Source organism: Psittacula echo, assembly GCF_963264785.1.
Source record: "Psittacula echo genome assembly, chromosome: 9".
NCBI lineage: Eukaryota > Metazoa > Chordata > Aves > Psittaciformes > Psittacidae > Psittacula > Psittacula echo.
Window position 1 is genome coordinate 5,502,902 of NC_137745.1, and position 72,089 is coordinate 5,574,990.

Consider the following 72,089-nt stretch of genomic DNA (forward strand, 5'->3'; position numbering starts at 1 on the left):
TAATTAAAGAGTGCATAATACATAAGGAAACATATACAGGGAGAAATAAGCTCCCTCACACAACTGGGACTTGCAATTGCATTATTTGATCCTTCTCTCTGGCTTTATACTGTGCTGGGTTTAATCCATCAGCACAACATCATTTATAGAGGAGAGTTTTAATGTCAAAGGAAGTAAGTATTTTTTCAGTAATGTTCTATTTTAGAAAGGACCTTTTCAGGCACCAAAAAAGCAGTCCTTAGTAGTATTATATGACTGGTAATAGCTTTATTCTGAAGATCACTTTAATACAACAGGCTGATGTAGAACACTATCTTCTTTTCCAATGCATATCAGCTTTGCACTACAGCTTTGCTGCAGTGGTTTTAAGTGTCTGAAACAAGCTAGTATAAAAATCAAATTCCAGTGAGACCATCATGCAACAGATCTGATTTCTAGTTTTGCAACAAAACATACATTGACATCTGGTGCTTCCAGTAGCTCCTGTCATGACTCATCTCTGCAGAACCATGGCACTAAATATACAGCTAAGCTTGTCAAGTGAAAGCTCCTTTCTTGACTAAACCAAACTTCCTCCTCTGCTGGACCCCCTAAAGCTTAGCAGAGGTCTGAAGGCCCCCACCATGCACTGATGCCTCTAGAACTGAGGGACTTTGTCTTTTGGGAATATCAGCCAAAACCACTAACATGCATCTGAACTTGTCTGTTTTGAGCAGATTATCTGAGACTTTTCTCCCTCTCACACGCATCCCTCCCTCCCCTTGCATGTATCAGGTATTTAATAGTTTGCTTGGTGAAGCCAAAAGATGAACCATGTGTATGCACCTATTACTAAGTCCAGCCTGCTGGTTACCAAAAGAGAGAGCAAGAAGAGCTTTTTGGTGTATGACATGGCATTTCAAATGACCACAGGATTGGATCTAACAATCAAGGATTCTAAATATACCATGAAAATTCTAGGTGTGTGTTGCTAACATCTCTCTACATACATTCAATTGATAGCTAAAGGTTAGTTTCCTTGCATCTGCTCTCACAGGCTGGAAGGAAGCTGAATGTAGAAGCACAAAGGAAAAGTTAAGCATGTTAAGCATGTGAGTCTGCTACCCAGTCTGGGAAAGCTCAGCAGAGAACACCCTATTGGGCAGTGGCAGCAGCTCTCTAGGATCTATTACAATACCAGCAATTCTTCTCTGCCACAATCCCACTGGTCAACACAAGGCAGCACGGGAGAATTGATAATGCAGAAAGCTCATACACTGAACATGGCATCAAGTGCCCAGAATCCCCTTCAGAAGCACAAGAGAATTTATTGGTAATGTTTTCTCTTAGGGAATAAGCTCCACAGGTCTCAGGTTTCCCACTACGAGGAAGATTTCAGAGCACACCTTCCTGCATGGAAGAGCACAGAACAGAAACAATCCTCCTGGGATGTGGAGCTGCACTGACACTGTATTCTATTTTTGGAGCTCTACTGGAACATTTCCAAGACCACCAGGACACAATTACTTCAATATGGGTGGTAAACATGTCTCTACTGTTAACTGCAAACTTTTCTGCACTGTTTGCTGTGCATTCTTTAAGCACTGTTTCTTTATTGGAAGGATTCTTGCTGTGGTGTCACCTCATCCTTGGACCCCTCTCTGAATATACACATGGAAAAAAGCAAACAAATCCTGTGCTTTGCTGAGCAGAAACCATTTACTAGGTGGAGCCCACAGATAAATCAAGGTAAGAAATCATCTAATGAGATGGGACTGCTGAACCACAGCATAATTCCTTTCCAGTTTGAGCCTTATCACTTCATCAAGCTGCTTCCAATTACAAGGAAAAAAATGCCTATACACCTTATAGGTAAGACAGAATCAGTAGCAGAAAGCTGGGGGTCAAGGTTAACATTCTTAACCTTAAGGCCACTTCAGTATTGCACAAGAGGGGCCGGATTTGATGTGGCAGAATCAGTATCACAGTAGATCTCTGCAGTACTTGCTTATCACAATACACTAAGATATGGAGACATTCATCCCAAAATTCACATCCTCTTGCCTAAGAAACACTTTGGCCTCTGCAAGAGGGGCTAGTTTTTAACACTTTTAACTTAAAAAAAGCCCTGGTGATAATAATGTTGAGCTGTACATAATTTCAGTCAGACACTATGAAATTAAAAGCTTCATCTACTTGTTTTCTGAAGTTAAAGAAACCCAGTAGCACTTAGAGCCAGTATCAAGTGTTATAGTAACAGAAGGGCGTAAGTAAATACATTAAGCCTAAAACTTGCATATTACTCCAAAAGTAAAATAAAACAGCCACTCATTTTCATCTAGGACTCAAGTTCTATTTATTTCTCTCACATATGGGGCTTTACAAATGCATCAGTGACAATAGGAGTATCACAGCTGGAGTGGGTAGCAGATAATTCTTGCGTCTCTCGTAAGCATACTCCTTATACTTAAAATGTGAAGTACATTAAAGCTTTTAAGGCACTTTGTTCTGCTAGAATCAAATTTATTGGTACATTTCTCTGGCCAAATCTGCTGATACCCTACCAGCTGTATTTATGCAAAAAGCCAAGGTGCAGTTAAGACTAACACAGCTCCCCTTTAGACTCCAGGGTTTTGTGCAGCAATTTAAACTTCTACTCAGAAACCAGGTCTAGAGCAAGCGAGGTTCCTGCACATTCATCAGCAATGTGGATTCCTGCCCCACAGCGAAAGCTTGTACCAAAGCTCTTCTTAAAAGTCACAGAATAATTTCCAGTTAACACTGAATAACTGGTAAACACTAATTCTAGTTAAAAGTTCGGTTTTTTAACATGGTTTTGACTTTATTTCAATAATGTAGGCTCTGTTTTCCTGTAAAATTTACATTTTTTTTTAGAGAAAGTAAAGGCCATTCACCATAAGATTGCATAGAATACTGTATTTTATTAACTAAATCAAACACGTACAATTAAATTCATACAGGATGTTCAATATAAGCACATTTAGCATGTTTATAACCTACAATTCTGTCTCAATATCAAGTTTAAATAGTGGCCAGTGCAGGCATAATGTTAGCTCTATACAAGATGCTCAGCTGTTAAAATAAAGTCTCTGTATCCCATAGCAGAGGGTATCCAGCTGTAGCCCTATCAGAACTATTGCTGTAGCGATGGACTACTTTTTAACATATAGTTCCATGAGACAAGCCATGCAATTGTTCATTTTGACTTAAAACTTCCCTTCTGTGAGGCTGCAAATAATCCATGACCAAGAGCTTTTTTATTAGGAGTGCCTGTACCTGCTGAAAAACAACCAGTTTCAGGCAAGCTGTAAGCTGATCCTTCTGGGAAAGGAAAACTTCCATTTTACCACTTGAAATGCACAAAGCCAAAGGAAGATATATTTTAGCTACCTGATTAAGAACACAGCGTTAGTACCTTAATGTTCAGTTTACAAGTCCATACCACCTCCATCCTAATTGCAGGGAACTCAATCTTATTCTTGAAGGAGCTGCCTTCCAAACACAGCCTCTTACATATCACAACCTATGGATATCACAATCCAACGTCTCCAAAATGGCAAGAGCACCCCCAAAAGCAACATTTCCCCAGCAGCTGGAAATACTGAATTCCAGCTAGCAGTATTACACTTGAGTCTGGTACCAAGCTTGCTGATATAGTGGTTTCATATGCTTAGAAACAGCTTGTCATTTCTCTTTACGTACCAAAGCTGCAGAGGTTAGGGTGGAGCCAGAACAGTCCTGGTGTTATAATAAAGCCCTAAGAAAGGCAGCAGGTTGTATAGTTACCTCCTTGTGAGCAAAATCCCTGCCCTAAAACTATGCAACCTACTACCTCTTCCTAGGAGCCCAATGCTTCGTTTTGGCAGTTCTTCTCCCTTAGCAGCTGCTCTGTGAAGTCACTTTAGCTTACCAGCTGCTTCTGGTCTTCTTCCTTCTAGGCCTTGACACATGTTTCAAGCTTACAGTGTTATTGTTGCTTGGTAAGTAGTTAACCTGGTTTAAAACTCCAGGCTTACATACTCACAAATGGCTCCATTTTCACTGTAACCAGAATGCTAAACTTTCAGTCCCAAAAGGCATTTTCATGCTTTCCTTTGTTACTATAGCAAGATGCTAGCTGATCACACTAGTGCAGAAGCACTTAGACTGGTTACACCTAGGATGTCAGGAGGAAGAAGAATGCAGTGAGTTTTAAGATGTCTTTTTATAACAACATTAACCACCTCAGAGAAAAATTACAGATCTTGGATGCTCAAACTTCATAGTTTTACACTCCCCCCAAAAAGGTGAGGGGTGCATTTTAGCCATTCAGCTCTTTAATTTTGTATTACATTGTCTCACGTGCTAGAAGAGTTAGAGAAAAGTAAGCAGACTTGTTAATAAAGTATAATTACAAGTTTTCCCTCCAACTTCTACTAAGCAGGTGGAGTCAAAGAATTTTAATGCATTATAGAAGCTGGGGTATCAAAGCAGTTTAAGTCACAACATACAAGTCTGAGCTACTTGTATTTTCACATTCAAACCAAAATTGTGTTAAAATGATTTCCACTCTATGGAGCATTCCACTCCATACCTAGGAACATGTGTGTGTGTGTGTATGTGTGTGTGTGTGCTCAGTATCCAGCCAGCACTGTGCCACTCACCTTGGAAGAAAAGTTGTATTAGTCAAATACATCATTTGGGGATTACACCATTCACACTGATTGTTAATCCTGAAAACTCTGTCACTGATTAATCTGACACTTTACAGCCCTAAATTTATCTGACAGATAAATTTTACTCAATGCAGATATGAGTGACTGCAAAGGACCGCAGTTCGTTTTACTCCTCAGGGAAGGCAATAGATTGTATAGTTATCTCCTGAACAGGGTAAAATAACTACCCTACAACTATACAATCTACTACCTCACTCTGACAGAGAAGCATAAACTTCAGCAAAGGCCTTAAGTAGCTAACCACAATTCCATTCTAAAGGATAATTGATACGTCACTTAGCAATGTTAAAACAACACAACTGGAACATCACAAACTTACATTTGATTACCCCACCATATTCAGATAGGAATCAATCTAGTCTTCATTCTTCACTCATTAGAAGAGAAAAACTAATAAAAGAATGAGAACAGGTTTTCTAAGAATTAGTAAAGTCTAAGGACAATTGCTCACAGGTACTATAGAAATATATTCTCCTATAATAAGCATTACAAGTACAAAAGTTCAGTAGAATGTGACATTGAGCTTAGAATTGAGAAGTTTCCATTGTTGATTTTCTGCTGCTTTAGGAAAGACAGTAGATTGTATAGTTATCTCCCAGTTGCGGGTATGACCCTAAAACTATACAACCTACTACCTCATCCCACAGTGCAGGCATCTTCACAGTGGACGTAGAAAGAGTGTTGCTTTAATAAAGACAAGTTAAGCTACCTGCAGACAGCACTTATATACTGACCACAGAAAAAGCATTCACGCAATGAAGTGATTTTAAAGATGTTTCCTTAATTGCAGAATTTTACCAAAGGCTTGGGTCTTACTGTATTTCATCTTTAGCAGGTTAGCAGTTAGCAGGTTGTAGCAGTCACAGAAACTAGTCATTAAACTTCTGTTAAAAAACTATTCCTGTTCCACAGCTGTAACCTCTCATCTGAAATTAGAAGAAAAGTCTATTAGACATCATTTGCAGATGTAAACTTCTTCGTCTTTAGAACTTTCAAATAATAAAACGTAGGACCACAGCTATGCAGCTGACTTCCGTGGATCAGTATAAGGCCTTAATATTTGTAATTCTGATCAAGTAAGGATTACATATAGTTACTTTTCCCAGCTATTTCAACAGTAAATAGCTCAAAGAAAATAATGTACTGTCAAAAGTAGTATTTTGTGCTGCTTCTGTCTGTCTTCAATCATATGGACCTATGGACAGGGATTCTTTTATTATAAACAAAACTCATAAAGATTACAGCCTATATCCTGACATTTAATTGTTAAAGTGCCTTACCAAAAGGCCACTTCAATTTTACAGTTTTTAGATCAGAAACAAGTGGATTTCTCTAACTGCTCATGACGTAACCTTAAAGCCAATTTCTACATTAACACAGCTCAAAATGATCCTGAAGTAAAAAACGTCTTAGAATACTGAAATCAAAATACTTGCCAGAGAGATGTGTGACTTACAATCCCCTTCTTCGCAAGGACATTCTAAGAAGAGAGCTGGAGAGGAAAAGCAATTGTTTTGTTAGTGTAATTTATAAGATAGCTGAACATGTTTACAGAAAAGCAGTTTTTAAAACATGAAATACATGTTTTACTAGTACTTTATCCCAATTCTAAACTGAGGTTTTCAAACTACTCTTCAAACAAAGCCCTGATACAACAAGAGCACCATAATGCATGTCCATGTCCTTGCCAAAAACCACAACACGTGACCCAATGCATTAATATACAAAGGGATGACGTTATTCCTTGAACAGAGAAAAAATTAAAAGTATTTTCCAACCCCCTCAACACTTTACTCCAGAATCCTTTATACAAATATTGATGACAAGTTGTAGTGAATCACTCTGAAAATCTTGCTTGTAACTGGTACAAATCCCATTATTTGCTTTTACTAACTTACATGCCTACCAGAACATATACTTTAGCATGCACAGAAGGACACAAGCAGTTGATCCTAATGCCCAAAACAGAAATAAATCAGAAGAGTAGCACTGGGACAAAGTCAAACCATTAAGGAGTACTGACACACACCACAGCCTTTTATATTGGCTCAGGCAGAGGTCCCACTGTCAAGCACATATTCAGTTGGGAAGCTGACCCTTCCAAGTCCCTGTGTCCAAACCTTCACCAGCTGAGCAGAATTCCTGTAAAGCACCCACTTCTCAATGAGGGAGGCAGCCTGCTGAGGCCTGTCCAGTGAGCCCAACTGCAGAAAGCCAGCTCAGCATCTGCAGTTTGTTACTTAGCAATTCCAGGTGAGTTTCAGAAAGAACGTTAAGATGCTGCTGAGGATTCTGTGATGTACTGAAAACCTTTAAGCACTATGAAACACTGAATAGGTGTTACCACACAAAAGCCTTATGTCAAAAAATGCAAAATGTATAAAAGATGTAAGACAACACTTTTGAACTTCTGTTTTTAAAATGACCTCTGAAGGACACAAGGAACATAGTATACATAGAAACCATCTGCTGCATTTCATCACCTTTAGACAAAAGTTCGTTATAAACCTAACCAAGTTGAGATGTAGCAAAAAGTTTTTGAGTTCTATTGACATTAGGCCTTTTCAATTTACATTTCCAATTTAAAAATTCTAACTCATTTTCTACTGCCACCACTAGATTTTCCTGCTCAGTATTTGCAGCTCCTCAATCCATAAGAATCTGTCTCCTTTCAAGAGCCTTTCATCTAATATGGGTCTGGACGGGCTGTAACTTAACGTAAAACGTCCTTACTTCCAACTGTTATCCTGTGGTTATTGTAAGTGCACATAGGGCAGTCAGGAAAACCTCATTCTGTAACAAATATGCCTTATGAAAGATCACCAGGTCATTCTTCTAACTACTGCAGAAAAGGAATTTGATGTTATATCACTTAGGTGCCATTTTTATTTGCTTTAATACTAGAAAGAAATAATTAAAATTCTAGTCAAAATCTTCTTTTTAAAGAAGTTCTAGTTACCTTCTGCTTTTCTGTTTTCACTGTACATTCACACAAAGTCTAGTTAATTTGTGTTCTGTTTTATATTAATCCCACAGTTTTGGGAGTTTCTAACTTGTGGGTTATTTTTAATAGTGTTCAAAACTCCTATCAACTAATTGCTATGTCCTTTCACAGAATGAGATCTGCCAGGTCTCCTTGGGAGGCCTGCTGCATGCTGCTTCCCTGATACCATGCATTATGGTTTTCTGGCACACAGAAGCAGAGAAGCTGGATGTACAGCATGCTCCTGGCACAGCCTCTACTGATGTGGTATGTTCTCATCTTCGAGTGAATCTGCTATTGCATACACCCCTACTACTGAAGTCACCATGCAGAAGATACCACGTCTTAGTACAGCACAAAAGCTTCTGGGTTATCCACCTTCATATTCTCTCCTTCAGCAATAAACACCTGGACTATGATGAGACTTTAAGCTTTTAAGAAATACAAGTTTAACTTGTTTTCCATGGTAAAAGCTGAGTTCAAAGTTCTGTTTCTCCAGTCCCCACGTGTTTCAAACCTCCAGAGAAGTGAAAGCGAAGGACACTGCAGTTGTGGAACTGTGTAACTTTCACAGAGCACTGGTAAAGAGAAACGTGTCCTCTGCCAAACCTCTCTGCTGAAGCTGCCCAGCGCAGGCCAGGGCTGAGGTGCAGCCTGCACACAACTTCCACCACACGATGGAGCTCCAGGCCTCCATCAGCACTAGCTCCAATTCAGTGACTTCATGCAGACTTACAAACTCAAGCTTTTTGTTAAGCTTTGATGGGTAAAAGGGAGCAGCATGACTGATGTGAACTTGATCATCCTTCATGTTGCTTCTCCTCACCAGTTACCCCTGCGCCGTCTGTCACACGCTACATGCACACCTCATCACCTCTTTGCAAAAGTCCCTCAGCAAAATTACTGTCACAAAAGTTTCAATGTGAATTAAAATGTTCTCCTCTTCTATATTTAGTTTTTGTACCTTCCTTTGTATTAATAAAGTGCTTACCTGACTAGAACCTTGCTCCTTATTTGTGTCGAAGAGAAGTGACAGTAGCAGAATCTAAATATGCTCTATCACTCTGAAGTATGCTTTCCATGCTTTTCTTGAGCTACCTGCCTGAAATGATCCTAAACTGCAAAGGAAAAAAAGGCTCAAGAATGTATACATTCTTGTTTAGTAGCACACAATGGAACACGAGCACTTTTAAGCTATTCTCTGACCTGTGAAAATGGAAAAAAAAACAGCTCAATAGTTATGATTTTTATTTACTATCTGCTGAAGGAACAAAATGTGTATGTGTGGAAGTAACAGAAGTCCTGTTTCTTCTCAGTGTGATCCTAAAAGACTAATATTTTATTCTCCCACTTGTTATGTCCACTTTGCAGCACATAAGAAACCTCCTGAAGCTTAAAGTGAGAGCTTGTAGAAGGAACAGTTCCTACACAAACTGTGCTTTACTGACACCTCCTACATGCAGTATGGAGATAAGCACATACGTTAACTTGAGGTATACATTGCTGTAGTACATCCTTCTGTGAAAGCATCATCTGGCAATTGTAAATTTGTGAAGAGTTTGTTATCTGAAAAGACTCTTACTCTAGTGCTTCGGTTCAGCTATAGAAATTCAGTGGGTAATATTAAGCACAATAAAAGTCAAAGCTGTAAGTTAAAAATGTGTGAAGGTTAAGACTAAAGAAATCAGTTTACTGATTATCAGACTAAACAAATCAATTTCTTGGTTTGGGGTTGGTTTCTTTTTTGTTACTTTGTGCAAAGCAAATTCACCTGCACTGAAAATAGGCACTGACCAAGAAAGCAAAAATTCCTTCAGCAGAATGTAACACTTGCCAGGTGAAGTCCAGGCACCTTTTCATGCCCCAAACCTTAAATATCAATACCTCTACCCAGCCACACTAGTCCACTTAGCAACAGTACACTTAGAGTAAGCATGAATCATACCAGAATACTGTTTTGAAGTGCCAGATTTTACAAAGAGGAGAAAAGGAACACAAGCAGCTTCAGCACTCAACGCTATACAAACATGCTTCACCTTGAAGCACAAGCAGCACCAAGGTGCACGCACCCGGGAGGGACGTGTGTCTAACTATGGTATTTCTTGGCATTTTTCACACAACACTGTAAGATTAATACAATTGATGGTCACCAATAACGTATTTATCTGGTGCCTCGATCAGAAATAGGAATTTTTAATTATTTTTTAAAGAAAAAACTATATCCCATCTACAGTTAACTGCTTTAACACAAAGTATTCTGGTTTTAAGTAACTGTAAGATGAAATACTACTGGTTTGCCACATTTTTAATTAGTATATTTCATTTTGACTTATTTTTTAATCATGTAGTTACCAACAGAATACAAATATCCAGAAACAGTGGCTTGAAAGAAAACAGAAGTCACTACTGCCCACTCATGAACTGAATGAAGCACATCTGCTGTGGAGATCTCCAATATTAACAAAGAACCAAAGTAATACAAATCCTACCATCTTCTCACACAAACACTCGATTTTACAATATTGGTATTAAACTATCTGTATAAGTGCCACGTGCATTACAGTATTGTACAAGGCTGGCAAAAAGCTCAGTGAAAGGAGTAACAGTGAGGATTAATGCTGTAAAAACTTGGTAAAGAGTAACGTTGTAGTAGTGTAGTAGACTACATCAAAATGTTGCTTATTCAAAAAGGATTTGTGGAAATCTGACATCTGTCAGTGCACTACCAGAAGATATATATGAGCACATTTTAGTTTAGCTACAGCTTCAAATGATACAAAGGCCTCAACACACTTCTGAAGAGGAAACCATAATTTGGTTATTTATTCCTGCTTCAAACAGGAGTGCATACTTACTTCTAAGTATAAAACGCTGTATTTAATCACTAGATTTGTGTATTTTAGATCATGCCACTAGTAAGAGGGTTAGCTTCTCCAGCATAAAGTTCGCATGTTAATATAATAATTACACAATTTGAACAAATAATGAAGTCAGTGCGTGAGAACATTTTCAAGTATGTTGCGTTACATTATTAATTCACAACATAACATCTAATGCCATTTACAAGGCCTGGGAGCCTTTCATTATTCTGCAAATGAACTGATGTTTTCCACTACTGACAACAGAGGAAAATACAGAAGGCATTTATCAAAAGGAAAGTGAAATAAGGTTACAGCTTCTTAGTAGCAGAAAAACAAAACAAGTGATTCCATGTTCTATCTAAGCTTCCTTTTGCCAAGTCTTCAGTCTTACCATACAACTATACGCATGACCCATAAGGATTGAGGTTGCACTTCAGATATACAGAGTACAACTTGATGAAACAGTGAAAAAAATTACAATCAACAATTTTAAATTAACAATACCACGATAAACAGCTATCTAGTAAGCCCATCTTCATGCAGGCAGCTATTATATACAAAACAATATTACTACATCTGTTACCACATGTCAACTATACCGGAACAACTCTGAACAAGTCTTGAAGCAAGTTTGAACAATCACTGTAAATAACTCCTTGGGTGAGTTCAGACTGTTTAACAGCCGAGTGTTGCTGTGAACGGAACATGTCAAATTTGACAAGGAGTCACCCCAATACATGTGTTTTGGTGAAGTCCCGTGGCAGCCGGGTTGGCTTACATCCTCCAAGAATTGAGAAAGGATGCCCTGTTTCTTTAATATTAATTTAAAGAAATATTATTGGCTATGAAGGGACAGATTCATTTTCTGCAAAATTCTGCCGCGGATTAAACGTGACCCATTGTTCTGATTAAGCACCATTCTGCAAGATTTCTAGGCACATTTTTAACAGAATCAATTTTTCCATGCCAGTTGAGACTTGCATCACAGCCAGGAAACGAACGGCTTGTGCAAAGCAGGACAATTAAAAGAGTCACAATGCAGAACAGAAAAATCTATAAGTGAGGATTATCATACTCTTCAACACCAGGTTGAGCTTCCACTCCTACAAGTCATGAAAACACAATTTGAACAGTCTCTCTCTACAGAATTGATTGCACTGTGGCAGAATAAAGTCACATACACACGTTATTGTGCACTAGGGACAGGTCCTACCCTGCACAAGCACCAACACTGAGAGACAACAGTGGACAACTGCACTTGGTGCCTCCCTGCCTGCGCAGGGCAGCACGTTCCGCCGCCGCAGGAGGTGCGTTTCATCCAGTATTTCCTCAACTTCTGCCCCCTCGTTCTGAACGTGACTCTCCCCACGCGCCCCGTGGCGGCTCCGCCCGCCCCCCGCACGGACTCCCGGCCGCGGCACCGCCAGCGCGGGACAGGGCGGGCCCGGATCTCCCCCCCCGGCGCCGGTGCTGGGGGGTTGGGGGGGCTCCCCCCTGCGGCCAAGGTCTCCCCTGCCCACACACTTGATAGCGGAAGTGACGTACCCAGGCGCTGACGGCATCCGCGGCCTATCCCCGGCCGGCGGCGGAGCCAAGGCACCACTGCGGAGCGCCCGGGGGCGGCACTTCCGGGCCCGCAAGTTAGTCTGGAGGAGACGCAGAGGGGAAAAAAAGGCCTCAATGAGGAAAATCACGACAATAACCGGGGAGCCAGAGGGGGGTGGGCGGCGCAGGAGGCCCCGCCCGGCAGCAGCCGCCACGACCCCGCCTCTCACCGGGCTGGCGGCCCCCGCCCGCGGCCCAGGCCGCTCCCCGCGCCGGGGACACCTCCCCCTCCGCGGTGCGGGGACACCGAGTGGAGGAGCCGAGCTGAGAAGCGCGCGCGCGCCCGCCAGCGGCTGGAGGAGGGCCGGGCCCACCCTTCTGTTCCACCCACCAGCCTGCCCGCCCGCCCGCCAGCTCCCCGAGCCCCGCGCCCAGGCCCCTGCGGCCATTCCCCGCGGGGTGCCCCCGGCTCGCTGCCCAGACCGCGGGCGATGGCAGCGCCCCACGAGGACCGCGCCCGCCGCCCCGTTACCTGCCGCAGGGTGACCCGGAGCAACGCCGGGACCCGGATGGAGTCGCGACCGCTCCTGCCGCCGCTCGCCGCGCGGCACCACGGGAAGGCGGGACGCACCCCGCGCCGCACGCCCCATTGGCTGACGGGCATCAATACCCGCCCACTGGAGGCACTGGGCGGAGGGAGCAGCCCGCTCGTCATCCGCGGCCTCTGACTCCCATTGGGGTTGGTGCCATGGGGCACCGCCCCCCCAGGGCTTTACACCCTCACTGGGCAGCAGTAGAAAGGTCTCCGCCCCCTCCGCCATTTATTACAGGCGTCGGGGTGGCCGGCATTGTAATGGCGCCCCTGGCGGCGGGAGCGGCGGTCCTGAGGGGTGCGGGCCCTGTCGCTCAGGGTGTGTCTTTCTGCTGTGCTGCCCGTGCAGCAACCCTAAGGCCTATCTATGATCCTGCCTCGTCTTCTCCGTAAGGGGCTGCGCGGCTCAGCCTGGGTGGCCTCGAGTTGCCAGGCCGGGGTGTGTGTGTCCTGCAGCCTGCGGTCGCTCGGGCGCTGGTCTGTAGTTTGGACAGCCTCTAGTCCTGGCTCTCGTTAGCACCGTTACCTAGCCTAGCGGCTTAGGATCCCCTTTGGGCTGTTGCTATTGCCCTTGTGGCTGCTCCCATGTCATTTCTCATAAGCATCTTACACTGGAAATGAGTGAGAAGATTTGGGACTAGTGATAACACATTAATACAACTTTGCAGCAGTTGCCCAGGCTGTTGTGTGGTGCTGAGTAGTACAACACCGGGTAAATCACAAATGCCAAGTGCAGCCAGAACAGGTTAACCAGTGTGGCTGCTGCAGTGCCTAGCGAGCTCTCTTGACGGGGGCAGGGGGGAAAGTAACAGCTCCAGGTAAGTACATTCAGTTAGGTACATGTATCCACGTATATATATATAAATGTTGATGTGCAGTTTATCCAGAGCTCTTGTTAGCCTCTGCATTGCAAGAGTGGCTTTCTCCTTGGCACTGATAGCTTTTGTTTTAATTGTATTTTTGTAGCCTACTTAAGTAGATGATTGAATGAGCAACACAACTGGAGTTTTAATTGCTTTGCTGATAGCATTCCTTCATAAATGACAATTCTCTTTGACTGGGGAACAACCACTGAAGCACTTTCTTCATCATTCCCTGCAATCATGATGAGCTGTCCAAGTGATGAGTTTGGACTGCTCCTTGCTGGGAAGGAGAAGAGTCTCTTTTCCAATGGCCACCCTTGTGATTCTTGTTTTCAAGTTACTAGCCATTGCAGCTGGGTGAGATAATCCTCTAGCTTGTTGATGATGCTGTACTGTGAATTGTGTGGTTTGGGCAAAGTTTGTACTTTTCTCTTTGCCACTGTGTTTAGGTTTTATCCTGTTCTGCTGCAGAAGTGACATGACATGGAAGTACTATGTTAGTGTGTTATTACTTGATTGAAATGCCTTTTCTGGTTATATTCCTGATGGACTTTTTTTTAATGTTTTGGGGATGCACAGGGGCTAGAAGGCACATCAGTCTGTCAGAGGAAGAGAGGTGAGCCTTCAGCTTGTTAGTATGTCTGCGGTATCAGAGACATCAGGACTACGACAAGCTCAGGTAGGGAAATGCTATTTAAAAATAAACCTCAAACATAGATCTGTTTTCTGTGTCTTTTAATTTTTACAATATCAGTGAGTGAGAGATACCTTAAAAATGTGTGAATGTGCAAAGTATTCCTATCTTTGTAAATAAGCTTTTGTTTTCTTCTTTTGAGACATTTTAGAAATAATGGAACTTTGGTGAGTTCTTAATTTTGTAAAGGTGTAGAGAGTTTGAATGATGATGTTCTTAACTTTGTAAAGGTGTAGAGAGTTTGAATGATGATGTTCTGATGTGTGTGGTACTTCACAGGTTAAGATTTTTATCACAAATGCAAGAAAGGATCATGGACCCTTGGTTTTCATGATGAGAGCAAGGAACAGCGATCCAGCACCTGTCTGGATAACGCAGATACTTTGTATGTCAAACAAACTAAATAATGATGTCTCATCAACTAAAAGGTGAACCCAAATGCAATTTTCATCCTCGTGCAGGTAAACCTTTTTCAAATGTGGCCGGCTGCTAAATTACTTTTTAAACTTTACTTTCAAAAATACAGAAACTACAGCATGCGTTAGGAGGAGAACTGCTATCAGGTGTCCATGAGGTACAAGAAGCGAGAAGCGGTTTGGTCGCTTCTGCACTTCCACTGTGGGTCACAAGATGGGGTACGAATACTCAGAAAGATGATTGCCCAAGTAACCCATTCAGCAGTGAAACACCATCTTAACACTGTATTTTGCTGAGGAACTGTAATAATTCTTGCTAGCACACAAACAGAATTTACTAGAGGTAGTAGTTATTAAATGTTACTTTCCAGGAGTCATATTCAGAAAGGTTATAAGAAGTATGAGTAAATTCAGATGTGCAATTTCAGTAATTTACAGCTTGTATTGTCTATAGTGAGGATTCACTTACTTACTGCAGCCTCTGCTCCTCCAGCAATCAAGCTACCAGATCCATGAGGAGGGATATGGAAGCATTTTTCAAAACTGAAGCATTCTACAGATGACACATTTCTTTTTAAGCAGGAAGTACTGAGTGAGTGATGGTGTTCTCCTGCGCCTGTGCTTTGCCAGATGCACGCTGATTCATTGGTGGCCATTGCTCGCTATACCCGTAAATGGGAAGCACCATTGGTTTTGGCTTAAAGAGAACAATTCCACAGCATGCCCAGTCAGGCACCAGACAGTTGTTGAGGTGACAAATTGTTTTATCACTTTTTGCCTAACTTAAGTCTTGTATTTTAATGAGGAATTCTAGTCCTTCTTGTTGTGGATTCACAGTTGTGGATTAGCAGGCCATTTTCACTAGCAGTGATTATTTCAAAAGCAGATCAAGGGACACTGAAACCATGTGTCTTGAAATGTAATAGCACAGAACCATTTAGGTTGGAAAAGACTCTTAAGATCATCAAGTCCAACTGTTAACCCAGCACTGTCATGTATATCCTAGGAAGAGTCTTTGGTCTTGCAAAATAGTGCCAGGTAGTTCTGCTCCCCTTTCTATTTCTTTAGTACAGATATGGATTGGAGAGTTTCAATCCTTTTTCTCATCTAAGTGGATAAAAGTGTAAAAAAGGCTGAAAACAAACATCAGTTCAGAAGATGATTCAGATGTATAAACAACTTGTTCTGATAAATCCATCGAATTAAGTTCTTTGGAAAAGGGTGATGTAGAAAGCCCAAGTTCTGACCCCAGCTGGTAGGTGCAGCAAACCAGTGGTATGTTGCTCCTGTGGATTACCTCATAACGTACTTAAGCTTCAGTTTCATCAGGTGTAAAAGATCAGAAGTGACAGTGAAGTTATTCTGAGCATTTGACTTGCCAAGCACTGCCTGACTGCAGCAGCGATTACAAGCTGTAACCTTAGCTGTGTGAAGCTCAGGTTACCTTCTGAACACAACATTCATTACAATTAAACAGCACTTGATCAGCAGCTTGGGGCAGCACCTCAGCAGGCTCTAAGTGAGAAGCAAGAGACAAGGGTGATAAAATTCATGGTTGGTCCCAGTTCTGTTAATTCTGTGTGACAGTGACAATGTCAGTACATGTCTCTTTACAAATGACACAAAGTTAGAAGATGATCAAAATAGTGAAGATGAAAAAAGTGTGAAAAGACCTGGCAGCATTGGGACTGGAACGTGTGTCCCAGCCTGGTGAACATGGAAGTGGATGGTCACGTAGCATTGGAACTCGTGGAACCTAGATCCCTGTTTTCTGTTTGCTTCTGGATTTTCCATTAACAAGTTATGTACAAGTGACAGCTGAAGCTTTTCTCACTATTAGGGCATTCATATTTCTCCACCATTCCCATATGAATCCTGTAATATCAAAAAAAAAACCCAACCAAAACTTTAACTTATGCTGCACCCTCATTTCACTGACAGTCAATAAAAACATCATTAAGCTTGTGGGAACTTAGTCTTTTATTTCAGTTAAATTTGCTTGAAAGTGGTCAGTGGGTTCAAAAGGAACGAGAGGAAGAAGGATGGACACATACACATACCTTGGAAACAGGACTAAAAGTATCAAATAGAATTTGGTACAAGGACTGTGTCTGCCACTTCTTGTATGAAGCTTGTGCAAGTTGAGAATAAAGTTGCTGGTGCATGTTCTCTCAACAGCATCTTGAGAGTAGTTAAGTCAGGGATGCAATACCTGCTCTTTTTGATATGCACATTCCACCAGTATACCTGTCATCTCACTTTCTCGTGGGGTACCAAGGAGCTGTAGGGAAATAACAGCTTTTAGTCCCAGTCTGGTCTGTTACCCTCATTAGCAACATCTGTTGCTTGCACAAGGAGGCTTAGTACTGAGTAAGGGCTGATCCTATAAGCTTGCAGCATCAGTGCTTTGATCCCTACCACCCTCAGACATGATCTGAAGTGGTATTTTAAAAGGAAAGCCTTCTACACATGGAAAGTAATAATCCCCCAGAATCCTATGGGTCCCTTCTTACACAGTACCAGGAGTACTATTTGACATATCCCATGTTAGATTTCCAAAAAGGTAGTCCTGATACTACCAAAAGAAAAGCCAGCTGAAAACTTTTTAAGTTTTCCAGAGCTAAAACGTGCAGAGATTGAGCAGGCATTACCCTGAAAAGCAGAAAGACTTTTGTGTTCATTGCCAAAGGAATGTAGAGAAATGATGTAAGGAAAAAAGTGGTAGGTAGGCTCTATGCCTGCCGAAAACTTAAATGGTGCACTCATATGAATATGTTCTGGAAGAATGATCAGCAGATTAACAAATCCACGAAGTGTTATAGCCCAGCATTTATAATTTTTAAAGACATTTAAATTATTTTATAATTTCCTTTAATAAGTTGTTAACCTCACCTTAGTACTTAGCAATAGGTCTATATGGAATTAACTGTGTGTGGTTGTGGTTTAAGGATGTGCATTACATTTCTTGTAGAGAGTAAATTCGAAGTGCTTAAAGCTGTCGGGTTGTAGGAAGGATTCACAGCACAGGCCGTACATAGGCTCCTTATCCCCAACATCTCTAAATCCACCCTTTAGACAGCCTGCGTTAATCTGTCCTAGGCTACTCTTGTACTGACACTCTTGTAGTGTCAGCTTCCCAACAGTTACTAGTTTATGGTGGTACACTAAAGCAGGCAACAGAGCATATATAATGAATACCTCTCATTTTGTTTGTCTTTCAAAGTGACTTTTAGTTGTTTGATGGTTACTGTTAGAAGTGTTAAAACTGAGTGTTGTTAGTGAAGCTGTAGTGGTTTGTCTTCCAGACTAAGATTGCTGCTGTATGTGTTCCATTGGCATTTGCAGTACAAAATATGAATTTTGCCAAACCACATGCCTTTTAGTTGCTAAGTAAAAGAAGTGTACTCCCTTCCCATGTCATGTGAATTTTGCTATCAGATGGTATAGGATAGTTTCACATTCAATAAATTGTACTATTGGACCTTACAGCACACACAGTATTACACATTTTGCATCTTGGTGATATATAGTGCTAGATAGCCCACTGGTGATGTAGTGGAAAATGATGCGTAAGTGCAGATGAACAATCCTTAGCTGCAAAACCTCTGAATGATGGAGGTAGGTGATATCTGCAGGGAGGATATTTGTTTTATTCCTGCATTTGTATTGTTTGCGTGTTAGACAATACAGTCATGCAAACATACACTAACACATAGAAACCAGGGTGTTTTGTAGGAGGGAGAGAACTCTGACTTATGCCTAGTTCAGGAGGTGTTCTGTGCCTGAATAACAAAGGCACACGTCAGTATGGGACACAGTGAGCAATGGCTTCACTGGTGGAACAGGAGGAGACACTGAAACGGCATTGTGAGACTGAAGAGCAGACCAGAAGGCAGATGTAGTTTTGTAAAAAGTTTAGTGTTTGAACACGAAGTTTGAGTGAGGTGCAGTGAAATGAGGAGCCAAGGGGAGAATTCAAAGAGGAGATGGCAGTTTTCAAAGACAAATGGAAAATATGTGTCTACAGTGTGTCTAGAAAATGACTAATCACCATCTGTGGCACTGGGTCCTCAGTCCATAGAATGAATGAAGAGGTTTTGTGTCTTTCAAGCTATTTATGATTATTTATGGTGTTGCTACTTCTAGTAAGTGCTGGTGTAGGAATGTCAGTAGAATGACTCAAGTCCTTGAGGAATGAGAACTTAGACCCCTTAAAAGAATTGATTTCAATGGGTCTACTCATGTGCTTACCCCTAGCCATGCTTCTGTGGCTTTTGCAGCTAATTTCATCAGTGAAATATTGGGAAAGGAAGCATTCAGTACGATATAAGGGAAAAAAACTCTGGTCCTTTTTAGTCATTTTACCATAGTGCAAAGAAGATACTTATCTTCACCACTTAGTCAGGTTCAGTAAGAATAGTTTTAGTTCTGCTCTTACTCAGTCTAAAAGTCTGAGCTTGACCTTTTAAAAGGTTATAGTTCTTCTGAAGTTTATGGAGTGCTTGCTAGTGGCTGCAGAAAATCTCCTATTAACAGGATGAATAAAAATATTCTGCATAAGAAATCTTTATCAATATTCAGCATTATTTTATTGTTTGATAATTTTGGAATAAATTTCTAGATTTTTTTTTTAATTTTAATAACTGCTACGTGTAAGGACTTCATGAAGTATTGATCATCCACTAGGATTTCCAATAATCACATTTTGGGCTTAATAGGGACTGAGCACTTGGAGGATAAAAACTGTGCAGATTACTAAAATGAAAAGGGATAGATAAAAATTCCTACCAAATTCCTGCTTTCTCCATGTTCCTCACAGGTTTGGGACAGTTGTCTTTTCTTGTGAGTACAGATTTTTTTCAAGCTCCTATTTCAGTTTCTCCAGTACTCTTTAGTACCAGGATGACAATTCCTTTGCTCCCCAAATAAATGACCTACAAAGGAAAAAAAATAGTAAAATAGTTTGATACAGGAACAGTTTGTTTCTCTGATAACTCTGTGTAATATAGAAAAAAATACATCCGTTTTATTTAGTTAACATTTACATTAATAAGATCTGAGCCATGATGAAATACTGCAGAAGTATATCGACAGCCAGTTCATTCAAACAGGTATTTTGTAACTTAAAGGCTCGTGAGTATCCCTTGCCCATACTTTGCCTCTTGAATATAGGAAGTTTACTCTAACGGGAACTGCATTGTTTAGTCTGAAATAAAGAACTTAGCAAATCAGAGAGATCTTACATTTTCTGTTAACACGTAAAAGGAGGGGGGGTTGTTTCATTGTGGGGGTGGGTTTGCTGTTTGTTTGTGGGTTTTCTTGTTTATTTTTAATATTCAGAGGCATATCCTCTGACATATGAGGTTTTATGAGAATCCATAAGGCTCATATGGGCCCTCTTCTCAAGCTTCTCCAAGGCCCTCTGGATGGTATCCTGTCCTTCAGGCATGTCAACTGCACCAGGCAGCTTGGTGTCATCAGCAAACTTGCTGAGGGTGCACTCAGCCTCCCTGTGTCACCAATGAATATAACAATGCTGGTACCAGTATGGGCCCCAGATGGGCACCAAGTGTTGCTGATTTCCATCTGGACATCGAGTCATTGTCCATTACCCTCTGGATGTGACTACCCAGCCAATTCCTTATCTATCAAACAGTATGCTGAAAGAGGGAAGTTTTAGATTAGACATTAGGAAGTTCTTCCCTGTGAGGGTGCTGAGGCGCTGGCACAGGGTGCCCAGAGAAGCTGTGGCTGCCCCATCCCTGGCAGTGTTCAGTGCCAGGTTGGAAGGGGCATGGAGCAAGAACTGTAGTAGAAAGTGTCCCTCCCCCTGGCAGGGGCTTGGAACTGGATGACCTTCCGACTCAGTCAGGCCTTGAGGTCACAGAACCCCACAGTGCCACCCAGCCGTAGGAGCCAACGCTCAGCCCTCATTCTTGACTGCAGCAGCAGCGGGAGCAGCCATAGCAGTAGCTGTACAGCTGTAGCAGCAGCTATAACAGCAATAGCAGCAGCCTCAGCAGCGTGGTGTGGGTGCAGGGGGCAATGGCCCTCGCTGATCACCTCCTCATCATCATCCCCTCCTCATCATCCTCCTGGCCCCGCAGGCTGTGGCTGCTCCATGGCGAGCATGGAGAGCAGGTGAGCAGCAGCACTAGTGCAGCCTCTCACAGGCAGCGGCTCTTCTCCATGGGAAGCCTGGATGATGGCTTTTCCCATCAGTGCTTTAGGCAGGGCTTCCCCTGTGTGCAGGAGCGCTCCCGGGAAGAGCGCCCCAAGGGGCCTCATGTTGGTCCTTCCGCCCCTCGAGGGGTGTTGCACATGGCCTTGAAAGAAGGTTTGCAGCTGCTACATGCCAGCCAAGAGCTCACCCGTCCTCCCACGAGCTTTGCCAAGCTCCCACGTTGTTACCTGACCCCTCCCAGTGCTTGCACTTCACTAAGGCAGGAGTGGATCCCAACATGTAACGGCAACGTTTCTCTGCTGTGCGTGTCTAGATAAGGCTGGTGGCAATGGTCGAGAGGCTACTTGGCAGGATGTTGGTTTAGTGCCCTTGGAGACCTTGGAGCAGCCCGGAGGTACGTCCTCAATGTCCCTTTCCTTGACAGAATCAACAACTGTCAATGAGGCAAGAGCTTATGTGTGTGCAATTGTCCTTCAGATCCTCTCCAGGTCAACAGCTTCCCAGCTCCTTATGCTGATCTTCTCCCCAAGCCCAAAAACAATCCCAGAGGTAAGTCAGAAAGAGAAAGAAGAATGTACCTTCTAATATTCTTCTCACATGAACTACAAGTTGCTCCTTCTGTGGCTGATGTGGCTGGTTCGAGACCATCTTAAGAACCTGAACGTGCACAAGTCCATGGGACCTGACGAAATCCATCCGCGGGTCCTGAAGGAGCTGGCAGATGAAGTTGCTAAGCCACTGGCCATCGTATTTGAAAAATCATGGCAGTCAGGTGAAGTTCCCGACGACTGGAAGAAGGGAAATAGAACCCCCATTTTCAAGAAGGGCAAAATGGATGACCCGGGGAATTACAGACCAGTCAGTCTCACCTCTCTGCCTGGCAAACTCTTGGAGCAGATTCTCCTGGAAAGCATGCTAAGGCACATGAAAAACAAGGAGGTCGTTGGTGACAGCCAGCGTGGCTTCACGAAGGGGAAATCCTGCCTGACCAATTTGGTGGCCTTCTATGATGGGGCTACGAAACTGATGGACAGGGGCAGAGCAGTTGATGTCATCTACCTGGACTTGTGCAAAGTGGTCGACACTGTCCCACACGACATCCTTGTCTCTAAATTGGAGAGACATCAATTTAATGGGTGGGCCACTCGGTGGATAAAGAACTGGCTGGATGGCTGCACGCAAAGAGTTGTGGTCAATGGCTCAATGTCCGGCTGGAGACCGGTAACGAGTGGTGTCCCTCAGGGATCAGTGTTGGGACCGGTCTTGTTCAACATCTTTGTCGGTGACATGGACAGTGGGATTGAGTGAGCCCTCAGCAAGTTTGCCGATGACACCAAGCTGTGTGGTTCGCTTGATACGCTGGAGGGAAGGGATGCCATCCAGAGGGACCTCGACACGCTTGTGATGTGGGCTGATGCCAACCTTATGAAGTTTAACCATGCCAAGTGCAAGGTCCTACACCTGGGTTGGAGCAATCCCAGGCACAGCTACAGGTTGGGCAGAGAAGAGATTCTGAGCAGCCCTGCAGAGAAGGACTTGGGGGTGTTGGCTGATGAAAAAATGAACATGAGCTGGCAGGGTGCGCTCGCAGCCCAGAAAGCCAACCGTATCCTGGGCTGCATCAAGAGGAGCGTGACCAGCAGGTCGAAGGAGGTGATCCTGCCCCTCTACTCTGCTCTCGTGAGACCTCACTTGGAGCATTGTGTGCAGTTCTGGTGTCCTCAACATAAAAAGGACATGGAACTGTTGGAACAAGTCCAGAGGAGGCCACGAGGATGATCAGGGGACTGGAGCACCTCCCGTATGAAGATAGGCTGAGAAAGTTGGGGCTGTTCAGCCTGGAGAAGAGAAGCTGCGTGGAGACCTCAGAGCAGCCTTCCAGTATCTGAAGGGGGCCTACAAGGATGCTGGGGATGTTAGCGTCAAGACAAACACATAACCACCGGAATGGTTATATGAGGTGCTTTATTAAGGCGCCGAAAACCAGGGGTACGCACCCAAATCTGGTTCTAACCCCGTCACATCGCGTTCGCAATTTATACGTTAGAAGTTTAACAATAGGTATCAGGGATTGCTTCATCAGTCCTTTACGACATCAGCCTCTTCTGCGCTTGCGCAGCCCCCTCTGGTGGTCGTCCTGATGAAGTAAGGAGTCTTCCTCACTCTGTCCTTTTCACCTTTATGTTCTTTGGACAAATCCCAACCATTATGTGGACACAGCATTCTCTTCACTTAGTTGCCCCTGGTATGTGGTTCTGCCTTACTTAATCTTTGGTTCTGCTAACTTGGAGTTTCACAGTACATTCTTTTCCACACTCCTTTTACTATACAAGGTTATATTTGTTTCTATTCCTAAAGTCACCATTGTAGCATTTAGTTATAAAGTAGCTAAGATACAAACCAACACAATTGCAGCATTCAGTGTATGAAGCTTCTCTATTGATTTATGATTTCTAAACACAATCACCTACTGGAACAGTATCTAAAATGCAGAACAGCAAAGTAACAAAATTTTAACATATGTACAAAGGCTTTTTTTGATTTGCAAACTTTTCAAATATAATCATTGCTAGAATAGTTACAGAAAATTTCACCCTCCTCTAACACTGTCACAGCCTGGAGAGCACCAGAATGACCACGTGTATGCCTTCTATCCATTGGACTCAGGTACTGAGCGCTCTTGCTGGGGTCCCTATGTGGGACACACATCCCACAACGTGGGAGGGGCTGTAAACCGTGCCTGTGCTGGAGACGAGGCAGAAGCGGAGAGCAAGGCTCAAGTCTCTCCCCAGAGGGGTGACTCTGTCCCCTCGGGGTGTGGGAGCTGGCCCGAGGCGAGGGAGACTTGGGGCCGGCCCTGCCTGCCGCAGGGATGGGTTCTGTCCCTGTCCCTTGAAGGGGCGGCTGGTCAAGCAGCTGCGCCCCCCCAGGCTCTCCTCCTGGACCTCGAGTTGTGTTCACTGGGACGCCCTGTCCCAAAGGCAGGGAGCGGCCTCCAGGCACCAGCACTGGGGAAACAAGAGTCTTTCCTGGGCCTAGCACCGTGCTGCCAGCTTAGCAGCGGTGCAGAGGCCATGCTCACCACCTGAACTGCCCCTGCAGGCGCTGACAAGGAGAGATCCTCTGCTCAGGACGCCGCAGGTTTTGTCTGTCCGGATGACGTGAGAAAGAGCTGCATGATCGGCACAGTATCCATTATAATTTGCGTGCCTCTTTCAATTGTGTTTTGCTACTACATGTACCAGCGACAGAAGAAGTCGTAAGAGTGAGTCGGTCATTTCCCCCCCACAGACTCTGCTTCCTTCATGCCTGCTCCTGGTAAGAAGCAGTTCTCGGCAGCCTTCTGTGGAGGGGCAAGTCAGTGGTTGACCAAGACGATCTGTGGAGGTTTCTGCTGCAGCCACATGTTTTAATTGGCCTCTTCATTCCTGGCCCTCCTCATGGGGAGCCCACTGTGACTGGCGATCATTGCCACCTGTGGCCGTGCTGTGGAGGGCAGTCCCTGTGTCCCGTCTGCAGCTCAGGGCCTCACCAGTCTCCTCTCTCCACAGGCACCTCTCTGCAGCTGAACAGACCAGCTGGAAATGAGCGGCTGCCCCAGCGCCCCCCATGCGCTGCCTTTGGCCATGCCAGGGCAGGGGTTTGGAGCACTCTTGACAGAACTCTGGCTTTAGGATCAGACGTTTGTCTTTCAATAAAGTCAGAGCTGTCACACGAGTGTCCCCGGTGCTATGCAGCCTTTCTACCGCGTCCTGCAGCTCAGCCCCCGTTGCGGTGTGTCCTCCTCCTGGGCACGGGCAGCGCCGCTGCCCCTCCCTGCCCCCGGGCGAAGACGTGCGCTCTCTCTGCAGCCTGAGGTCTGCACTGCAGCCTCTCCCTTCGCCAGCTCTTCGGGGGGAGGCATCGGCCGCGCGAGCCGGAGCTGCGGCCTTTGCTCGCACGGAGCGCCCACCCTTCTGCCTTCAAGGGCGGCTCGGCCGCGCGCCACTGCTGCTGGCCGCGCACTCTCCACCTCAGCGGCTCCCGTGTGAGCTGTCGCCTCCGGATGGACTCGGCCGTATCGGGGGGTTCCTGGTTGGGGAAAACCCCTGTTCGCCGCCCGCCGCTGCGGAGCGAGCCTTTCCGGAGCTGTTCGCCTCAGCGAACACAGCGCGGCCCGGTTATCCCGCCCGCCGTTACTGCTGGCTCCGCCTTCGCCGCCTGAGCCGCGAGCGAGCGAGCGGCGGGAATCGGCGCTGCCGTGTGGCTCCCCGTGCAGAACAAGCTTTGCCCGCCGGCACCCGCTGCTATCCGCGGCGGAACGAGCCTTCTCCGGGGCTGTTCGCCTCAGCTTCGGCTCGGTGGCCGTGACACGTTAGGCAGCGATGTGAGGAAGGGTCAGGAACTGAAGAGAGGCTATGGCGGTGTGTCTCACCCGCCGTGAGGCTGAAAGCTGCACGGCAGCGGGAAGAAGAATAACGAACTGGGAGGGTCATTAAACGAAAGGGAACAAGCACATTTGTTTTTAAAGTATCAAACTGCACGCCTAGAACAACAATTCAAGCCAAGGGAAAAGTGAGTCGGTCATTTCCCCCCCCCAGACTCTGCTTCCTTCTTGCCTGCTCTTGGTACAAAGCAGTTCTCATCAGGCTGCTGTGGAGTGGCGAGTGAGTGGTTGGCCAAGACGATCTGTGGAGGTTTCTGCTGCAGCCACATGTTTTAATTGGCCTCTTCATTCCTGGCCCTCCTCATGGGGAGCCCGCTCTGACTGCAGCCAGTGCCAGCTCCAACACCCTGCCGGGACAAGAGCAGCTCCCAGGAGCGACAGGCAGGGGCAGGGCGAGATGGGGCAGGGGATGAGATTGCTCTGTGAGAGGGGCACTCGTGCCCTCTCCTGATGCATGAACCTGCCCAGAGGAATGCCCCTGCTTGCTGCTGCTGTGAGGTGCACGTGTTCACTTTGGCCACAGTGTGCCAGCAGCTGCACTCGTGGTGGCCTTGCCGGCTCTGCACCGTGCTGTGGAGGAGAGTGCCTGTGCCCCACCTGCAGCTGAGGGACTCAGTGGCCTCCTGTCCCCACACGCACCTCTCTGCAGTTCAACAGACCGCCTGGGAACTGGTGGCTGCCCTTTGTGACCGTGCAGCAGGACCATTCCAACCATCACCCCTGGGAGCTGGACCATCCAAACCATCACCCCTGGGAGCTGGACCATCCCAACCATCACCCCTGGGAGCTGGACCATCCCAACCATCACCCCTGGGAGCTGGACCATCCCAACCATCACCAGTGGGAGCTGGACCATCTAACCCATCACCCCTGAGAGCTGGACCCAACACCAAGAACTGCTCCTGCCTGGAAAACCATCGCTCTCAGCCTCCCCGTTGGCCCACATCCTCAATCCCATCCTCACAGTGCAAGCAGCCCAGTACCCTGCAGCCCCAGCTGAAATGGCCCCACTGCTCCGGCCCTCCACATATGGCTGAAGGTGCCCTGCTAGGATAGGGACTGGGGGTGTTCTGACAGAATCTGACCAACAGCTTTGGGGATCAGCCCTTTGTGCCAGTAAAGATGAAAAGCTCTTACACAAGTGTCCCAGAGGAGTAAAAGTGGGGAGAACCATGGCTAAAGTCAATGCAATAGGAAAGACACAGCCTCTCTCTGTGCAATAGACCAAAGTAGAAAAGGGAAACTGAGGAGTGTCCTCCATCACCCCTTAGCACGAGAGGTGATGGGAGATGTGGTTAGATAAAGGGCCCTCCCTGAGCCCATTAAATGGGCTGGCAACTCCCAGTTACAGCAACTGGTCGGGTTTCCCTCATGAATTCCTCGCCACTGTTCCTCACTGCAGGGTCTGTGTCAGGAGAGCGAGTGACACCATACAACACGGTGTTCGGGGTGTGAGCCCCAGTCCATCAGCACTGAACCTAGGCTGCCAACGTGCAGGAATCCAGACTCAGACCTTGATCCTCGGAGCCGCTGTCCCCGCTGCTCTGGCTCCCAAACCTGACCTGATGGCAGCAGTTAGTGGTTGCTACTTCACAACATTCCTTATGGACATAGGCGCCCAAGATTGATGCTAGATAAGGACACATAAGAAGGAACAGGCTCCACTGAGGAGGCACATCATTTCTCTTGTAGGTGGCAACGGCAGGTACCCACTGGTCAGGGCTAAGTTAATTCTACCTAATGGACAATCTGGCTTTACTTGTAGGTCACATAATAAGTTAGGTATGGATACACGGAAGGGTCAGTTGAGGGTGGACTCGTGGGGAAGCTGCGAAATAGGGGCACCATTCACTCTGCCCTGTCATGGTTTAAACCCAGTCAGCCATAAGTCATCCACGCAGTCTCTTGCTCACTCCCCCTCTTTTCTTTCCCCCGCTCCCGGAGGGATGGGAAGGAGAATCAAAAGAATGTAACTCCCACGGGTTGAGGTAAGAACAGTCCAGTAACTAAGGTATAACACAAACCACTGCTGCTACCACCAATGATAGTAATGATAAAGGAAATAACAAGGGAAAAGAATACAACCGCTCACTGCCTGCCGACCGATACCCAGCCCAACCTGAACAGTGATCTAGCCCTTCCGGGTAACTGCCCCCAGTTTACATACTGGCCATGACGTGTTGTGGTATGGAACACCCCTTTGCCTAGTTTGGGTCAGGTGTCCTGTCTCTGCTTCCTCCCGGCTTCCCCTCCTCCCTGGCAGAGCACGAGACTCAGAAAGTCCTTGGTCAGACTAAACATTACTGAGCAGCAACTGAAAACATCGGTGTTATCAGCGCTGTTCCCAGGCCGAAAGTCAAAAATACAGCACTGCACCAGCTGCTAAGGAGAAAAACGACTGCTACTGCTGAAACCAGGACACCATCCCTTCCACCTTGCAATGCCTGCAGAGCATCCATCATGTTACCCATCCCTTCCACCTTGCAATGCCTTGCGAGAGATACACAGAGGCACCAAAACAGTAGGAGGCAGAATCCCAATATTTACTCTTAAAATAAATCTCTAAACAATTCAACACACCACAGATCTCTAAGGTGCCATTATCATGCACAGTGAAAGGTGGAAGCACTTGCCTGGGGCTGTAGAAGACCAAGTGAACAGTGAGAAGTGTAAGAAAGTTCTGATAAAATTACTCTCCAGGCCTGCAGTGAACAGGAACAAAACCATTTTCCCCCCCAGAGATGAAATTTCAGAAACCTGAGCCTGCACTTCTTCAAAAGGCTGCCTCCTGCTCTCCAGGAAATTACTGGACTGGCAAAATCACTATTGACTACACAGAGTGGTGTTAAAAAAGAAGTGATGAATTTGTATCAAGAGAGACACGAGCAGATAAAAGCAAGTATCAGCTGTGTGGTCAATCCACATACTGAAAACAACTGCCCATAAACAAATCCAACCACCTTACAACCCGTTTTTCTACAAGAAGCAGGTTTTTTCTATCAATAATAAATTATTTTTAGGGATAAATCCCAAGCATAGAGGAATGCACTAGGAAAAAACCCAAAGTTTCTGCGGTATCACCTGGATACCTCAGCTATAAACCAGGGTCCCCCTAGGGCAGATACTGCACAGAGTAAATGCTGAGCATCACCATCAGCAGCAGTTTTGATTTCATAGAACGGTTTGTGTTGGAAGGGACCTTAAAGCTCATCCAGTTCCAACCCCTGCCACGGGCAGGGACACCTTCCACTAGAGCAGCTTGCTCCAAGCCCCTGTGTCCAACCTGGCCTTGAACACTGCCAGGGATGGGGCAGCCACAGCTTCTCTGGGGTTGGAACCAGGTGAGCTTTAAGGTCCCTTCCAACAAAAACCAGTCTGGGATTCTATGATGCTGTGGGAGACTGTGCCAAAGGCCTTACAGAAGCCCAGGACCGATGACAGTGGTTGCAATTCCCTTGTCCCCTGGGGCAGTCACTCCACCACAGAAGGCCACTAGGTTGGTTGCGCAGCAGATACTCTCTGTGTGCTCTCCCACAGCTTCCTTCTGCATGTCAGTTTAAGAGAATATTTCTTGGTTTACTGATTGACTTTGTTCTTTGAGGACCCTGACACAAAATATTCCCTTAAACTCCATGGGAACAGGAAATGGAAAAGTAAAGGTTTCATCTTTTCTGTAGGGTGAAAATGACTTGTGAGCCCTGGGGTCCCCGAAGGTGCCAAACTGGGCTCCAGCCTGGAAGATGCCTCCAGGAGGGGATCTTGCACTTGCTTTGGGACTGAAATCACTCGCTCCTCAGCCTCATGAGCTGCTGCTTCTCACCTGAGGAGGTCAGATCTCCCTTGGCTGTGGTTTCCTGTGGTTCTGGGGGACTGTGAGCCCCTCGCTGCCCCCGTGACAGCGCCTGCAGAACAGGGCAGAGCTGTGGGCTCAGCTGCTCGTGGGCTGTGTCCCAGCCCCTGGACCAAGCTCCCCTTGGAACGTGCTGCCCTCCACAGATGGACTGAGAGCTGCCCCCACTCAGCTTGGCCATGACGTCACAGAGACCCATGGTGCCACCCAGCAATAAGAGCCACCGCTCAGCCCTCATTCCTGACTGCAGTGGCAGTGGCCGTGGCCATAGCAGTAGCTGTACGGCTGTAGCAGCAGCTATAACAGCAATAGCAGCAGCAGCAGCAGCAATAGCAGCAGCAGCAGCGTGGTGCGGGTGCAGGGGACAATGGCCGTCGCTGATCACCTCCTCCTCCTCCTCCTCTTCCTCCTCCTGGCCACACAGGCTGCGGCTGCTCCATGGCGAGCACGGAGAGGAGGTGAGCAGCAGTGCTGGTGCTTTAGGCAGGGCTTCCCCTGTGTGCAGGAGTGCTCCCGGGAAGAGCGCCCCAAGGGGCCTCATGTTGGTCCTTCCGCCCCTCGAGGGGTGTTGCACATGGCCTTGAAAGAAGGTTTGCAGCTGCTACATGCCAGCCAAGAGCTCACCCGTCCTCCCACGAGCTTTGCCAAGCTCCCACGTTGTTACCTGACCCCTCCCAGTGCTTGCACTTCACTAAGGCAGGAGTGGATCCCAACATGTAAGGGCAACGTTTCTCTGCTGTGCGTGTCTAGATAAGGCTGGTGGCAATGGTCGAGAGGCTACTTGGCAGGATGTTGGTTTAGTGCCCTTGGAGACCTTGGAGCAGCCCGGGGGTACGTCCTCAATGTCCCTTTCCTTGACAGAATCGACAACTGTCAATGTGGCAAGAGCTTATGTGTGTGCAATTGTCCTTCAGATCCTCTCCAGGTCAACAGCTTCCCAGCTCCTTATGCTGATCTTCTCCCCAAGCCCAAAAACAATCCCAGAGGTAAGTCAGAGGGAGGAAGAAGGATAAGAAGTCCCTGGAGCGATCTGGAGTCTCAAGGCAAATGTTGGAGGAAGTGGAGAGAGGACATGGCAGGTTTCCTGTAATTATTTGTGTGAAACTGAACCAAATACTTCCTGTTCAGGTCCTCCAAAGCTCCAGGATGAAGGAAGAAGAACAACGCCAGAGCCCTCTGAAGTTCTAAGGCAAATACTGGAGGAACTCAGGAGAGGACACGGTGGGTTTATCTCACTCTGCTTTAGCTGTGAGGTTGCAGCTACACATCTGGAGCTGCCGTACCCTGCCCAGCAGGAAGGGATTGATCAGAACCTCGCTGCAGCAATGCTGCTTTCATGCCCTGCAGGAGCTGGAGAGTACACAGATGGCTCAGAGCCTCTGCTGCCAGATGTGGCTCCAGCGAGTGCCAGGGGCAGCTGCTGCCCAGTGTTCCCATTCTGGCTCAGAGCTGGTCTCTGCAGATGGCAGTAGCAGAGCTGAGGCCTGGCGTGTGCCGAGCTTGTGTTCAGCTCATGTGCAGCACTGATCACCCACAGGGCCAGTTTCAGGCGGGAACAAGGTCCCAGCCAACCTGGCAACCCTTTCGCAGTGCTGGAAGTCCAGTGGAGATGCTGATTCGGCAGCTTCTTGGGACGCGCTCCATTTCCTGCCTGCAGATCGATGGCTGGATGGGACGAATGCGAGCACTGCTGGTGCTGATAGGGATGGGTGCAGGAACCCTTCTCAGAAATGCTGTTTCCCCACTGCCCTGGCTGCAGCTTCTTCCTGTCCTCTCTGAAGGACCATTTAGCATCGCCCTACAGGGGACAAAAGGCACTCGTGCACTGCACACCATGAGGCAACTGCCGCTCCCTGGTCCCCAGCGCTCAGGCTTGGAGTAGTGACGAGGTGCAGAGGGACGAGGTCCCCAGCACAACTCCTTGGAGCAGTGATGAGACGCAGCGCCAAAACCTGATCAATGTCCTTGAGAACTATTGCCTCATGAAGATGCCATCTCCCCGGCGGGGAACGGTTCCATCAGATCCAACTTTCTTTCCCAAGGAATGGAACAAGACGCTGTGCAGAGTGAGGCGGCAGCAGGAGAACGCAGCATCTCAGGGCCTGTCTCTGCCCAAGACACAGTGGCGAGGCAGGACACTGACATGCCAGGTAATGGCCCTGACTGCCAGATTGGGCTGGGGCTTAGAGGGAACCTCTGGGCCTGAACCAAGCTGAGGCTCTACCTGTCGTCTCTGCTTTCTGGCAGTGCTGTCACAGCCTGGAGAGCACCAGAATGACCACGTGTATGCCTTCTATCCATTGGACTCAGGTACTGAGCGCTCTTGCTGGGGTCCCTATGTGGGACACACGTCCCACAACGTGGGAGGGGCTGTAAACCGTGCCTGTGCTGGAGACGAGGCAGAAGCGGAGAGCAAGGCTCAAGTCTCTCCCCAGAGGGGTGACTCTGTCCCCTCGGGGTGTGGGAGCTGGCCCGAGGCGAGGGAGACTTGGGGCCGGCCCTGCCTGCCGCAGGGATGGGTTCTGTCCCTGTCCCTTGAAGGGGCGGCTGGTCAAGCAGCTGCGCCCCCCCAGGCTCTCCTCCTGGACCTCGAGTTGTGTTCACTGGGACGCCCTGTCCCAAAGGCAGGGAGCGGCCTCCAGGCACCAGCACTGGGGAAACAAGAGTCTTTCCTGGGCCTAGCACCGTGCTGCCAGCTTAGCAGCGGTGCAGAGGCCATGCTCACCACCTGAACTGCCCCTGCAGGCGCTGACAAGGAGAGATCCTCTGCTCAGGACGCCGCAGGTTTTGTCTGTCCGGATGACGTGAGAAAGAGCTGCATGATCGGCACAGTATCCATTATAATTTGCGTGCCTCTTTCAATTGTGTTTTGCTACTACATGTACCAGCGACAGAAGAAGTCGTAAGAGTGAGTCGGTCATTTCCCCCCCACAGACTCTGCTTCCTTCATGCCTGCTCCTGGTAAGAAGCAGTTCTCGGCAGCCTTCTGTGGAGGGGCAAGTCAGTGGTTGACCAAGACGATCTGTGGAGGTTTCTGCTGCAGCCACATGTTTTAATTGGCCTCTTCATTCCTGGCCCTCCTCATGGGGAGCCCACTGTGACTGGCGATCATTGCCACCTGTGGCCGTGCTGTGGAGGGCAGTCCCTGTGTCCCGTCTGCAGCTCAGGGCCTCACCAGTCTCCTCTCTCCACAGGCACCTCTCTGCAGCTGAACAGACCAGCTGGAAATGAGCGGCTGCCCCAGCGCCCCCCATGCGCTGCCTTTGGCCATGCCAGGGCAGGGGTTTGGAGCACTCTTGACAGAACTCTGGCTTTAGGATCAGACGTTTGTCTTTCAATAAAGTCAGAGCTGTCACACGAGTGTCCCCGGTGCTATGCAGCCTTTCTACCGCGTCCTGCAGCTCAGCCCCCGTTGCGGTGTGTCCTCCTCCTGGGCACGGGCAGCGCCGCTGCCCCTCCCTGCCCCCGGGCGAAGACGTGCGCTCTCTCTGCAGCCTGAGGTCTGCACTGCAGCCTCTCCCTTCGCCAGCTCTTCGGGGGGGAGGCATCGGCCGCGCGAGCTGGAGCTGCGGCCTTTGCTCGCACGGAGCGCCCACCCTTCTGCCTTCAAGGGCGGCTCGGCCGCGCGCCACTGCTGCTGGCCGCGCACTCTCCACCTCAGCGGCTCCCGTGTGAGCTGTCGCCTCCGGATGGACTCGGCCGTATCGGGGGGTTCCTGGTTGGGGAAAACCCCTGTTCGCCGCCCGCCGCTGCGGAGCGAGCCTTTCCGGAGCTGTTCGCCTCAGCGAACACAGCGCGGCCCGGTTATCCCGCCCGCCGTTACTGCTGGCTCCGCCTTCGCCGCCTGAGCCGCGAGCGAGCGAGCGGCGGGAATCGGCGCTGCCGTGTGGCTCCCCGTGCAGAACAAGCTTTGCCCGCCGGCACCCGCTGCTATCCGCGGCGGAACGAGCCTTCTCCGGGGCTGTTCGCCTCAGCTTCGGCTCGGTGGCCGTGACACGTTAGGCAGCGATGTGAGGAAGGGTCAGGAACTGAAGAGAGGCTATGGCGGTGTGTCTCACCCGCCGTGAGGCTGAAAGCTGCACGGCAGCGGGAAGAAGAATAACGAACTGGGAGGGTCATTAAACGAAAGGGAACAAGCACATTTGTTTTTAAAGTATCAAACTGCACGCCTAGAACAACAATTCAAGCCAAGGGAAAAGTGAGTCGGTCATTTCCCCCCCACAGACTCTGCTTCCTTCATGCCTGCTCTTGGTACAAAGCAGTTCTCATCAGGCTGCTGTGGAGTGGCGAGTGAGTGGTTGGCCAAGACGATCTGTGGAGGTTTCTGCTGCAGCCACATGTTTTAATTGGCCTCTTCATTCCTGGCCCTCCTCATGGGGAGCCCGCTCTGACTGCAGCCAGTGCCAGCTCCAACACCCTGCCGGGACAAGAGCAGCTCCCAGGAGCGACAGGCAGGGGCAGGGCGAGATGGGGCAGGGGATGAGATTGCTCTGTGAGAGGGGCACTCGTGCCCTCTCCTGATGCATGAACCTGCCCAGAGGAATGCCCCTGCTTGCTGCTGCTGTGAGGTGCACGTGTTCACTTTGGCCACAGTGTGCCAGCAGCTGCACTCGTGGTGGCCTTGCCGGCTCTGCACCGTGCTGTGGAGGAGAGTGCCTGTGCCCCACCTGCAGCTGAGGGACTCAGTGGCCTCCTGTCCCCACACGCACCTCTCTGCAGTTCAACAGACCGCCTGGGAACTGGTGGCTGCCCTTTGTGACCCGGCAGCAGGACCATTCCAACCATCACCCCTGGGAGCTGGACCATTCCAACCATCACCCCTGGGAGCTGGACCATTCCAACCATCACCCCTGGGAGCTGGACCATTCCAACCATCACCCCTGGGAGCTGGACCATCCCAACCATCACCCCTGGGAGCTGGACCATCCCAACCATCACCCCTGGGAGCTGGACCATCCCAACCATCACCCCTGGGAGCTGGACCATTCCAACCATCACCCCTGGGAGCTGGACCATCCCAACCATCACCCCTGGGAGCTGGACCATTCCAACCATCACCCCTGGGAGCTGGACCATCCCAACCATCACCCCTGGGAGCTGGACCATCCAAACCATCACCCCTGGGAGCTGGACCATCCAAACCATCACCCCTGGGAGCTGGACCATCCCAACCATCACCCCTGGGAGCTGGACCATCCCAACCATCACCCCTGGGAGCTGGACCCAACACCAAGAACTGTTCCTGCCTGAATATGTGTCGCTGTCAGCCTCCAGATGGTCCCACACCCCCCATCCCATCCCCACAGTGCAAGCAGCCCAGCACCCTGCAGTCCCAGCTGAAACAGCCCCACTGCTCTGGCCCTCCAGCAACGGCTGAAGGTGCCCGGCTAGGGTAGGGTATTGGGTTGCGTTTTCAGAATTTGACCCACAGCTTCAGGGATCAGCCCTTTGTCTCCCAATGAAGATGGAAAGCTCAGACAACTGTCCATGTGGTACCAACAGATGCCATGGTCAGCTTGTTGAAGCTGCCTGAAACATTCACAAGAGTTCAACGGTGTTGCTAAGGCTGTGGCTGTTGCTCGCAGGGTCCAAAGCAAACCACAGATCTACAGCCAAGCCTGTTCATTAGCATAGATAGGGCAGTTTGGGAGGGCACAGCAGTATGCATGTGGCTTTTTAGACTAAAGTGTGTCTGGGCCTGTGTTTAGTTCTGAGGCCTTGGCTTAGTTCACAATTACTACTGCCAGCAAGGTCTAAAGGTGCTGAGAGGGAGGCGATTCCAAGGCTTCTTCCAGAGAAGCTTGGATAATGGGGTTTCCCTCAGTGCTTTAGTGAGGGCTCCCTCTGTGTGCTGGAACGCTCTGTACTTGGCAGCTCCATACACCAGTCTTTCACCTCCATGTATCATCTGCTGCTAACACTTGGCCATGATCAGCTGCTGCAAAGCCGTAATTTTCAAGGCCTTCATTCTGTCCTGTAGTGGATTCTGCCCTGCTGACATGACTCTGTGGTAAAGATCTATTTTCTGTGGCTTACTGCAGTAGCTGTTGCAGAGAGGGCTTCATAGCTGCTGCTGCTGATACTGAGGTGACCTTCTCATGGGAGAGGAGTTTCGTGGAAGAACAGAGAAGGCAGCAGATGCCAGCTGGGGTCCTTTTGCCCTATCCTTCCATAGGCTCATGGCCATTTTGCTGCAGCAGGATTAGGTGATATAGTGTCAGCATGACAAGGCAGTACTCATGACGAGCATAGAGAGAAATCTATCCACACATAACCCACAAGGCTGTCACGCAGAGCTGTGAGGTTTAGGGCATGAGGGTGTGATAAGGAAAAGGAGTTCTTTGATATTTAAGCATTTACATCACCCAGATCGCAAATTAATTAATATGCTCCTGCTAAAGTTTGTGGGTTTGATTATTCATTTGGATGGGGTATTTCATTTTATTTTTTGATATATTTGATATATTTGAATATCAAATATATTTTGATATATTTGAATTAATTGATTAATTTTGAATAATTTTTGATTATTCATTTTGGATGGGTTTTCCCAGTTTGCCCATAACCACAACTGCATTTGTCAGTGAACCAAAACAATCACAAAATAAACCCCATCCAGTTCTATAATATCCATTTATATGGGCTGCACTTACGTTATTTTTCAAATGCCAACAGCTGACATAAACTTCAGAAAGATTATTCTAGCTGGATCTAATAAATGACATTGATTTAAACAATACTGAGCTGGTTTCTACAACCAAAGTGTGTAACAGCCATTGATGCTGGCTAGTCAAAGCTGTTATCTGTAGTAAACTGAAGTAATTTCTGAGGAAACTAAAACACCTGCAAATCATAGAATCCCAGACTGGTTTGGGTTGGAAAGGACCTTAAGATCATCTGGTTACAACCCCCCTGCCATGGGCAGGGACACCTCACACTAAACCATGTCACCCAAGGCGCTGTCTAACCTGGCCTTGAACACCCCCAGGGATGGAGCATTCACAAATTCCTTGGGCAACCCATTCCAGTGCCTCACCACCCTCACAGTAAAGAACTTCTTCCTTAGATCCAATCTAAACTTCCCCTGTTTAAGTTTGAACCCGTTGCCCCTTGTCCTGTCACTACAGTCCCTGATGAAGAGTCCATCCCCAGCATCCTTGTAGGCTCCCTTCAGATACTGGAAGGCTGCTATGAGGTCTCCACGCAGCCTTCTCTTCTCCAGGCTGAACAGCCCCAACTTTCTCAGCCTCTCTTCATACGGGAGGTGCTCCAGTCCCCTGATCATCCTCGTGGCCTCCTCTGGACTTGTTCCAACAGTTCCATGTCCTTTTTATGTTGAGGACACCAGAACTGCACACAATGCTCCAAGTGAGGTCTCACAAGAACAGAGTAGAGGGGCAGGATCACCTCCTTCGACCTGCTGGTCATGCTCCTCTTGATGAACCTCCCACTAAACCATGTCGCCCAAGGCTCTGTCCAGCCTGGCCTTGAACACTGCCAGGGATGGAGCATTCACAACTTCCTTGGGCAACCTGTGCCAGTGCCTCACCACCCTTACAGTAAAGAACTTCTTCCTTATATCTAACCTGAACTTCCCCTGTTTCAGTTTAAACCCATTCCCCCTTGTCATGCATATTGGTATTCCCAAGTCTGGCTGCTGAGATTCACTGGCTGTCGTTATGCTGCGTGTTACACAGCCTTGACTCTTTACAAAGCTGGTTTCATGTGTGTGATTCACACACAATAATTCACTTTCAAGCGTGCTTGTTTTAGGATGAGTCAGCCAAAGTACTTCTTTGGATCTGAATTTGATATGCAATCATCTAACAGTTGAAGCATGTCTAATTTATATATATATTTTAAACTGGTCTATTTTTATCTCTAAATATTAGTCATTTACAGTACTGAAGAATAGTATTTTGGAAAAGAACAGATTTTTGTTTAAGTACTTAAATCTATCTAACTGGATAAACCATTAATGCTGCAGACTGGCACTCCAGTCCGAATGCTACAGCTGTGACCAAAAACTGCACTTATGGTGATATCCCAGTTTTTTCTGGTTTATTAGCTAAAAATGCCTTAGCAAAGTGTACTGCAGATAGGATTTTCATTAACTCTTTTTTACTATTGTTATATTACACTTCTTTATGCAAGATTTGGCTGAACAGAAGTACAGGCAGAATTACATCCCTATTAAGGTATGATAAGTAGGTGTTTTCTCACTTAAAGTAAGATATAAAAGTTTCACTAATAAGGTAAAATTTCACTCTTATTCAAGCCACTTAAAATGCCACAATCTATTTTCTGTTAAAAACACTTTAACATTTTCTTAGCCAAAGTAGTCTAAATTAAGGCCTTGATAACTAATACTTGATATACTTAATGTATGTCTGTACTGCAACACGTTTTAGAAACACCTTGATGACAATTATTTAAGAGATCTAAAGGAAAACATTCCCTGCTGTCAGCAGCAGACCTCACAATCTGGTCATTATTACTCTTAGTCTTACTTTAAAATTGCTGCAAGCAAAAGGAGTTTGATAAGTTCAGTTTTTATTTTCTGCAAAGTAAAATTAATGTAAACTTTCATAATTCATATTTACTCCATCCATTAAACCTTTGTGTACCATGGCACTGATCTTATGGCAGTCAGAACTTGAAAGTCAGGTTGCTTGCCCATGACAGAGGTTTCTAAATCAATAAATACATTTGAAAATGAGAACAGTTCACAATATAAAAGCACAGGATGTGAAACCAAATGCTTCATTACACAGGAGCTGTTCTTTAGAACTGTGTAAATACAACAACTGTCACTAGAACACCCTCTATAAAAATAAAATGCTTTGTTAATATCTGCTGTTACCTAAAGTTAGGTAAATCATGCCAAATAGCACAAAATACAGTAGCTGGAAAACGTAGGCCCATCTCATTCTTCGGCATAGCTGTCTAGAAATCAAGAGGGATTATCTGCTCCTTCCTTAAGCTTTTTTCTTTTTTCTTCTAGTGTTTGTCGAAATACTTCTCTCAAGGTGTTATAAACATATGGCCCATTTTCAGAATCAAAGCTTGTCTGATAAAAGGGAGAAATTGAAGTTCAGTTGTTAAATTGATGTCATACAGCAAAATGCAAAGGAGATGACCAACATAAAGAAAAGTTCTAAGATTTATCAAAGGAAACCTGTATTTCATGATGGGGTACTTAATGCTGAGTATTTTCAATGTTATGCTGAGTGGACAGTAAAACAAACTAGTAGAAGGAGAAACGTCACTTGTTTCAACAGGTAACATGTCTGTAGGTTACAAGAGATTAGGAAGCAGGAGGGTGAATGTTCTGTTCATATAACTGCGCCTGCTGAATCGGAGAAGCAAGCAGCTCTGAGCTCAGCAATGTCAAGTATAATCTGGCACTGCTGTTAAATGATCCCAAAAGCAGAAGTTATTTATGCACAACCTATATTAAGGACCCAAAACATAACTGAACTGCAGTGTAATTCAGAACATGATTTTAATCTGATGGAAAGGCTCCAAGTGGTACAGAATCAAGAGAAGCCTTTGGTAAGCTACTCCCAGTGACTAATTATTCATACCCCTTAAAAAATTATCTTTTCCCTAATCTGAAGAAGCCCATCAATTGGCAGTGATCCAAACCCAGACAAATGGGACTAAAGGATTAAGGCTGTAGTGACAGGATTTACTGTTGCTGAGAATATTCCATACCCTTTCTGTAGGCTGATTATTATAAAATGTAAACTCTCAGAGAGTGAAGCATGTGGACACTGTGTGTGAAGGAACTGCTGTAACTTTCCTCACAGAGGCCTGCTCTGTTAATGCACCCTCCATGATTTAAAACAAATTAATAAAGATGGTTACTTGCCTTAGTGAAAGCTTTAATAGCACGAGCAAGTAAGGCCTCCTCCACATCGGCTGGTAGCATTTGCAAGTTCACCACACAGTGTAAAATACAAAGGATAGTCTGACACTGTTCCTGGTGGGTAGAAGGAACAGCAGCTCATTAGAAGAAATATTTTCATGAAGAACATTTAATTTTCAAGTTTTGTTAAGTGCTGTTTAAATATCAGACCGTGGCTTTGTGTATTGAAACCTTCAGGTGCAGGAGTTAGGGAGGGAATTTTCACCAGCCTAAAAAAAGCCTCTACATAATTATTTCAGTCATGATGGAAGAAACTCTCCTCTTGCAATGTACCACAAACAGCTCTGGAAAGTTCTAGGAGGTTGGACGTGCATCTGGAGACTTATTTTTAAAGGTCCTCTATGAAACACTGGCGTTCATGAGAACTGGCATGGAAAAAGTGAGATTTGATCTTTTCAGCCCCAGATGTGTATGCATGTTCAAGGCTCTTTCCCCAACTATCATAGGATGATCTGCACCTCTCTCTGTCCTACCAAGTCTCCTTCACCACTGAAGGAAGCTTGCAGGAAGACACCTGGGCAGTACTAGCAAAGGGAGTGAAGTATCTCTGGGGTGCTAGTTCCATCCCTTTTCCAAGGGAGATAAATCACACTCCAGGGACTTCACTTTGTGACAATTAAATTAAAACTTGAGGGATTTGTGGGAGGAGCAGCTAAATATGCACCAGTACATACCAGGGGCTGACTGCCTGGAGACCAGATTGGCAGGAAAGAACCTGGTGTCCCAGTGCATGCAAAGTTGAACATGAGCCAGAAATGGGCCCTTGTGGTTAAAGGCAGATTAAAAGCGTCCTGGGCTGCATTAAACAGAGAGTTGCCAGCTGGTCAATTGAGGTGCCATGTCTGGACTACTGGGTCCAGCTCTGAGCTCTTTGGTACAAGAAGGACATTGACACACTAGAACAAGTCCAATGAGGGGCCACAAAGATGATTCAGGGACTGAAGCATCTCACGTACAAGGAACTTGCTCTAGTTGACTCTGTTTGGAGAAGGGCAGTTGGACTACAAGTCATCCAGAGGTTCCTGCCAACTATTCTGTGATTCCAAAACAATTTAAAAAAGATAATGTAAGATAAACTAATATTTTTAAATATAACCCCCCCCTAATTATTAATCATTTCTATTTATTTATAACATGTGTCAAGCAGTAATTTTTCATTTCATACAAATAGAAAATTAAGACTCTGACAGAGTGGAGGAATGCTTCAGGAAGAAACATGGTGGGTTTAGATGAACTTAGTTATTCTGAATGTCATGTCATGAAGATGGTGACTGCACATAGAGTTCTGACTACCTGTTTATTAGAAGCTGTATTCCTGGATATCTGGAGGCTGTTAAGAAGGGCCTATTTTCTTCATAAATACTTCAAAACCAGAGAATCAGGAAATGAAATTGTGTGAGAAGAATAGAGGGGGGTTGTTTGTTGGGGAGGTGTTTGGGGTTTTTTTATATACCTCACATCTAGCCCTTTGGGGAAAGCACAGTTAAACAGCTGGGATCAGAGGTACCTGTTTTTCATAGAGATTTCAGAATACAGATGGCCACAGTTCTGATTTACATAGAAGAATTTGGCCTGGCTTCTGATTCCTCAAATTGGCAAATTCTACCTATTCCTTGCCCCAGCTCTTCCAAAGCTAATGGATTAAGATGTTTGCACAGCAAATATGACAGCCATGAAGCACATCTGTCAGATGGGACATTAACAAAAGCCATCCTTCCAGTCACAGAGAGAAGGTTTCTCATCTTTGCCTGTGGATCTCACACTGCAGAATGTGCAGGGCAATATGCTGAACGTGAGCAGATAGTATCTGGTATTTTTCCTATCATATTAATCATCATAGTACTGGTTAAAACTTACACTCTTCGATACCACAATAATCTTCATTCTTATTTTGAAAGAAATTGAAGTCAAGTGCAATCCCCTTGTCTGAAGGCCATAAATGAATAGTTTAACATGCATTAACAAAATGTACTTGGCAGTTAAAGAATTAATTGACAGATCTACCTTTCTCAGTAAGTAGAGTGCCTCTTGTGACTCTGTGCATTTTTGTGCCAGCATGTCAACATCATCTTTGGATATAATAGGTTCTTTCAGCTGCTCTATCCAGGACCACATCAAGCTACAGAGGATAAAAGGATCTCTCTCGGTACAGATTTTATCCCAAGCTCCATCTCGAGCATTCAGTTCTTTCTTCAAAACAAAACAAAACAAAACAAAACTGAAAATGCATCATGTCTTTCCTTTTGCCAACATTCCTCTTGGCTGCTTATGTTCTAACAAAAAAAAAAAAAAAAAGACTTAAGAGTTGCAAAAAAATTTAAAACTCTAATTTTTTACAAGGCATCAATATTTACCAACAGTAACACAAGTGATTCCTTAAAACAGAAGGATGACATAAACAGTGCAGCTCAGAACCTCCCCATTATCTACTAGAATACATAAACCAGGTTGGATTCCAACTTCAAACATTGCCGGGAGGATTTGGCTTTGAGGATAGGCATTGAAGTTTCTACTAAATTCTTCTACCCACAGAATCCTCTGATGAGTTCTGAGAAAGCACTGATTAAAATCAACACAGCTCTACCTGAAAATCTGTAGTACTCTTATGCTACTAGCAGCCAAGTTACAACTGCAGGTAACTGCGTCAGTTATCATTAGTCACTAAAAAGAATGAACACAACCAGAAGCAATGTTCTAATCTCCTGCTAGAGACCAAAATTGTAAGTGCATTTTGCTTGCTTTTGAAAGAACTGGCCTGTAACTGACACATGCAGTCATTCACTGAACCACAGTATAAACTGGTGTCCCAGTGTGCCATTTCAAAGCTCATGGTGGCATTTTTGCCACCTAGAAATTAACCTAGGTGAAATACGCAGAGCACATTAACATTGAAGCAAGTTAAAAATTACCTGCCACATTTCTACCTTCTGCTTCACTTCATCCTCTTCCAGAAATTCATTTATATCTGCAAGTGCTTTTGCTGCCAAAACTCTTCGGGCTTCCAAACTTAATTCTGACTGTATAACAATGTGTGGAATTGCCTCTGACACATCTTTGCTCCCTTGGTTTTCACATCCAATGGAAAAGTTCACTTTAGAAGACGAAGAAGAATCCGAGTCCTCAGAGACATAGACTCTTCTACCATACATATTAGTCTTGTGGTCTTTTCTATGACCAGTCTCGTTGGTAAAATTATGCCTTGGTGTTCCAGGTTCCCTGGTGTTGTGGATAGATGATAGACCTGAAGAGAAGGTTCTGCTGCGTGGCACTTCTTTGGTAGAGTTCCTTCTGTGATGAAGTGAGGATCCATCTTTTCGCCCATCCAGATTAAATTTACCTTGACTCCAGAACATGCATGTATTACGCACTAATGCTCCTTTGTGTAAATCAAATTGTGGCTTTTGGTCATCTGTGGCAGAACATTCCTCACCACTGTTCTGCTTAAGTTTGTTGCACAGTAATATCTGAGCAGGTACTGTCCAGGCAGTTTCTCCTTGTTCTAAAAGAAACTCAGTTCTCCTTAAATCTGACTCACTATAGCTTAGACGCCTTTTCAGATGAGTAAGAGGCTGGAGGCATTCAACATTCCTTCTTTTCCAAAGAGGATCACACTCATGTCCCAGAGAGAAAAGAGAATCCTGGGTCTCAAAAGTGGACGAGTGGGTGTGGGAGTCGGACGTATCACTGTCCTGCCTCATGAGTTCTCTGTCCAGCTCTGTGGACACTAACTGGGAAACAGTCTTTTCAATTTCAGCTGAGAGATCTGGTAGATCTAACAGTTCTGCCTCTATCACTTGTCTGTTTTCAGCCAAGTCTAGCAACAACTTGCAAACTAGATGAATAAGTTTTGGCACATGTTTGAGATGCCTACTCTCATAGCCATGGAGCAGATGCCTCTGACGGGTCAGGTACTGGGACAGAGTCACTGTGTGTGCCTTGGGCTCACAGCATGCAAATACATTTCTCAGAGGAACCAAAAACTGAGTGAATTCTCTGATGCATAATAACTGCCCTCTTGTCTGAATAGAATTAGGCCTTTTTGCTCTGACAAAAAGAATGGCTTGATCAGCACTCATTCTTGTTGCAAAAACTAAGTAGCAAGCTATTAGAACACCTGGAAAATATAAACACAAGCATTAGTTGAAGAACTGTCAGACTAAAGCAAATACTTAGTGGAACTATAGGATAAAAATTAATATAGGTGAAGATACAGGTTTTATGCCCTCTCATGATGCTGTTACTGAAGAATAGTTGCATTTGTTGGGTCACAAGATAGCAAACCCATTCTCGTGTTCAGTGAGAGATGGTTTCTCACCACAGCATCTCTGGGAGTTCCATCATCTGTGAACACAGGAGCAATGGTGGTTTCTACAGGAAGGAGATGGGCAAAACGGTCTTACAAAAAGTAACAGATTTTAGCTGCTCCACCAAATCCACCTCATCTAAAAGTGAGTGGCAGGTTTGTAACCATGTAATAAATACTGGACAATGAAACTATTGGTGAAACAAAAGTATAGGTGAAATTTTCCCATTTAAAAAAAAAAAAAAGCTGTCCCATTTGAATGGAACAGGAAACTATTACACAGATTCAAAAACTCTCTAACATTACAGGTCCTGTTTTTAATATAATAAAGTTGATCTCCTGTAGCCATTCACATAATTTTCACAAATGTGTTCTTTACTGCCAGGGTGGTGAGGCACTGGAATGGGTTGCCCAGGGAAGTTGTGAATGCTCCATCCCTGGCGGTGTTCAAGGCCAGGCTGGACAGAGCCTTGGGTGGCATGGTTTAGTGTGAGGTGTCCCTGCCCATGGCAGGGGGGTTGGAACTAGATGATCTTAAGGTCCTTTCCCACCCTAACTATTCTATGGTTCTATGTGTTTAGCATTTTTAACCATTTTATAGATGTACATCTTGCAATGATACAGAATCAAAACAAACTATTAATCATTTCTAACCAGAGAAAAAGAATTCTGTCGATTTTGCAGGAGAGCACATACCTGTTCGACCAAGTCCTGCATGACAGTGAACAGCCACCCTCCCTTCCTGCAAGGCGAAAGCCATGACTTTTACCATATCCAGTATAGTAGTGAGAGATGCCACTCCGTAGTCCTTCCATCCAAAATTATAAAAATAAACTAAAATAAAAAGAGAGTTATTTTCTGCCGTCCCCAATGTGAAGTTTTCAGTACTATACACAGCAGATATGACTAATAAATGAGAGCACTAAAACTGGATAATGGATCTTAGACTCTGACCACATATTGTCTGCAAGACACTATTTTCCCATTGCACTGTACACTTGCTATTGAAATTTGATAAATACATGAAGCTAGCAAAGATCTGTCAAACTAAAGTTCAGCAAGAATGTAAAAGGTGTAACAAAACGCAGTGATTCATACCAAAATTACTGAGCTATATATAGAGAGAGGGTAATTTTTTCTATGTAGAAATAAAAGCACTTCTTCAGTCAAAAGCTGCTTCCTACAGAGAGGCACTTCTCCTCATCTCACCATAATATGAAAGTACAAAAATACTGTCACTGCAAATGTCCTCCAATGAAACAACCTTTTATAGTCTAGATCAGAAAACAGGAATTGTAGCAGAATTTGAAATGCCATTAATGGTGTTCACATTAATTGTGAACTCAGAAGAAAAAGATTTAACCAGCTCTAGTCCTGTCTTTATTCTAAACACCAGAACATAAACCCTCTGTCTCACTCTAGATATCGACGACCTTCGACAATGTGTTACTCACTCTCAATTATATTTGCCAAGTTTCATGTTTACATCCCATTTTATGCAACATTTCCTACATAGCTGCTTTTAACACATAAGAATTCAAGTACAAACACCTTTAAGTGCCAAAATCAATAATTAATGAGGAACAGCAGCAGGAGTAGACTCACTTCCAGCCTCCATAAAAGCTTCAGGAAGGTAGGTAAAGCCGCTGTCTTGTTCTAGTGGATTCCCACAGCTTGCATGCTCCCCAGGACGCTGAAGGTTAATTATGGTTTTTATGCCACAACTTGAGGAAAGAATAGATGAGTCAAGGTATTATATGCAGCCAAAATCTCATTATCCCTTATTTTCTGAAACACACATTTATTCTTAGTGGAGAATAAATCTTTACCTGTCTATCATTAAAATGAAAGGATCTTTATCAACAATCCAGATCTATGTTGAAAGAGAAAATGGATCAGGAATTACACTAGTAATACTTACAGTAAGTAATGACTAAATTTGTTACCTTTCAAACTGTTCAATAATTTTGTACTTTTCAATTAATTCTGTTGAGGGTCGAGCCATAGCCAGTATGTTATCTGTAATCCTGAGAAATCAGAAAAGTAGATAATAATGCTGTTATTAATAATTCCCTGGATATGAATCTACCAAAGTAAGAATATTCTGTGATGATCAAAACCAACAGAAATATCTTGCTGATTAACTAGAAATTATTTTTTTGTAAATTCTACTGTCATACAGTGTTAGTGATAAATCCTGTTAAGCTGATACAGATACAACACAGTCAAAAGACAATTACTGGAACTGTTTAAATGCCAGGCCAATAAACATGGTAAAAAATCAGATCTGTTTGGCCTTTTAAGGTCTGTATGTGCTGAACAGCACTTGCTGTTGCAAAAAAACCAGTAAGGATGTAGAGACACATTTCATGTGACTGTTACTGCACATAAGCACATTTCAGAACATGCCTTTCATTATTTCATCTTTAGTAAATGTTTTTAGTTCTAAATTCTATTATGAACACATTTTAATTCATCTGCATTTTAAACCTCAGCAAGGACTGTCTATAACCTAGAACAGGTTCTTTGTAATTCTTGCATACAGATATTTATTCTTTTGGATCTAAACTTAGTGTACGTCAACAGAAATCTTTCATCATCTTTACTGGGCTGCATACAATGGCCATTATGGTTTACTGTTAAGTTGTAATTCTGAACCAAGCTATCATTATGTCTTATGCTTAGAAGCAGCTGATTTAAAAAGAAATCGTTACTTTCTTTTGAATTCTCTCTTTTAATAAATACAATTGATGCAATTACATTTTAGTGAGAGCAAATGCTGCTTATTACCAAGAAGAGTAGAGCCCTTTGATGGCTTGCTCCTGGTCACTCCATCGAGCTGGGTTTTCATACTTGCAGGCACGGCCACCACATGCCATCGAGCACTGCATGTGGCCAGGAATGACATGGCGAAGGTGCTCCCCTACTTTGGTGTATTTTGCTGTCGGACGCCTCGAACTTCCTGGAACACAGGGAAAAACAGATTTAATAAGAAAGCTGAGAAATGCATCTCCACCTTAAAAGTGTCAGTTCATCCTTAACAGTTCAACTTCATCAATATGAAGTTACAAAACCCATAAATACATGGAATATAGATTTAAGGCTCATTTTTCAACACAGACTTCAAGGAAGCACTCTGAGGGGAAAAAACTGCTTGCATTACTGCAGAAGTTGTCATTTCTCACAGTAACTTTAGTTTTTCCAATGGATTTAGAGGTGTGCAATACCCTTTGCAACAGAAAAACATGTCACTGTCCTCTTCCACCTGAAATCAAAAATACTTAAATACTTAGCCATACGCTTGAAATGGGGTTGGAACTGGATGATCCTGAAGTCGTTTCCAACCCTAACCATATTATGATTCTATGTGTGAACATGTGCTTCTGGTTCTTTATAACTCAGCTGTCACAGAGAAAAGCATGCATTAATTCCTGAGTGAGGAATGAGTGAACAGGAAAAATAATTAAACCTGAATATTTTATGCATCTCTATAAAATACAGTTAACAGAAGTATATTCAATTAATACCAAGAAAATGCCCAGAACTGCCAACAGTCTTAACAAAAAGTACTTTACTTTTTTTCTCAGGAAAAGTTGCATCCAGCTCCTCGGGGCTCAGAGATGACACCGCCACCATAACCCGGTGAGTCGATGATGAGAGGACCTCAACAGCTGAGCTCCGCCGCCTCTGGATGATGCGAAGCAGGGGATCGGAGGAGGAATGCCTCCGACCCTGGAAAAAGTTGCTAAAAATACTGACTGCCGAACGCCTCCGGGGTGAGCCCTGCATGACTGACCGGCCGCAGCTACTGGCTGGCTGCTGAGGATGCCCAGATAGGAAACTCAACTTGCTCAGTGCTGAAGTTGCGTAGAGCTGTGCATCCTTCTGTGCGCTCCAGCAGCTCGTCAGCATGGGCTGAGCTATCTCCATAGTAACTAACAGCGAAGGAGCTGCTGCCAGCCATCCTTGGGGCTGCTCCAGTCTATAGGAATGGAGCCTCTTTGGGACAAACTGTTCCGCTGCTCGATGAAAATAGTTGCATTTCAAGTAGATAATTTTGCAAATGGATGGGGAACAACCAAAACATTTTCCATAAACAATGTGGGTATTTAGTTCCTTGTCAATAACATGCATTCAGAACTCACTAAGGCACAAAATACTGGATTCAAAAGAACAATCAAAATATAGCTGGAGGCTCAGCTTCCTGAGAAATCTGTATGTAAGCACATTATACTCCCCCACCTTTTGGTTAGACATTCCACAACCACCTCTCCTCCCCCACTTGGTTGCTCCAAAATGCATCATTAGCTCTGTAATGATTGGGATTAGTGTGTTCCTACTGAAATGGTTCAGTACATGATGAATTGTAGACTGTTCACTCTGCACCATTCATATCTTCTAACAAAACACAATGTGTTATTCAAAACAAAAGACTTATTTTTTTTCAGGGCACAGCTGTTTTATTAAGCAAAGCTGTTAGCCCTGCAGACTGAGATAAAGCAGATGATGGGGGGAGGAGATGTATCTGTTGAGTGCTTTAGGCTTTTGAAGGTAGATATTAGGTGGCAAATTGCCTCCCACTTAGCTTTAAGCGTAGAAGAGAAGGAGAATGAGCTGGCCAAAAAGATTGCAGCACTCTCAAAAGCACATTTTCATGCCACTGTGTGGAGAACAGACTGTAGCAATGCTAAACTTTGTCATCCCATTGTCTGTGCATTTGACTGCAGGTTAAAGATGGGGAAATCAAGAAAACCCACCATACCTTTGTTCAATAAGCAACTGCATTTTCCTGCAGATACCTTCAACCTGTGTTTCTTTTTGTACTACAAAACCAGTACCTCTTACAGAGAAGTTTGCATAAGAGAAAGCTCTCTTCTGGTAAAAATTCACCAGGCAAAAATCTACTATCTCTTATAGATACTGAACAGGAATTGAGTGACTGAACTGTGAGTACTGCACCCCGGTCCTTAAGGAAATGTGGTAAGGTTTGTTGTAGGCACCAGGCCTGAAACATCAGTGGTGATGTCATCTGAGAAAAGGAAAATGTTAACACTGTTAACTAAATGTTAACATTAACTGAGCTGTTGTCTCAAAACTCTGACTATTGTAATTCAGCAATAAAGCTAGTATAAAGAGATGAGGAAACAGTTAAATATGCTTTTATTTGGGGGTTGGGTGGAAGAGAAAGGAGATGAAAAAGGCTATTTCAGGTGCTATGCATATCCAAGAAACATGCAGGATCTTTTCTAATTAATTATATTGCTTTCTTATATGTAATTCTTTTTCTCTACCCAGAAATTCTTCTTCAGTGTGTATCAAAAGACACTGGAGCCAGAAATAAGCAATATAAAATACTGCATGTCATTATTTTCCTCCTGAATGTAGCAGGATTTGACCCAAAACAGTATGAAATAATTACATCCTGTAAGAGTTGAAATTCTTCATTAGGAAGGGGAGTTTTGCTAAAGGTATGTTTGTTTTTTCAGAGAGCTGGGCTGTTTCTGAGCACAAAAATAACAGTTTCTTCAACCGAGAGATCTGACAATATGAATGTTACAGAAAAGCTCAACATGTTAACACATTGTGGTGATGATACAGTAATACAGTTTGGTTTTGTATATAAATATTTTATGTTTATAATTGGCGATAGTATTTCTGGGGTTTATAATTTTCTATGGAAAATGGTTTGGGGTTTTGGAGAGGTTTGGTTTGGGGTTTTTTTGTGGTTTTGGGGTGGTTCCCTCCCTGCCTCTGAATTTCTTGAAGCATTTTTTCTTGCCGTATCAGAGAAAAATTATTACCTGAACTCATATTTGCAAGATACAAACTGCTCTCTAGCAACGAAGAATACGGTAGTTCATTTTGCAGCAGAACTCCTGCAGCCATTGCAGTACCTGTTGAAACAGTAATAACATTCGCTGAAAATCTGCAACAGAAGCTCAAAAATGCACAATAAAGCTGAAAATCAAACCTGGCACCTGGTTATGAAGTCATCCAAGAACTAGGCAGTCTGACAGGGCCGGTACTGCCTTTTTTGTGCACAGTCATCTTAAAATTCAACAGCCTCACTCTCTGTTCTAGCAATTAGAAGTTTAGTTGATTGTGTATTTCAAGCTCTATAGAGTTTGACTGATGATGTGCTTTGTAAATGCATGTTTTATATGGACACAAATCCCTCAACTTATTTAATGTAAAGCCATGTTGATTTTATCACATTCTTAAAAGTAAAAACATGACCAGAGATCCTGACTGGAAATCTTGCAATGGGCAGTTTCAGCAAAGCCAACAGTATCATAATGGCAGCACTGCTTCTACATTGCGCCATTTATAGTTCTAGTTGATACTTGTCAAACAGACTGTCCACAGGCTTTATGCCTTCTCTGCTCTCTTCCCTCCTTGTTTTTAGTCTGTTGGCATGTTTAAAGTCACATATGTGACTATTCTCCTGTAACAAGAAACCTGAACACAGGTATCTATCTGAGCAGAAAACAGGGTTTTTTTCTCTTGCTTTAGCATAATTTTTAATACAAGTCCTGTTCTGAAGACCTTCTGACAAAAAAAAAACCATAAAGGAAATCTGTAAATGTGAACATATTCATCAGTCACTCTGATGTTTAAATAAAACATTTACATGGCTCCTGAGTGGATACTGTTACCCAGTGTAAGATCACTATTCTGCTTCTCTTACCTCTATAGGAAAATTGCTGCACGTATAACAAAACCCCATTCTTTTATACCAAACTAAGCATGTCTCCGCTCTATGTGTAACTACAGAAATTTGACTAACTAGAAAAAACTTAGGCCCCAAATTCTGCAAAACCAGTATAAGGACTCAGCAGTATAGATAGTGTTTTAAAACACAGGTTTGCTAAAAGAATAAATAGCACTTTGGGATGAGGTGGTTTAACAGTCTCAAGTGTGGTGTTAACATTTATTGTCCACCTTTTATCTGTAATTCTGCATAGATGTTTTTAAAGTAAATATTTAAACAGATTCAAATAGAATCTCATTCATGCAGATATTACATTATCTATCACATACTTGATATGTGATAGAATCAACTGTTCATCCAACAGTGCTAGTGGACTTTATTCCAGAAAGTCATATATAGTGTAGCTCTGGCCTTTTCAAGATGCTTAAAGGTGGAACAGAATGCACATACACATTAATAAACCTTTAATACTGCTATAGCAGTTGCCTCAAAACCATGAGAATTACATTTGTTTGTAAAAGCCAAAGGCCATTTGAAACTTCAGCTATCCTCAGAAATTAGTTTCTAATGTAAACATATTAATAGGACTATGAATTAAAATGAATCTTATTAAAGATTAAAGAATATCTGGAGCATTTTCTACTCAGCTACTTTGAGCATCTGACTCTGCACTTTTAAAAGTCTATAATAAAGAGGCAGGAATGCTTGCATATAATTGCATTCTATTTGGAGAAGTTCCAAAACCTCTATACTTTTCCCAGCAGACTTTGAAATCAGTAAGGGCTGGCTTTCATGATCAGAGGGAACTTTGTAGCTAAAGAAATAACTTTATTTTACCCCCCCAAAATAATTTTCAGGGTTAATAAGAGTTGAATTAACTAAAATTGTGAGTTCCTACTTCTCAGAAGGTTCTCCTAAAAACTCTTAATAGCTTCTAATAGCTTGTTCAGATTACATAAAGCATTTGATTTTTTTTTTTTTTTAAGCAGAATTCAGGCTGTCAGGGACCCTTAACTGAAAAGGGAAGAGATGGAGATTAATGCAGAAGATAATATACCTACAGTGTTACAGAATACTAGCAAGATTGTTCTAAATGGCAGAGGCAAACACTGTGTATATTTGCAGTGCAGCAAATAAGAGCTCCCTTGGTTTTATTTCAGAAGATACACCAAAGCCCTATTTCCTGTGCTGTATAACCCAGAAGTTCCAACTGACTTCAGTATTTTGTCCTCAGTTTGCTGTATTTATTTCCTGACAAGTGTTTTAAATTGCACAGTATGATCCATGTGCGCAATTCACTTGTATCTATTTCTGAAACAGAAAAGTGAGGCAAGATTATGACAAATTAGTTCATGGAATTCTACTGCTCTCCCTCAAACAGATGTAAAATGTAATTTGGGACAGGAAGTACTATCTCAGTGTTGATCTTACTAGAGAGGGGTACTACAATCCTGCACAGATAAAAAGTGTTAATAGTAAAAACAGTGCTTAAGTAAAAGAATCGACGCTCCTGATTCTTCTATGTAGCAGATACTTTTAGTTTTTAAAAGGTTCTTTTCAGCAGTTTGCTCATCACATGAACACTCAAAAGGTGCTGAAGAAAAAATCAAGCCCAAAGTGTTATTCCAGGTCATGGTCCTCATTAGCTGTCTGAGGAATGTGCTTGTGGCAATCATGGTACCACCTTAATCAGATCCGCTCAGTTATCTGGGACATGCATTTCTATTGCCATGACAGCAAAGAAGCTGCTCTTTCAGTCCCCATTCAAGACATAGAACAGTGTCTCAGGTAATGTTCCATCTCTTTATGGTTTATCACAGGAAGCAGTATCATTAAGTGTGCAGGAACAACACAGCTAATGAAACCAAGACAAGGGGAAAATAATGTCTATGCTGTTGGCTGGCTGAAGTAAACAGCAGCACCACACTGCCCAAAGAAAAAAGGATCTCTAGAAATCATGATACACCATCAGATGTCAAGGACTAAGGGGAATATTTCAGGAAGTCCCCTCCAGGTGTGAATTTTATGCCTGGTTTGATGTCTATATGCATCTTTGAGGTGTGGGGGGTGTCCCACTTTTGAGCAGATCAGTTCCTATCAGAAAGGATGTAACTTTTTTTGTTTCCTGATCATTGCACTATCGATTCACTTGTTGCCTTTGGTAACATGACAGCTGTCAAGCCCTGCTCACTGCTTCATACATGTAGAGAGTGGACTTCCTTGCAGAGGAAGTAGTATAGGCACACTGCGCGGACATAGATGAGATCACCCTGTGCTTTCACTTTCTTTTAAAGAGTGAAGCAGCCTCTCGTCCACACTCATTTCCTCTGAAATAAAAGCACTCTCTCTCTGAAGTTACAGGATGAGTAGTTAAGTGTCATGCAGCAAGGACAACTGAGATCCACCATGAAGCAGGTTCTGGACCTTTCTGGTGACCAGGCTGACAAAGAAGGAGCACACTGGAGGCATATCGTCCTGATTCACATGACCAGGCTGTAGTGTGGACTCATCAAACGAGCAGTGGGCTAACCACTTAGCAACTGGCTTAGGTGTCACTGCCTTGTAACAAGGAAAATTTCCTTTTAGTATTTCAGGTTCTGGAAATCAGTGGCTTCCAGTCACTGGGCTGAATTTTTGCTCTAGAACAAAATGAGAGAAAAGAGCAATGTCCAGTGTTTTAGCAGCCAGAAAACAATCATATAGCCAAAAAGTAATGAGACAAGAAGATGCTGGTCTCACTCTACCTTAGCAGTTAAGATGCTTATTTAAAAGATGCAATTACTGTCTTTTACTTCAGAACATGTTTTCAGAGCAGATCAAAAAACTTGTGTTCCAGACAGGAACAATTCCAGATGGGGCAGTTCAGCTGCTGGCACAAACAGTAATCCCATTGTAAAGCTACCCACTAGATTTCTGCGGAACTCTCTACTAATAGTGACGTCTCATCTCTCCAGATCTATGTGGATTTGGTAAGAATATGGCAGCTGACCACACATTTCAAAAGATGACGTTTATGTATGAATGTGGAAAAATCTTGGTCAAGATTTCAATTTTAAAACAGTGTCGAATAAAAGCTATTTTATACCTCATATATTCATACACTATAAGCAAATGCTGATGCTTGTGACTCTCACATGAAATTTGGAGGTTGTTTTTAATATTTTCTTGCCTTTTGAGGTGAATTTGTCCTCACCCCATTGCAGTGACATGTAAGGAACTATCCCATAGTGCAATTTTTAAAGGCACATGGTTAACTACAGATGCAGGTAGGGGCTATGTCAGCTTTGTACCTAAGCACTCGGGTAATACCTCTAACATTTACTCTGTGGCCTGATTCTGGAGGTACTTATCTTCCTGAGAAGCTTTGCTTTTGTGAGCAGTCCCACAGAAGTCAACAGGGCATTTGTCTAAACATCAGATCACATGGAATAAAGTTTCATGGCCAAAATGTAAAGTTCTTAAACTGCACAGGTAAGATGTTTTAGAGAGGTAACTAAAGATAACTTAGACAACTAAGACTAAGCAAAAATATGACAGTGTAAGGAGGACTGGGTATGTTAATGAAGTGACCCAGAGCTACTACATTGTAACTTGGTCTCTAAATTTAGGCTTTAAATCTGATGTTTTGAGATTGGCAGATCATGAGAGTTTTTAACAGAAAAATCTTACAAATCTGCTGAGACACAATCACTTCTACAGGAAGCACTGGCAAAGGAAACTGTATTTTAAATTACTACAGACTGTCTGATTTTAACATTGCTGGGAATAACAAAGAATTTATTTCTAAAGTGTTCTAAAAATCATAGATAATTGTTTTGTGTTAAAACAGCTGCAAAGGGTGTTGTTCTAATGTATATACCAGTAAGTAGGATCGTGAGTAGTAGGTATTTCAGAAATACTTAAGCTACAGTTAACAGAAGTCTTGAAGGCAGTTTTAGCATCGAGTATTTAGTAGGTACACAGCTCAATTCCCTCGGCTTATTTGAAATATGAACTATTTACTAGTCAAGATACAGGACAGAGGAGTCAACGTAATAATTTAACCAATTTTTCTTATACTTCAGTTATATGTAAATTGCACAGCAAAACAATACTGCAGCTCTTGTAAAACTGATTTCACTGGGACCACAACCAGAACTGATCTGTTATTTCTGTACATGTTTTTCCCCCTTTGGGAAAAAAATATTCCCCATCTGTTTCAGTAAAAGGTGAATGTCATTTAATCATTAAGTTTGATATTTACAAAGGACTGTAGCTGCTTTCACGCACAAAAGAGACAAAAGAATATAATTCATTAGATGATGTAGGTGTTGGTCTGATGATTCAGTATTTGCTAATCATAGTTTTTTTTTGACATAAATGGCAAGAAACTACAAGCTAAACTCAGGGACATGTCTATGGCTGACTTGATTCATATTATCTTAAGTCACACCAGCTTTCTGTGGTAGTGTTAACCCAATAGTTAACAGAAGTTATTTAAACTACCTTGAACAGGCTGGCAGCCAGTAATTACTATTAAGAATCATAAAGGAGATGGTGTAAAATGAATATATTCACTGTTCCACAAACAGAACTGGCGACTCAGATACTCCTGATCATGAATATCATGTTTACTAAGAGACTATCAGACTTGTAAGACCAACTACATACAGAAGAATGAAATATTGTCAGTAACACATTTAAATAGCATTCAGAATTGGAAAAGTTTAAAAATTACCTCATTAGAGGAATTATTCTTTAATCTCATATAGTCAAAGGCATAGTGAGTTTATGAATAGAGTTTCAATAATTTCATTGTAACACCTTACCTGTTGCCCTGCAAAAAGAGTAAGTGATTGTTGATCCCTTCATTGTTGCAGTATCAACCACAGGAAATATTTTGTAGGGAATTCACATTTTACAGGAGAGAAGCAAATGATGCTGCCACAGTATTTCCTGTAGTTAATTGGATTCCTGATGGTAATCTGGGAGGAGCCAGTAACTATCTTTTCTTCACTTAAGACTGTATGAGGACTGCCTTATGGCCTGTGCAGATAATCATCTCATAAACTGCTTTCTGTGTCTGCCTAGATTTTAAAGGGATTGAGACAAATGGGCCACACCAACCTGATGTTTTAATAACTGAATTTTCCATCTCTTCTGTTCACCTCATTTTCCTATAATCAGCCATCAGTAAATATATGTACGTGTGTGTCTGCATGCATCAGACAGGTAGTCAAGTAGCTACAGAGGTAATTTTGTGAAGTTACATTAATCACTGTGAAACTGATGCATTAAGTTTGAAACAGGATGAAAAGAAAATCAGACAAACTGTTTCAGTGTTATCTGTTGTTTCACCCTGAACAAAGCTTTTTTCCACCTCACCAAATGAAGCATAGGGTATCACTGAAGTATTTACACTGAGATATAAATTACTGTGTTAAAAGTAATAGCTCAAAACCATAACAAAAATCAGTTCATCTGAATGTAAAAGATCTAATCTACTAAAAAAACAAAGCAAAGACTCTGTTGATTTAACTAAGTACTAGATAAAGTAATAAAACAAGCTAAATAAGATACAATATCTACTTTATTTTACTAAATCAATTCCAACTACTAATTATTAGCTGACAAAAAAAAAAACAAAAGCCTTAATCTATTTCCACTGCTTCCCTGCATGTCTTATTAAACACTCCCAGCATTATTAAGCACATTTCACTGCTCATCATTGCAAATGCCTCACGATTAATTAGAAACAAAATATTTGTGCAAGCTTCTGTGGATTCGGTATGTGTATTGTTCAAGCAAGCAAGGCAATCAAGCTATAGGAGACAACTCAAAGCTGATGCCACAACCTCATTCATTCCAAAAACATCATCTCAGCTAAACACCTACCTTAATTCTGGCTAACAGAGAGATGGGACATGTTACAAGACTAAATTGTTGTGTTAATTTTCAGACGTAATTTTGTAGCCAGGTTTTTGCTAATAAAAACAGGATGAAGAATCCAACTACTTTTCTATAGAAAAAATAATTCACAGAGCAAAGACACAAATTAACAAAGTAGTCCTTAAAATTACACATCTTGCTTTTACTGATATTGCAGCATGAAAAAAAAAAAAAAAATCACATGTATGAACTAAACTGCATCCAGTCATTTTAGTAACCAGCAAACATCATTTTTTATGTAAATGTACAGACATTTGTGCAAAAAAAGCCCCAAAATGGGGCTTCCAAAGACTTGTATGATATTTTAGAATGCATACTAAAGTACCTTAGGTACTTAAAACCCCAAACAGACCGTGGAGTCTAAAATCCTGCACTGCACATCTTTAGTATGTTGGTAAAAGTTTCAGTTCCACGAGTGCCAAGTGCCCACAGGTGGAACTGCAGGGTTTAAAACCTCCAGAATACTGATCCTGGCAGTGGGTCCCTGTGTGACAAGAGGCCCAGAGAGCACAAGAAGCGTTGACTTCCTGGGAATGAAAGACCTTTGGTAGAAACCTGTAATAGCATCAAGGAAAATGTAGGGCAGAAGGAACTGGAGGTCAGCTAGTCCAACATCCTGCTCAAGGCGGGGAGGGCTCCCAGGCTAGATCAAGCACTGACAGATTCCCTGTCTGAAGATCCTTGCACAAGTAACACTCCCTGATAGCAGCCCTGCTTCTTGGCATCATCAGGCATGGTTTGTAGTCATGAGAAGTGGCTCTAGCAACGGAGTCTAAGAATTCTGAGTAAAGGGACACATGTTTTTCAAGTGGCAGCACACAAAACCCATGTTAAACAAATGGAGCACCTGGTAAAGTGTTTTGTGGCACAAAACGGAGGAAGTTAGCATTTTTTTCACTTGACTAAAGAACAAAAAGCAGCTTCGGGTAACTAAGAGATATTAATTAAACTCTTAATATAAGCATATTATTTTGGGGAAAGCTCTAAATGCTCACATTTAAGGAGCAATAACTGACATACTTACTGTTTATTTTCATATGGATAATATAATAACACTATTCACCTATTTGACTTCAGAGGGGGTTAATTCCTGGATAGTTTGGATCTCAGTGCAACAGCCCAGTGCTTTGCTGTATCAATCTGTCGGTGTTAAGGGCTGGGTTGCCCCTTAGGTCTGTTCCTACATTTGTACTCTTTGGAACTAATGGCAGTTTATTCAGCTGAAGGACTATTTTTTCTAGTGATCTGCAAAGTTTAACTAGTTCCAGGAACTGGTGCCAAACATGTCTGTTCAAACAGGGTATATCATCATATTTGTGCCAAGACAAGGCTTCATGCTAGCCGAGGATTACTTTTTCGGGGGGGTGGGGTGGGGTGGTAACCATTAGGTTGAAAGAATTTGCCATTTCCATGGAAAAAATGCACAGAGTAGGTGGGATGCTAGTGACTAAATCATAATTTTTTTCTCTCTAGGCTCAGCGTTTTCCCATTTAAATCAAATTAAGAAACCCAGGTCCTCTGGAAAATTCTATTGAATGATAATTGCCATTTAAAGCTACTAACAAGCTTTTTAGGTAAGTAGAACAGAATCGCTAGTAGGCTTGTGGCAGCTTATTTCTCTTGCACTGCCTGGGCTGCCTCATGGCTACTTTACAGTGGACTTAGCAAATCCACCTGTTCTGTCACCTTAGGTACTGATTTATCAGATTAGGCAGGTAAAAAACTCTAAAATCTCTCATCAAGAGCGGGATGCATTATTTGACCATTGCTAAGACAGCACTGTCTTCATTTCCAAACAGACAGAATCAAAATATCAAATTATCCTAAATCTCAATTTTTACTAAACCCTAATTTACTCAAAAGTTCGTTTTAATTTAGCAAAAACTATGTATTCAGATTCCTAGTTGGCTTTGGACATTCCCAGCCTCACCTTTTGCTTTTTGCTCTTCTCATACTTTGGATAATAAAAATCAATTCATGTTGCTTTATTTTCAGCTTTAGTTTTGTGTAACTCTAAAACTTTAGGAAATGTTCTTAGAGACTTTTTACAAGTTTTGCTTTTAGATTTTTTTATATACATACATTTCTATGCCTTCAGCACAATGCAGTACCACTGTGAATCAATCAAAAAAGCAGGGTCAAAACCTATCTTTAGTAGGCTTTGACTCCACAGGCAGTGTTAGTTGTGAGAAAAATACACGTTTAGCTGCTTAATGAGATCTCAGAGCAGCAGCCCACCTGTGATCTCTGTCTTCTTTCATCATCTGAACTTCCATCAGTCTCCCTTTTCCTGTTAGCTAAAATTGCCAATAAATGCTAAAATGGAAATGTAATGAAGTGGTAGGTACAGGCAACATAGCAGTGTGAAGATTTACATTTAAAAGACGGTTCTAAAACTGAAGAATTGTATCAACTATTACTTACAGGGCATTCAATGGCCTTTCAATGCAAAAGGTGACTACAAGCCTAAGAGAACAGTCTAGAACCTCTTCTTAGCCACAGGCATTAAAGAAAAATTGAAACTTAAACTGGATGTAGATGTAATAAGGAAAGGAGAGCTACAGCAACCCCATCTAGCTCTGCTTTGTGGGATAGCTCTTTTTCTACATACGTGCCACACTAGTACCCACGAGGCTGCAAAGCCCTCATCCAGTAATAGTCTATTTGCATACATAGCTTTAAAATAGTGGCTGTTGGAAACCAGAAATTAGGAAGAAATCCTTCTTCATAAATCTTAGAACTTCTCAAGAACCACCACGTATTAAGCCAGTTTGTGATGACCTTTGCAAAAGCACTGTTGAATGTACGCGTTATTTCTATGAAACACTGCAGTGGGAATGCAGAACAGTGGTTGAGTTCATGCACAACAGAACTGAACTGCAAAAATGTCAAACTAGGTACATGAACTAAGGAAATGTTAAGAAAATCAGGTAGCTCTAAGGCAGCCAATCCATTTAGGCATTTTATCATGTGCTTTTTGCTGAGGAACAACATGGTCAAGCTCTGTAACGCAGAGAACTGCTTGAGCAAAGAACCAAAGAGGTCAAAGGAATTTAACTAAGTTGTCAGAGATCAAGAGTTGCAGGTGGCTGTCCCTCATGTTCCTTATGTCCCTCATGTTCCTGACAGAAGATTAAGGCCAGGAAAAACTCCAGAGTGGAGAGAAACCTGAGGAAATGGATATGGTTTTACATGTTTTTCTCATTTTCAACAATAACGAACTACCCAAGATCAGAAGTAAAAAATGCTTATGAATTTCTGTATTTTCTTGAAAAAACAACAAATGGCAAGGTTAGGAGTAATTTGGGTTTTGTTGTATTTTGCTTAAGCAGTTCTGGAGCCTGACCTTTGTTTCACAAAAAAACCCAGAAAATCAATGCCTGGGAATTGTGTCTGCACAAAGAGCAGAGAACTGCTGTGTTGCTACAGATGGCACAGGACCATGGGCCCACAGTCTCTTTGAACAAGTATGCCTTTAGTTCTGAATGATACACTAGCAGGAAGGGAAATTGAAGTAAGCCAAACTATACTTCTCTTTCAGAAATGTGGGAATATATTGCCAGCAACTGGGAATAGAATGCGAACTAGTACTCAGAGATACAAGCACTCTCGTACCTCATCTGAGCACTTGTAATTCGTTCTTATGTATTATGTGTAGCATATTCCTTTCAAGCAACTAGTGTCCTCCATGTCAGATTTCACAATTTTTACTCACAACTCCTCTCGTCATTTTACTACTATTGCAAAAAAAAAAAAACCCTCATAATGGTATCACTGGATGTGCGATGAAGTAAAACATTTACTCATGCACGTGGAAGAAACACTGCCCGGATCGGTTTATGCTGCCACCCAAGCAATCACAGTGAGAGGATTACATTGCTAATTATACCTCTGAGGTGCTATTCTTACAGCATCAGGCTATGAAGACTGTCTCCCTAATGTATTTTGTATTTCATCTTTCTTGCCTTACGCATGTGGCTCCATGTATGCTTCACATAAACTTACTGCTGAAAATAAGAAATGGAAAAATGCTTTCAAGCAATATGTAATTGCAAATACTTTACATTTATTTTGTTTATGTTCTTTTGGGATTAATTACTCCAGGGATGTGGTGCTCAGTTTCAGAGGTGCAGACCTCCTGAAAACATGTATCTAAGCAAAGCAAAGAGAGGGAGGTATGCAAAGGGAAAACACTTAAAGATGAGATTGCCAATGTACTTGGTAACCTCTTTTTGTTAGTCTGTTGAAGAGGATTGTAACAGGCTGGTGGCAAGAGCAGCAACAGATGCATCTAAAAATCACTACCCAGTGTTCGGATGAAGCATGTGCCATATGCACGTCTGCCCTTTCAGCTCCAACTGGGACCGACCAAGCTGCATTTAACGATGGTGAGGGGTAGGTAAAACACGAAGCACTGCTGCGAACGGGGAGGACTCTTCCCCTCGGCTGTCCCGCAGAGAGGCCGCGCTACCCTCACTCCCGGCGCTCTCCTCCTTCGCCGGAGCCCCGGTGAAGGTGTGATGTACCAGACGGGAGGGGCTGCGTTACCTCACGGTCCTGCTCTGGAACCTGCTGGTGCCGGGGCAGGGCCGCTTCCACCCCCCGGAACCCAGAGAGCGCGGGGGCAGAGGGGGTCTCTGTGGTGGTCTCAACCGAGGGCCTCCGCTCCGCGTGTCGCCGAGGCAGCAGTCAGGGACTGCCGCAGCACTCGCGGCCGCCAGCTAACGGAATGCGGTTTAAGTCTGTTCTGTCCGTGCTGCACTCGCTTACCGCGGGCAGGGCGGGAACAGGCAGCTCCGGGGCGCTGCTCGCCCCACGCCTGGGGCTGAGGGAGCACCGGGGTGCCGGGGGTTGACATGGCCGCTGCCCGCGAAGGGGCCGCGCTGCCATGGCGACGGGGGCGGGCCCCGGGGGAGCGGCAGGAGCGGGGCGGGCCGGGGCCGGGGGACGCGCGGGGCGGTGCTCCCCGTCGCGCACAGGGCCGCAGGGACGGCGTTGGACCCACCTGGCTGTCGCTGCGTTGGGCCGCCGCTCTGCCGCCCGGCATGGGGAGAGGCGGTGCTGGGGCTGGCGCATGCGCTGCTGTGCGGGAGCGGCCCGCGGGGTCCGCCGGCCCAGGCCTTGCCCTGCGCTTCCCCGGGCGGCCGCGTCCTCGGCGGCGCTGTGCAGGAGGCGGCGTGGCATGGAGGCGGGCAGGAGCGGTGGTGGAGGGAGGACAGGTCACCTCACGGGTGCGGCCGCGTTACCGAAGATCACTCGTTTGACCCCAGATCAGAGACACGCGGCCGGTGCCGGCCCGGGCTGGGCGGGAGCCAGGCCTCGGGCCTCCTGCGGCTGCCGCGCACCGGGATGTACACAAAGCAGTGAATAACCACTGTTCGATGTCTCTGGCATCAGTGTGAGGCACTGATTCTTGTTAGTAGTTAAAACTTGGGAATTTAGTTGAACAGCTTAGGCAGAAGCTCTTCCCTGTGAGGGTGCTGAGGCGCTGGCCTCAGAGAAGATGTGGCTGCCCCATCCCTGGCAGTGTTCAAGGCCAGGTTGGACACAGGGGCTTGGAGCAACCTGCTCTAGTGGAAGGTGTCCCTGCCCGTGGCAGGGGTTGGAACTAAAACCCTCTGTGGGTTTTAACGGTGGTGGTATGGAGATGCCACACAGACATTGGTTAAAGGGTATGTTTAGCAGGCATAAAAGGTACTTGGCTGTTGGACACAGAGTAGAATAGGATTGTACTGGTTTATTTTAACACTAAAGTTGAGTGCACAGTTCCTGATCAAAGAAGTAAAAAGAGGTGTTAGCATGCTAGGCTGGAACATCTGTCTGTTTATGGAGCGAGTGTCCTTTTAACACACTTGTGAAGTTGCGGCTTTCAAGATACTTGCAGACTTTTGGCAGTATTATGTGTCTGTCTCATTAGCCATATTAGTGCATTAGCTGGTAGAATTAGTGTCTCTAGTACATCATATAAATTATATAAACAGTAGCAATGTTGACGTGTTTTTTACTTAGGTTTTTAAAAAGTAAAAACTCCGTGGAAGTGCAGAAGAGGTCTCTGTCACTCCTTTCTGCTAAGCTAAAGGAGCTGCCAGCGTGGGAGATTCAGGGCTTGCTTCTTAAAATGTGTTGGTCCTATTAGTATTGAAGCATCTCAAACATATCTTGGTTTTTTGACAGCATTAGCACTCCGCATTTCCTACTGCAGCTGTGATTTCTGAACAAGCAAAAATACCAGCTGTGGGAATCTCACCTCTGTCTCGCCCTAACAGACCCAAATGCAGTTTCCTTTCCTTGTGTGCCTGTCAGAAACTGGTGCTGGAGTTTACAAGGTTCATTTTTTAAATTAGCTACAGGGCACACTTTTAGCGTTCAGTCCTGCTGAGTGTGATTTGTGCCTTTGCCATCAATTACACTCCTTATATGTAATTCTGAGCAATGAGCGATCCTTATTGCTGGCTTGGGGCTGGAATGCTGAGCACGGCTGTGCACATGCCATGTGATATCTGTTCCCAAAATTTGTGTTTATCATTACAGAATTACGTGAATAAACAAACCTGCTGCATGCTTCAGAAAGGAGTTACAAAGTTCATAAAATTCATAGAAGAAAGCATATAGTTTTCTTTGTTTTGGGTAAAAATGCAACCACAGAGGCATGCTGCATGTTTGAAAATGAGTGCTGGCTTTGCTCCTTGCTGTCTGGAATGAGGATAAAGATGAGGTTTTCACCACACTGTGCCCTTGGTCTGGCTCATGGTGCAGCTGCACCTCTATCTGCACCAGCGTGCCTCTTGGCAGGCTGAGCCAGGAAGGGCCCCTCAGCACTGTGGCACAGGGAAATCCGTGTTGCAGGGATGTTCAGAAATTCATCTTCTGCCAGGCACAGGGTTTTTTCTACGTCATGAATGAACCAGAACCAGCAGAAAACTCACTGAGGTTGAACATGGGATATGGGCTCCCAGATACAGCCAGAAAAAGGTTGTTTTTGCTTAGAGCAACTCAACAGAATCTAAGGGCTGAAATGGAGAAATGGAAGCTTTTTCCGGGAAGGAGTGTGAATTCAGGTTCAGTGGAAATCCTGGGAACATAATGAGATTCTCTAATACTGTTCGGACCTAATGCAAATGGTGGAACTCCACTGAAGCTGAACCTGCCTCCCTCAGATCTGAGTTCTGCCGTTTAGACTTTACGAAGCTTGCCTGCCTGGAGCTTATTTTAGATCAGCACATGCCACCTTGTGGCAAATTAACATGATGCATCTGTTCTTTTTCCAACTCTAACCCACTGCTTTTCTCTGTTAAGGTTCTGCTCTCCTTTTACATTGCTTGGATTGATGTCGGGTGAAGATGGGTTTCCTCTGAGAAGTTCCTGCCCTTCATCTTGGTAGTTCCTGCGAAGCCTGGAACCACTTGCTGAACGTGGTGGTATTTTGCACCATGACGTTAGGTGAACATAAAGCGTGCTTCTCAGCAAGGTATACCGAGTGCTTCCCAGAAACCTTGCTATTCAAAGCTCACAGCTACCTGAAAAATAACTGCATGGAGATAATCCAAAAAGTTACTGGGAAGAATATGGAGTGTTTATCTTCAACCTTCTGTCTCGTTTTCTGTATGTTTGTGGTCCTTACTTCTTTTGCATAAGCACTGGATTTAAATGCTTTATTCCTCTTTTTGTTTCCTGACATCCCACTTGCTCACTAGAGATAGCAGTGTTCTCTTCCACCACAAAGATGATTCAGGTTTTCACTACAAGCCTTTCATTTGCACTGTTTATGCAGGCACATCATGCATTGTACAATGTCTGTCTTGTTTGCTGGGAACATCAGCGTGATGGGAAAGGAACAAAAGGCTACAAGGGATAACCAGCAGATGTAATGTAACAATGCCAACAGCAAGAGAAAAGAGGCTGCTTCTGGGGCTAGGAAAGTCCTCAATGGAATGTGGTCATGCCGTTATGAGTGTGAAGAGTGGATCCTAAGTACAAACAAGTTTGTGTGCACATTCACTGGAGCTGGTGGATCTTTTAGATGCTGAGTATTGTGCTGGAACTCATTCACCTTTTTAACTTTCCACTATTTCCTGGAAAAATCAAGTAATATCCATGGCTGCAGGGTTTCCAAGATGTGTTGCCTGGACAGTGAGTTGGTGACACCTCCTGCTCACCCCTCGTGTCCTCTGGCATACAACAGTGTGAGGATGGAGACCTCTCACTGCGAACTGGCCTTTTTTCAGGGCAGGACAAGTGCAGCAGATACAATTCTGCTGCCTGCTGTGATCATTTCATGTCCTTTTATTTGGTTTCGTGTGTATCTGGTTCCTGTTTTTTCTAAAAAGAGGCAAGTGTTTCTCAGTTGCAGTTACCAGTCTTCTCCCTATTGCATAGATGTTTCTTATTCTTACTGCTTTTATTATTATTATTGTTGTTGTTGTTGTTGTTTTTATGGGACATTGTGTTGCATTTCTTTCATCTTTTGGGGTTTTGAGTGCTTCACATTTGTTAGCTTCGAGACCTTAAAACTGTGCTTTGGCCTTTATCGAGCTGATAGCCTGATAAGTCAAGTGTGAAGTTGTTCAGAGTAAGATTGTTGTCACAAAAGAGTAGTTGTTCCTGTAGTTTACCTTAGCCACACTTTTCATTAAAAGATTTCTTTTTAATAATTACTACACCTCAGCAGAGAGCTAATAATCACCCCCTGTTTTACAGGAGCACAGGGGAAAGATCTGAGTGTCTGAGGCTTTCAGTGGCTGTACTTTAAAATCATGATTAAGAAACTTGATAGTCAAAGTCTACAGCTTTGACTCTGATGAGTTCTTTCACAGATCAGGGAATACAGGAGCTTTGAGACCCTCTCCTCCCCTCTGTGTGTAGTGCATGTTCTCCTTCCAGAAAGGTGTTAAAGAAATAACATTGCGGTAGGTAAAGGTGTAACTGGCTGCAGTTATTTCAGTTCTCTGCTTTCATCATCTTCCTTTGTGTAACCATTTTACTTTCTAAAGCAAACGCTTACATATTTTTCATTCTATAAAGCCTGTAATGGTTGAAGTTACATGCAGCTCTAGAGCTGCAAATTAATATGAGCCACAATGGGGGAAAATAAATTTCCATAGGATAACATAGCAGCTGTAAGTTTGCAGGGAGCTAATTTAAACCATACACTCTTACCAGTCTGCCTTGAGCATTAGTAAGAAGTATCTTAAGTGAGATGTGGTTCATTCTGGTTGTAATTCTAGTGGTAATTTTTTCAATGGTTAAAGCTTATCAGTCTACAGCTTTTCTCATTTTTGTTTTTGGTTTGGTTTTTTTGTTTGTTTCCGTATCATAAGTCTACAATTGAAGGGGATTTTCAGTGTCTTCTGTGTTAGGCTGGACTGATGTTTCTGACCTAGAGGTAATAAATGCCAGATCGCCTGTGATGCTGAGTGCAAATTCAGAATCATATCCGTACAAAATAGCAAACTCAATGGCTGCTAAGGCCATTGCATGCAGCTAATTTGCTGTCAGAATGGGTATTTTCTCTATCTCAGATTGAAAACAATTATTAACTAAATGGTAGTTCTCTTACCATCACATGAGAACATGAAGAATGGAATAGCTGCTTCCTGAGGGAGATGCTGAAAGAAGGAGGACTGAAGTAGTGAGTTTGACTTTTGGGTTGGATTTGGGTTGGTTTTTTTGGGTTGGGACAGAAAGCACAAGGATGAAGAAGTATGAATTGATTTTAACAAAACACCTGAAATGGCCATGAAGCAAAGTCAGGCAGTGTGAATCCTTTGGTTGCTAAATCAGAACAACCTGCCACACGATTGCTGTAGGGAGAAGGCAGAAAATGTAGATCAGGAAAAGCAAGCTGCAGAAGTGAAGTCTTGTGGTTTCTGACCGTTAAAAGCTCTGAACAAAACCCAGAGAGACAGTGGATGGGTTAGACTTTGACACAGACTTGCAGGTATTCATAGGAATTCATTGCTACACCTGCAGCTGGTGTCCAGAGGAAAGGAGACAGCTTTTGGTAGGTATGGAAATACTGCTGGAATGCTGCATCACAAATTGCCTCAGAAGCGGGGTTATTCGAGCCTCAACATCACAAATTGCCTCAGAAGCAGGGTTGTTGTAGCCTCAGCATCACAAATTGCCTCAGAAGCAGAGTTGTTCCAGCCTCAGCATCACAAATTGCCTCAGAAGCAGGGTTGTTCCAGCCTCAGCTGCCTGGTATTTTACATGATATGTTTAGTTAGGATTTTCATTAAGTCCTATCCAAATCTCTGAATAAACCCATCCCTAGAAGAGGAAACTGTATGGTTGTGAAGGGGGTAATAAGACAGATTCTTCATCCCTGTTACACTGTTTGCTATGCAAGAACAGGAGTAGAACAGGACATGGTCTAGCTCAGTGCCATCAATACTATCATCATATCTTAAAGCTGGTCTGTGTTCAGCTATGCTGGTTTCTACAAAACTGTTCTTCAAATAACAGTCAAACATACATACTGTAATTCTGTCTTTCTTGGCATAATAGTGAGGGGATTTTGTGAGCTCTATGCCCCTCAAAAAACCCATCAAGAACCATTAGGCAAGGGGTTAATTTGCTTCAAGCTCACAGCATCCTCAGGGTCCTGCAAGACTCCATAAGACCATCAGAGGACAAAGACTAGGCACATACATTGTATAATATCCTCATTTAACAGAGCATCAGATCCTGCATGAAGGCAGGACATTCAGAAAGGTGTATCTGAAATACAGCTTCACCTTTTGAGGGGAAAAGAGGTTACCTCAGTGCGCTTAGCAGAAATTGTTTTGGCTGTGGTCTTGTCTACCATCCATGAACATTTGTGCCAGTAAAAGCACATTTGGACGCTGTCTGCCCAGAGTTTAAACTGACAAGCATTCGTGCTGGAGCAGCATGGACACTTAGTTCTGCAGGGACATAAGCAACATCATGTGATGGACCTGCTTTGCTACAACTAAATGTAAGTGGCTTTCCTGATTCCACAAATTTGAGTTATTTTGTTTTTAATGAGAAATAGGGTGCTTTAAAATTGTGATTGAACTCAAGGAAACTGCATTTGATTCGCAGATATTATGGAAGCAATAAAAAAGAGTTTAAAAAAAAATCAGCAGTTTTCTGGAGATTATTTGTTCAGCTCTACTATTAATATTGTTTTGTTTGCCAGACTGTGATCAAAAACATTTGGCAGGCAAGACTTGGTCAGGAAAGTGAGCCAGTAAAGTTGAGCTGTCATCTAAGTACGTACAGAAAAACTGTTCTCTTGGCATGGAAAACAGACTGTTTACAGAAATAATAAACATGCCCTCTAAAATTATGTTCCTTCTCTCTAAAATCATGGAAGGTCACAAGACTTTGACCCTACAGAAGGAGCATAACACTTTATGAGACTTCTGTCAAAGCACATGATAAAAAATAAATACACTGTAATAAAGAAGTGTCAGTCTGATGGCTCAAATGTGCCTTCCTAACGTATCCTGTCTCCCTTCTTTCAGATGTGGTATGCACACTGCCACGCAAAGGAAGCCCATCTGGAGGGGATATCAAATCAATCCATTTTCTTGACGTATCATTTGATGTAATTAACTTTTGTTTCATCTCCCAAGTAAACCTTGTAAACAATAAAACGTGTCAAAGTGAAATACAATTTATTGAAAAGTGTAATTTGCCAAAGTCCTTATGGTGATTCAGCTGCTGGATAGAGCTTCAGATGCTGAGTATCCATGAGGAATAAGAGCCTGATCTGGACAAGACTTGTTTTTTCCCTGAGTCCTGACGATAGATGAGTGAGCTATAAGCAGGGGAGGAGGTAGTGGCTGGCTACCTCAGCAGCTGCCTGCAGCTGGAGGAAGAGTGTGTTCACCATGGCTGCCAACATACCTGGGGGGTGATAAACTCACCTTCTGTTAGTTCCTCAGGATTTCCAGGTTTATTCCTTATTTGGGTTCCTCCTTTCTCCCCTGTAAAGCTGTTCACTTAAATGCTGCTGTGTAAACTCCAGGCATGGAAGTGACAAATACCACTCATTCTTGAGTAAAACAGCACAGCTTTTTAGTATCATTTGAACATCTTCGGCGGGGACCCTCAGCCCACTGTTCATGGTCTCCTTGGTGCAAAGCAGACGGAACGGGCTGACAGAAAGGTGGTGGTTATACTAGCCATAAACTAAAATGTTTTGCAGGTGTTTCCCTGCAAAACTGTCTGGGACAGTCTAGCGTCAGGTAGTATTTACAGATGAGAACTGAGATGAGGAAACCACAAGACTTTTTCACCTTGATACATGCTACTCTTCAGCTGCCTGCAAGTAAAAGTGTTTCTAAATCTCATTGCACCACAGCATCTCTGACTAGGATCTGCTAGTCTTAGAATCAACGTGCTAGAATCAACCAGGTTGGAAAAGACCTTTAAAATCATCAGGTCCAATCATTACCGAAGGACTGCCAAGTTATGGGTGTCCCTGCTAAGGGGAGACAGAGCCTACCATTCACAAAAGACAGTGTTTGAGTTCTAGGAGGACAGTTTACGTGAGTTATAGGTTGCACATGAGAATCTCCACTGGCTACACAGGGAACCAAGGAAACCAGTGTTAGTAGGTTAATCTTTATTAATTGATCCTATCCTCCTGCCCCAAGTTACTTGCACAGCTATTTCCTTATGTTCTTCCCAGATGCCTCTCCTGGTTTTCACTCACACACTGCCTGCTGCTTGCACAGACACAGCAAAGGGGCTCTGATCTCACAGCTCAGGCACAGTAGCAGCAGCTCTCCTTACCTTCATGGAGTTCTGCATGGCCTGCAAGCAGGAGAGCCTCAGCATTGCATCTAGGCCTGCCTGTAACTCCATACTGTCACAGGTATTTTGGGGTCTCACTGAGCAAGGTCAGGAAGCTACAACGCTAGTTTTGAGGGCAATTCATTGTAAGACTGACACTACTCGGTATTGAACAGCCATTAACCCTTCCTCTGGCATCCCTGTAGTTCCAAAGAAGTGGAAGTGTATCCCTGCTGCCTTCCTTACCTCAGTTGCCAAAGTCTTCCTCTCATGCACAGCACAAAACTAGACAAATAATTCCTGCTTTGGAACTTCACCAGTGCAGCTTATACATGTGCAGAATATACAAGATATTTAAATGTATAAAGCTTGGGCTTTCAGCTTGCTGATGGTGAGTGTGTGAACATTTGGCTTTGGGTCCATCTGCACCCTGCCACACAAAACAGTTTAATCCAGAAAGAAAAAGAAAAGAATAACAGAAATCTTCATTTGTTGGTAGTTTAGATTCTGTTTAGTTATAACTCACAACTGTAAAATGTAAGAATTGCATTTAATAGTTCATAAATTATATAGTACACAGGATGTATTATTGTAATCTGTGCTGCACATAATCTATATGAAGTATTAACACCAATGTCTAAACAAAATATAAAGTCACTGTAGGCAATCTTAAAGCTCAGCTGTACAGTTTTTCTGAACTATTTTGGCTGTAGATGTGATTTTTCACCTCTTTACCCTCAGATGGTATTAATTCAATTGTTTTATGTGTTATACATGCGTAAGAACTAGAAGGGATTTCTTTAAACAACAAACACTGAGGATAAAAAGGTTGGTGTTTATAAAAATGTCAAGCTCAAAGGCTCTTCCATAACTTGTTATAGGATTGCTATCATTTAGGACTCAAAGGCCAGTCATTCAAGAAGTCCTCCAGAGAGAAAAGCTAATCCTGAGTTTCCATGTGCGAGTTACCAGTCTGGTCCCTCAGCAGAGCATCACTAGCGAGCGTGCTGAAAGGAGATCGGAGAAACTTGGACATAGTTTAAAAGACCCAAAAAGGGCTCTAGGGTGATTCACTTCTACAGCACTTAGTTCTGGGTCTCTCTCATGTTTGGTTTGTGCTGAGCAGCTTGGTGTGAGCAGCCTGAAGTACAGTGCAGCTGATGTTCATGCAATGCTCTGTTGCTGTGGGGTGTTGGAAGGGGAATTCTGTCCTTCGGCTGAGCTGTTGCTCTTCCATAGGCGGGGTGGCAAGGGAGATATCATGAAAAGACACAGGGTTGCCGTATGTCTCTACCATTAATCTTAGCTCACTGTATGTGCTGGAAGGCATTGCTCAGTCACAGGATGAGATGTGGGAGGTTTCAGGGTCTTTGGGTACAATCTCACTGGTGACTGAGCCGGGGTGTGCGGGTACTTACATGCTGTGTCTCAAAGGCTGTTGATGACCCACAGGAGCCAGTGCCTCAACTGTTGGATTTGCAAATGGGTTGGTATTGCCAGTTACATGCAAAACCTTCTTGACAATATGTATTATTTACTGTCATTGCTAAAATCACATCTTTTCTGTACTCATGTTGCCATTCATTTAAATGTGTTAAGTGGAACTTTACTTTTCTGTATCAAAATCCTGTGATATAACAAAAAAGTTGTCATTAGCTGGAACTTTATTTGGGGTGTGAGAGGAATAAACATGGTCTAAATCTGATCCTTCTGAGTAAGTGAAGGGCTCTTGTTAAAACTAATGGACAGATTTGCATTAATAGTAGTATACTGCTGAATCTGTCTTTAATACTGAGTGTTTGCACTTGTTTCCTGTTGATGCTGGTGTTTGGTGCTGTGGCCTAAGTACAAGCACCAGCAGCTGTAGGCTGTAGGCTACTCTGGCTCTCCAGAGTGTACCAATGTGTAAAAAAGGCTGTAGAAATGGGGACAAAAAGGGCCTGCTGCTGCCCTGCTGCGTGGCTTTGAGGCCCGATCTTCAGCGGCTGGTGTTGCTGTGCTCACCTTGCTGGCAACAGGCTGTCGCTTCAGGTTGGCTCTTCCATGAATCTCCCTATTACACTAATATTTAGTCCCTTTTTCTTTTGTCCTCTGTGAGGTGGATTAGTGGTGGACTTGGCCGTGCTGGGGGAATGGTTGGACTCGATGATCTCAAAGTTATTTCTGTGATTCTATGAATATTCTCTCTATTCTACAGCTTCCTTTGCAGATGTTTCCGTTGCAGGGTGAGTGATTGTTCGCAGCTTGTGCATAACAGAACGCACCCACCCGGAGCTCAGCCGCCCGCCTCCCGGGCTGCCGGGACAAGGCTGCGGTGGAAGCTGGGACTCCGCTTTGCCGGGCGGCCCCGGAGCCGGCACAGAGCCCCGGGACGGTTCCGCGGTGGCGCCGGTGCCGGCAGAGGGCCCCCGAGCCCCGGCTGCTCCCGCAGGGCCCCGGCAGCCGCTGCCCGCCCGACCCTGGGAGCGCGGAAGAGCTGCAGGAGGAGCCGAGTTGCGCCCACCCGCCGGGGCCTCGGGCAGTCTGCACACAGGTAGTTCCCTTTGGATGAATGATGAAAGAATTAATCTCTTAAAATCTCACCCCTTCAGGAGGAGTTTTCTGTATAAAGGTTGGTCTCTATTAACATGGCTTCTTTTAAAGTTTTTCATTAAAATGTGACCTTCCTAATACCCTGTTTCATTCTAAATTAGACTGGTCCGTGAATAGCAGTAAGAAAACCATACTGAACTCTAGTATCTGAGGAGGGCTACAAGGATGAGGGACTCTTCATCAGGGACTGTAGTGGTAGGACAAGGGGTGATGGGTTTAAACTGAAACAGGGGAAGTTCAGGTTAGATATAAGGAAGAAGTTCTTCCCTGTGAGAGTGGTGAGGCACTAGCACAGTTTGCCCAGAGAAGTTGTGGCTGCCCCAAGGCCAGGTTGGATGGGGCTTGGAGCAACCTGCTCTAGTGAGAGGTGTCCCTGCCTGTGACGGGGATTTGGGACTGGATGAGCTTTAAGGTCCTTTCCAACCCAGACCATTCCATGACTCTATGATTCTATGGAGTGGGATACAGAAGGCAGAAGTTGATGACTGTAGAAAAATTTCTCCTTTCCCTCTTCCGTCTCAGGCTAGATGAATGCATAGGATAGATTTTCCATAGATGTAAGTATCACAGTGTAGTGTGTCTGTGTCCAAGGACAGCCAATGGTGTGAGCTGGGGAGGGTCACTGCAGAGCGCAGGACCTGAGCTGAAGTCTTGATTTCACTTGCAGTTATCTGTGTCCTGGCTTGCTTTTGGAGCAGAACACACTAAGCAAAGCCCTGACCTGAGGAG

The 72,089-nt window shown here is 44.2% G+C and overlaps 1 protein-coding gene and 1 long non-coding RNA gene across 2 annotated transcripts; both read right to left on the reverse strand.

Moving 5' to 3' along the window:
- Nucleotides 1-2,407: 2,407 nt before the first annotated feature.
- LOC308225141 lies at nt 2,408-12,719 on the reverse strand. Its single transcript, XR_013957674.1, has 4 exons — nt 12,637-12,719; nt 12,105-12,205; nt 6,152-6,207; nt 2,408-5,641 (listed from the first exon to the last, which is right to left on the reverse strand). It is a non-coding gene; the product is annotated as an uncharacterized lncRNA (long non-coding RNA).
- A 25,363-nt stretch (nt 12,720-38,082) lies between these two features.
- PTPDC1 (protein tyrosine phosphatase domain containing 1) lies at nt 38,083-47,152 on the reverse strand (the record flags this gene model as incomplete). The annotated part of the gene is made up of 9 exons (XM_080625447.1): nt 38,083-38,199; nt 39,004-39,114; nt 41,065-41,250; nt 41,970-43,174; nt 44,060-44,197; nt 44,969-45,087; nt 45,310-45,390; nt 46,154-46,325; nt 46,939-47,152. The coding sequence occupies 9 exons, from the start codon at nt 47,150-47,152 to the stop codon at nt 38,083-38,085; spliced, it is 2,343 nt and encodes a 780-aa protein (XP_080481573.1).
- Nucleotides 47,153-72,089: the final 24,937 nt, after the last annotated feature.